A 72,089-nucleotide genomic window follows, 5' to 3' on the forward strand; every position below is an offset into this window, starting at 1 on the left:
AAAGGAGCAACGTGAAAGAGCATAAGCGCATGTATTAAGATATACCAGGGTGATTTGCATGGATTTCCTTGTCAGCCTCAATGTTGTTAAGAGACTGATTGCCACTGTATATACCACCGAACCCTTCTTCATCGGCCCTCGTGGAGTACCCATCTCCAAACGACTGAGACATGACGTTCCTCCTTCATGTAGAAAGGGCCCAAGTGACCCATCAGTTTGATTTTCATATGCATTTGTTAGATCGATAAAGCTAGACTAATTAATCAGGACAATACGGAGACAAATAAGAAAGAATAACATTGATTTTGCTACCATAGTCAAGTTTTTGTCTACAAGACCTTCGACAGACCCGAAAGTGGGATGGTCCCCAAGGACCATAGAATTTCCCGGTTGTCTATACGTTTGATCATATTTTTCTGATTGATGTGAATGTACATGTACGGTCTCGTTGTGATCCGTTATATATAGACAATTCATAAATGCAAATGGTAAAAGTCTATGGACCTCAAGAAGCCCAACTACAAAAAGCCTCTCTCTATTTGGATCCAATTAGTTCAAGAATGGATTTGTTGATCAACTTGAAACGAATAATGTGCAGAATCTCAAGAAATTTTTATATGGAGAATCACACGTATTTCCCGTCGAAGAAGTACAGTATAATTGTAACTACTGAAGAAATTAAGGGGAATGGGATGCGTATGGTGTCAACTAATGATCTTTGGAAAATAAGATGATGATGGCACCACTACTTACATGGGCTTTTCATTGGCTGGATTCGGTTCCTTGAGCTTGTCCATGTTACTCTCGGGAGCACCGGCCACAGTAGTGGCTTGCCTGGATATGCCACTGGAGATTGTCTGGGCAACAGAGGATGACGAGAACAGCTGGGCGGTTGTCGGGTATTTTTTCGCAGATTTGGCCAGAGCAAGGTTCAAATTCATTGTGTTAGAAATGTTAATTTGCTTTGTAATCGAACTAGTGATGATGGCAAAAATGGGTGAGGAAGGGTGGGCTTATATGAAGCCTAGTGGGACTATATTGGCTTCTTCAAATTGGTCTTCTGATCCGAGTCTCCCTCCGGGTTGCATGTTTCTTTGTCTGTTTCCCGAGCAATAAGAGAGTGTTTGAAGAAGGAATAAAACTCTGGCCAGGAAAAAAGAAACATAATAATTAAAAAAAATAGAACTTGGGTAAATATTATTGGCAGTTCCCAAACTTCGGGTTCATGTAAAATTTTACTCCCCAGACTTTGTGAATTATTAATTGATCAAATCTGTATATATATATATATATATATATAGACTACAAGCTAACCAATGGGGATAGAATCGTAAAATAAGTAGCATGCTATGGTCAAATTATGAAATGTGTGAAATTAATGTAATGTAATTAATTATATAATTAATTCATATAAACATAATTGCATCATTTTCAATAAGTGCACAATGAATTATAAATATGTTAATTATACACAATAAATGGAATTGTAAGGATCTATTCAATTAATTAATGTAAAAATATTATTTTACATTGATAATTTCTAGTACGATAAATAAACGTAATAAAAATTATTCTTATAAAGATATGTATGTACATATATGAAGGAAGTAGTTCCTTACGTATATACTTATTTTTATAAGAATAAGTTGTGCTGCCTTTATTTATCATAATATGAAAATTAAACATTTCATACATGTATTTATATATATATATATATATATATATATATTGCATTCCTATTTCTTCCCCCTACTCTCTATACTAAGGTAGAATTGGTACATTAATTATACCCATCAAATGTATGAATAAAAATAATTAATTTTGTTTTCTATAGGAAGCTAACCAATTTTTAATTTTACCAGTGAAAAATGGTAGTTCGAAAATGCCATATGAGAAAAATGAGACAGTATGAATGATATTGTAGCAAATACGGATTCCTAATTAACTGTCCAATTAGAGATGGTTGGAACAAACAGGCCCGTCCCGATCAGATTCAAGCCCGCAGCCATGGCCCAATGGCCCAGACTTTCTCAACAATATTGGCTCCTGCGGTGATCAGCAGCTCTTCATATGATCTGGTTCTTATTCCAAATGGAGATTATTTCCAAGCCATAGGAATTGGCAGAGTTAATTTGGTGGTTAGTTTTATTCTTATAACGTGTCGATACCAGATTACCTTGCAACTTGCTCGCCATTGCAGAACTTTTCGATGTTCTGGATTATTGCGTAACTTTTTTCTCAGACTTATATCTCATTTATGGCCACACCACGATGAGGACGATTGGAGAATGGAGCTCCACGGAAGGGGTTATTATCTGCGTCGGGTGGCACCATCAATCTTCGAGTATCAAGCAGAGAAGGCAGTGGACACAATCAAGTTTGGTGCCGGAGGACTTGAGCGGAAGGCTACCCCAATTATTATATTTAGGAGGAAAGGCAACATACAAGGATTGTGATGTTTATTTTCGTACAAAGAGAAAAAAAAATCCCAATTAGTGCAGATAAAGTGAAAGATATATTTGGTTTGAATAACTGTGACTAATGGGGACCATTAAAAACGACGTCAATTTCAAGTGCGCATTATTTTCTCATCATCGTCGATGACTGTAGTAAGGGGAATTCGGCTATACGGCCACATAAAAAGTCTCACGTACCTTATGAGTTTCTGAAATTTAATCAAAATTCAGTTTAATAGCTTTATTAAGATTGTGTGCAGCAAAAATGGGTTAGAATTCACGTCACAGGAGCTGCAGGAATTGTTTATGCTCCAAGGAATTGTTATCAGACGACATGCATCAACACACTCCAACAAAATGGCCAAGTAGATAGAGAAAGCATAGGCACATTCTAAATGTCACACGAGCCTTACTCTGACAAGCGTCAATATTGATTAAATATCGGAGTGGATATGTTACTGCTGCAGCTTATATATCTTATTAATCATTCACACCGTACATTGAGGGAGAAGGGAAACTGTGTTTGATGCTGAGGGCAGTTGAAAAGAAGACCATCGTGTTAAAGGCCTTCAAGGGGATTCAGCTGAAGCCCGAAGTTGTCGAATAAGGTTCTTTGAGAGGTGCAATCAAGATTTTCCCAGCATAGTATGGTAGAAACTCGAACTGCTGTATATGAAAAAACCGTTGAAGAATACAACCCCGTTTTAGTTTCCAATGAGTTCTTGACACCTCAATTGTCGACCGTGTGGATCTATTCAATCATACCATCATAGACCTCCTTGACGTTGATGTCGAGATCCATAACGTGGATGTGGAGCTCTTACTACCGGACTCATATGAGAACTTTGTGAATAGAATGTTGCGCAATTGAACAAGTATCATTCTTAATGATTTGACGTCGTCATTTTTTTTTTTTTGGCTTTTAAAGTAATTAACTCATTTAGTGAAGAAACTAGATCGTACGGCCACCGGAGATTTTAGAACTCAACTTCCTTGACAAAGTTTGGTATCTTCAATTGTGAGTCAACATGACCTTTCGAAAGCCCAAATTTGAAAGTAGGGATCAAAGAATTTCTATTTCTGTTATAATAGATCCATGAATCTCTCTTATAACCGAAGAAAGTAGGGATTAAAAAAAAAAGATAGGTAGAGAAAAATGATCGCTAATAGTCTTATATTCGCAAATGTTGTGGACCTATTCAATCATGTCACCGTAGACCTCCACCACGATGATGTGAAGGTCCATAACATTGATGGAACTCTTCTTTATTGTCTTCCCTACCAGAGTCGAATGAAAACATTGTGAATAGAATGTTGCATGATCGAACAAGTATCACTTAAAGATGTAAAGTAGTCATTTTTTAAAATTGATTTACTCATCTAGTAAAGAAATTAAGTTGTCCCTGAGCTTACCACACTTCATCTATATGGTAAGGCCGCCGGAGGTTTTAGACTTCAACTTCCTTGGCAGGGATGGAATTGTCAATTGTCAGACAATGTGACCCTTCGAAAGTCCAAATTTGAAATTAGGGGTCGGAAAAGGCAGATAGAGAAAAATGACCGCTAATAGTCTTATATGTTAGCAAAAGTTGACCGCAAGTAGTCTTATATTTGCCCCGGATTAGAAACTACGTCTTCTTGTACAACAATTCAAACGTTTGATTACACGTAAAACTGATGGCAAAAGTTCTATTTTCTTACGCAATTATCCATTAAACAGACGGGTGGATGTCATTTAAATAAAGTTTATTTCTGAAAATGGCAAACATTTGCTTTCATAAACATGAAGGGATCAGTGCTGGATGCTTCAATGGGGACTGAGGATACGTGAGCCTTCGTGGAAAAGGACGAATGGGAACAAATTTTTTCCAAAGAAATGAAACAAATGATAAGATAAGATTGGAGGGTCCCCTTGGAATAAAAAAGAAGAGACAGAAGTTGAACCATTTTGTAAATTTTAGCATCACACTTAAGACTCGATTTGACTGATTAGATTAATTAGTAATGTCAATAAATTAACCTTAAAAAAGGAAACCTATTTCACCCATCGATCCTTTATGACATGAATTAAAGTTATACAAGGGGAAAAAAGAGGGATTAAAGTAAATCTTATCAAATCAATATAAGTTGATTCAAGTGATTCGATATTTATTTTCCTTAAGTAAAGTTTCGAGTTCGAATTTTGTGAACAGATAAAATATATGTTGGGAGAGCTTTACCTATGTAGTGGGCTGATCCAGCTCGAATATGATAGAGGTTCGTTGGGTTTTCCGATACCAGAGTAAAAAAAAAAAAAAAAAAAGTAAATCCTGTCAAAGATAAAGTAATTTTTCTTTACTGTGTCCCTGCGCAAGCTTTATTGATTGGTTAACTCTTGACCCTCACAATTGTTATTATCATAGGTTAATTCCGCATGCACCCTGGATTTAGTATAATAACGCGTACGTTTTCTACAATTATATGATATACATCCTCTACTTTTACTGAAATGGCAGCTTATGTGGCACCATGTAAAAATGTTTGATGACGTGAAATTCAGCTAACTTTTTAATTCTGAAATACTTAAAAAATAATATTTAAAATTGAACAGAAAAACAAAAAAAAAATTTAAACACTGAAAGGGAGGGGCATCTAAGAGTGATTCTTATAGTTTCTGGAAAGTAAAATAATAAACCGTACATTATGTTTCGGTCTTTCTATGCGTTAATATAGGTTAAAAACATCAATTCAGTCTGAAGCTTATCGAGTTGGTGCAAATTTTACGTGGCAGATTTTCCTCAAACGAATAGAGGCCTTTTATTGCAAGAATCCACCAAAAAGTTATCTCACTGCAGGGGAGCTTGATTTTGCTCGAATTTTCAACGACGCACTGGAGCACAATTCTGATAAAGTATGCTAACAAATTTCATATATTAATTAAGAAATATCGAAAAATTAGATTTTTCTGATAAATATTTTATAGAAATTATTGTTAATATCCCAAAGATCTTAAACAACATAGAAAGGGGGAGAAATAATGTTTGATAGAATAGGGAAAGTAATTATTGTTCGAATTTTCAACAACTGATTGGAACATAGTCATCTAAAAGCATGTTAATAGATTTCGTATTGTTTTATTTGAGAATAATCATAAAATTAGTTTTTTCTGATAAATATATATTGAAATTATTGTCAATAACCCAAAGATCTTAAAAAAAATAGGATAGGTAAGAGAATCTATATATTATGTAATTCAAAATATTTTCACGGAAGCACCCGTTGGATCGATAAGGACGAGTCACATCATCGTTTTAAAACACCCTCAGCTCCTCGTAACATTTCGAGAGACCCTCAGTTTTTAGTGAAAAGTCTCTTCACATTCTTTGCATTAAAATATATACATAAATGTATTTACTATTATAATTTTTACTCAAATCTCTTCCTTTCTCTAAAAACACTCTTTAGTAATATCGTCACTGAATTTTAAATTTTCCAAAAATTTTATCCAATAAATGTATAACTTGCTTAGGCGTCTCCCAAAAATGCAAGCACTTACACAAGGTGCGGATTGAAGGATTAGTTAGTGTTAAAAGAATAGGGAAAATTAATTATTGCTAATAGCCCAAAATCGTACTATTAGATTTTTCCGGTTTTTGAGTCTATTCATTAATTCATTTTCTCTCATTAAAATTAGATGCATTGAAATTTGGAGAACTAAAAGTGTAGATGGATCTGGAGTTTTGGAGCATGTGATGACCTTCCACGGCGGGTTGTTTCTTTCCTTTCTTTGTTTTTTTTTTTTAAAGACCATCATGCTGGTTTGTATTTCAAAGAAGTTTATGCATGCATTAATCAGGAGCCGAATGGAGGTTCAATCATGAGCTAAAGAATTGGTTAGAAAGTTTATGTAGAAGGCTCGTTGAACAAATTGAGAGTTTTTGTTGTGTTGTGTGAATTCGAATTAGTATATACTAGATAAAATCACCCGCGCTATGCATGGGTAAAAAAAAACAGAGAGAGAAATTTCTAAAAAAAGGAAAATAAGACCAGTGACGGTTGAGAAAAATAGCAAGAGAGAGATAGAGAGGAAAGTAAGTGAGTGAATTTGAAAGTTACTTGATGAAATTACTCAATTGTCTAAAATATAATGATTGTAATTAATTGAGAGAACTGTAACAGAAGTCTTATAAGTTCGAAATTTTTGGTACTTCAGTAATATAAGTTTTAATTTGAATTTTCCAATCTTATATGTTTGTTCCGTAGCATACTTTTGGTCATATCCGTTAACAAACATTAGGGATCTACGGACGTGATCTTCACAACATCAAATCTGTCATAAGTGGTCATTAATTGTCTACGTGGCAATTTTCTATTGGCTGACCAGAATCGAGGCCCCCATCGCCGGCCTTTGTCCCCACTTTCGATTTTCTTTTTTTTAATTATTTTCTAAAATATTTTTATTATTAAAAAATAATAATTAATTAAATTTTAATTTTTAAAATGTTTTTAACAAATAAAAATTACCACGTGGACTTCTTATGTTGATTACTAAAATTTCTTTTTTAAATTTTCATCCAATAGAAAATTATCACATGAACAACCACCTTGGACAGATTTGATGATATCGTATCAGCAGATCCCTAATGGTTATTAACAGATATTATTAAAAGCACACTACTGAAAAAACATATAGGACTAAAAAATTCAAATTGAAACTTATATAGGACTGAACTCTAAAAAAATCCAAATTTATAAGACTTTTGTTGCACTTCTCTCCATAATTAATTAGAGAGAATGTATCATTAGTATTTTGGAACATACAAAGCCAGACCACATGAGAAGATTTTGGTTTTATCTCTTAGCTCAGATAATAAGCCTTTTAAATTTAACTTTCATTAACTTTAATAATTAATCAAAATTTCTAAAACATATAAAATTTTACTAGCCTCTAAAATATTTATGCAAAGTAAATATTTGTTTCATATTACAAGTATATCCTAGGGTCTAAGTGTGCAAGAAAAGGTTTGTGATTTTTGGATACGAATTAGCCTCCATTATTCTCCTTCAACTTTTAATATTTCTGATGATGTTCATAAAAAGAAGAAAAAGGTCTACATGAGTTTTTTGAAATTTCTAAAAGCTACTTCATACAGTTTGTCGGTCGTGGTCGATATTTTTGCAGAAAAGACCGCATTGAGGTGTTAGACTTTAAATGTTGGCGCCAAACCATCTCGACCATTAGAGAAATAAATCAAATGTTGCGTTCGAGGATCGGAATGACTCGCCACCAGTGACCCTAACCCATGGCTAACTCACTAGAGGAGATAGACCTCAACATGCATTGGGGCGGTCTACTAGTTGTCAGTCGATCCCCCATCGAAAATAAACTTCTCTCAACATTTGAATTAAAAGGGCCAATTTTACAATTTTAAAGAGCCAAATGTCACTTGGCACATAGAGATAATAGTGGAATTTGACATAGAAATTATGGAGTCCGAATTGGCAAGAGATTCAGAAACCACATACTTTTGTCTTGTAAACAGTTGTTAAATCATCAGATGCATTAATCTCATAGTTAAGATCAAATTTCGATACTCAAATAAGAATTAATTTTAGCCAAATAGACTGATAATAATAAAGCCTTTCAAGTCATTAATCCTACGCATCTAAGTGTATGATCAGTTCAAATATTCTGCAGAGCATAAAATAATTCGTTTTGTAAATTAGATAAAAGTTGCTAAGACTTAATAAAATATTCATATCTTGTAACACTTTCCTTATAATAAACTAATTCTTTTGTAACTAGAAGATTGTTTGTCCGTCATAAATTAAAAAAAAAATCATGGACAAGTCTGAACTGATTACTTCAATCACGATCGTCATAGATCATCATAATAAGACAATTAGGAGTACAGTTGACCAGAGGGTCAAAAGGTGGCTCAATTGCGGCCACTATTAGTCATGCCAACGTGTATGGTTGCTTTCCACACTAATGCCAATATCATATGTCAATCTCATCCTTATCATGACGAGGGGAGTTAATGGCAAATTATATTTTCAATGCATGGATTACGATACCCATATATTCGAAATTCACTGTAAATAATTCATAATTACAACCGAGTCAATAGCTCTACTAAAGCGTCTCAATTAATAGGTGGCGAAGATCTCATTTATAAAAAAGTTTAAAAAGTGCCGATTTTTCTCCTTTCCCCACGTTAAAATATCCTGGACCGTTGCTTTTACTTTGTTTGGGCTATTGTCGCACTTTGGTTGGTCCACGTTTGCTCACACGTGGACCCCACACTTGCGTCTTGTGCTCCTTTCCTCGTTAGCCCCAGGCAAAGGGGGGACCTCTTGGGTGCCTACGACCGACCAAAAATAAAGACAGGACAATGGTTGGCTGTTCTAATTTCCCTGCCATCTCAAATACAATAGTTTAACGAGATTTAAGATTGCAAGTGGTGTAACACTACTATAATTATGATCAATTAGAAATCCATATAGAATCATCACTTTAATGACTATATTTATATCTGTATATATCTATATATAATATTAAAAGTCAGATCCAATATGTAAAAGGTTGCCACGTGGGATGAATCGAAGTTATGGTTGAGTGACTTTTTAAATTACTGTCAATGAAGACCCGACAGATATAAATAATATTGTACTGTCACCTCAGTCATGGTAATACAAAAATCCCTATTCGTTTGGTTTTTGAGTAATATATTTTATCAACTCAACTAAATTTTATTCTTCATAAATTTAGTCACAAATTTAACAATACAATCGTTACTTTTTTACTTTTTTTTTTCTCTAATATAATAATAACTTTTCTTATATAATTTTTTAATCATTTTTATAATTAATGCTTAATGAGAAATTATTCATATACTTTTACATTTAAATATACATAATAATTTTTTAATAATAAAATTTCAATTTACTTTCATATCTATATATATATATATATTCTTACACATTAATATATTTGTTAACACTTGTAATCATTATACAAAATCAAGTTGAGTTTGATTATTATCTAACTCCAAACCAAATCGCCATCAACTTTCCTCCAGAACGCGTGCTGCACCACCCACAACCGCTGCTCTGGCCACCCTTCCCTATTGTCGCCAACATTCAATATATTACTTGTTTGTTACATCTCTTCCTCATTCGCATGACTGCCCTCGTACATGAAGTAAAAAAAGCAGCCCCTCTTCTCTACCACCATTTTTGTCTCCTTAATTTAAACTTTCCCCTCCTAAAGAGGGAGCTCCATCGCACGCCTTTCTCCACCGGTTAGGCTTTGCTATTTGTTTTATATCTAACAGCAATCAATATTTCCTTCTTAGACATGGATTTTGCGGCCCGTCAATCAGTATGCAGTTAACAATTTTATCTCTTCAATTTTCTATTTGAATTGCAAATTAGTTGACTCTTTGGTCTCTCAAGAGATGGATATCATCGTATACAGAGAATATGAGCATAAAGTAAGAAAATCTGCCTATGAGGGGAAAATCAATCATAAATTTCAATAAACATAAAAGCATGGGTACCAATCTAATGATGAAAATTAGGTTAATAGCGTGAAGGGACCATGCGCCGTTTCTAAGGCCCGGGCTCACCGCGGGAATGTTCTATAAATTGATTTAACGGTCAATGGAGGGAATAGTGGGCCGCGGCAACAACAGACATTGGTTCCTTCGAGCAGGATGGGGAATGACTGAGCGGAGCAATCAGGCCCGTGACTGTGCCAAGTCTCAAGCATGCTTCCGCAAACCAACCGGAGGAGCGAGCATATGGATTTGGTGGATTTGGTGGCTTTGGTGGGGGAGGTGAGGGGTGACAATTTGTGTCGTGTCGTGTTTATATGTGTCGTGTCTAAACGGATTCGTGTCATTGAAGTCATAACCCGTACACGATACGATTATTAAACGGGTCAGGTTTTGGAAATCCATACACGACACATTTATATCTGTGTCAATCCGTTTAGACACGTTTAAATCCGTTTATCGAAACGTGTCATAATAGGTGCACGTATGCACGACACGATTATAAACGTTATCCGGACACAATAACACAACTTGTTTATCCGATCAACTCAGTTACCCGGACACATTAACACGACATGTTTATCCGATTAACTCGTTTACTCAAACACGTTAACACGACATGTGTTGGATTGGGTGAAAGAAAGGAAAGTAAATTAGGTTAGGTACTTAGGAAGTTAGAATTATATAAGGATATTTTTATAAATCCAAATACATAAACGAATTAACGGGTTACATGATTATAGTAACACGATTAAACATGTCTAAATAAACAGGTTTAATTATGTATAATCGAGTTACACAGGTTCAACCCGATAAGACACGCTTATTAACCGTGTTTAAACGGGTTGGATCCGTTTAGACAGATTATCAAAAATGTCCAACCCAAACCCGTTTAACTTCGTGTTGGATCCGTGTCGTGTGAAATATTGTGAGCTCTAGGAGATGTGTCTATTCAATTGGTGGGAAAGGCGCCCATTGAGTGGAAGGTTTAGGCTCGTGAAACGGGAGGGGTGATGATCAACATTTCTTTGTTAGAAAGAATTTTCCGGCTCATAAATCTACACGCTATGATAAATACTCTTACTTGTTCATTTTCCTATTTGAATTTACCCATAAAAATGTGAAATTGGTTAATTTATAGAATTGTTTGAATTTTTTTTTCCAGTGAAATCATGGATATTTTAATTTATTGGCTGAAATTAATCTCGTTCAGACGTGAGTGTAATATTTTGGTCAAGATGTGCTTTTAGTGAGTTTTAAACTCTTACGTTGGGAGTAAAATTCCCACTTTATTCCCATAGAAGGGGAGTGTCCTTGATAGTTAGACCAAATCCAAAATAAAAAATAAGAGTTTCATGCTTTGTGGAGCCTGAAGCGAGAAGTCATTTTTGCAGGCCCTAAATGTTGACCATCAACATTTGTTGATGATAGACTTCCTGGGAGCCTAATATAAAGGGTTATCTTTATTCCTATTATAAAAAATAAAAAATAAACTCCTTAATATTCTTAATTTTACAAATTTATCCCAACTATCTCCCTCTCTAGAACTTTTTTATTTTTTAAAGATAATATTACATGTGTCACTTTTCCGTTGGTCAACCGGGATCCAATTGACGGTGTTATCACTTTTCAATTTTTGGGTTGCTCCCTCTGACTCCAGCCATCGCCTCATACCTGCAAGAAGGCCTTTAGGCCATCACCACGACCTAATCTTATTCCATACACGATGCTTCATCTCTCCATTTTCTAGGGCATAAAATGCATTTCTAAGACAACTGTATACTTTTACACACCTTTCTACCACTCTTCTAAATTGAGCATTGGAGAGCTCTCGGGTATCAACCTGAGAGTCTTTCTTATGGGTATGGACGTTGGTCGGAGCCAAAGAGAGTAACCCGTTGATTTTTTTTTCCACATCAAATCCTATTATTTAAGTTTCATTTATCTTATGCATTTCGTGATATTACTTTTTATAAATGAAGAATTAATTTCCTAAATTTGGGGTCAAAAGTCAAACTCAGAACCATTTGTAGTTGCCACAAAGTAGGAACCTAAAACTTTTAAAATATGACCTATATGTCTGTTAATTAGGGAAAGTCTTATATGTAATGAGTATATCACGTAATAATGTCACAAGCCAATAGAATTTTCGAATTCCTATTGATTTTTAGTAATATCATGACAAAAATAGATTTATTTATGTGTTTAGTGACATAATATTAAGTGATATACCCTGTTATACACAATACTTTCTTGATCAATTGAGCTTCTGTCCTATATAGATTTATTTTTGAAATTAATTTTCGCAAATTGGACTCCTCCATAAAATAATTTTCAATCCAAATTTTTGTGTAATTTTTTATTTCTTATTAGTTTGCAAGTTTAGCAACTTTTGGAGATTAGAAAGAAAAAAGAAAAGAGAGAGAGAGAGAGAGAGAGAGAGAGAGAGAGTAAGAGCATGGAAAATGAAGGATAATAAGTAGGGATGCTCAGTTTAGGTTTGATGCAGTTTTTTATTTAAATCGTAACCAGATCATAATTTCAGTTTTTTTTAAATTCAAAACCGTATTCATATCCAAACCACAATTTTAAAATAAAATCAAATCATAAAATTCGATTTTTTCAGTTTGGCTAACCGATGAACTAATCACTCTTTTGGGTCGTACTAATCCTAATAAATCAGTAGCAATTTAATTCTCATATTGGGCCATATCTAGACTCACTTATTTACCAAAAAAGTCAAAAAACAGCATACATGATGCATCCAAACAACAAAAAAGAAAACAAACGGCAATATGATGTCAAATTTAACCTTCATTTGCCTAGAAAGTTCATAATTAAGAAAAGTAGCAAAATAAATCAAGTTCATAATGCAGGATGTAGCAAAAATAAATCACCCCATAACTCAGTGCACAATAAAAAAGTTGTTTTAAGATAGAGGTTGTAAGGCCCATGGGAAGAAAAATATAATTTATACTCATATACAGTTGGGTTTGGTTTTTTTTCCTTCTGTTTATAATTTTAAAAAACAAAAACCAAACCGTATCCTCAAAACTTCAAGAAAAACTGCCCGTAACCAAACCATTGGCCTTTTCCGGATATTTGATTTTTAGGATTGGTTTCGGTTTGGTTTTTTGGTCTTCCGGATGTTTTTGAGCAGCCCTTATAATAAGGCCTAATATATAAGACCACCCTCGCTTCAATTGATATTATGGCTAAGACACATCTAAGAACTCAACTGGAGAGGTGGCGGTTGGCTTTCGACCTCCGAAACTTTGGGTCTTCCCTAACGTTAAGGAACTTTCAGAAGTACCTTTATAAAGAGGGATTGGAATACGTAGAGAAAAGTGTTGTGGGATCAATGCTGACCACCTATGCCTTGGTCGAGTTTGTTAGAACCATGTTTGAGGCCGCTGGCAACCTCGACTATGGTGAAGGTGGCGGATCTTGAGTCACACAGGTCTTCCTCATCTCCATGAGGGGGAAAACCGGTGAAGTGAAGGCCCAACACTGGTCACCACTATTGCAGTCGTGGTCGCCGATAATCTCAATGGCGTCACCGGCTTCAACTGAAGCAATAGTCAGCCGACGTTGAACCCCACCCCACTTCTAATTTCTCCGCTATCTGTCTTTCTATGTTTTTCTTTCAAAAGTTAATCTAAACGTTATGAACTAAATTGAAAACAAAATTAAACTCACAAATTTAGATTAACAAATATCTTCGGGAGGAGTCTATTTTGTGAAACGGTTTTAAAAAATGAAACAAAGATGGGCAAGAGCTCCTTACACCACATTTATTTTTGACCTTTCTTTCTTTCTTTATTTCTTTCTTTCTTAACTAGAGTATGATCCGCAGTATATGCTGAATAAAAAATATTTTCATATTGAGAATCTCTAGCAACCTAGGTGAGATGTTACATAAATTATTTTTCGTTTTATGGATTACTTATATACAAATGTGCTACACGCAAATTTTTGTATACCAATTTCATTGTAAATAATACACAAAATTAGGAAAGATAAAGATAAGTGATTTTACGATTATGTTTAAGTTATGCTAGAGATGAGAGAAAACAAACGTGAGACAGATATGAAAGAGATATGAAAATGAGATAAAATTGTGGAAAGAAAATGAGAAAGAATATTTTATACAATGATTAATGTGTTTCTTTTTAATTGGATGATTTTTTTTAGATGAATAATTAAATAATTTCATAATATTTATTTTTTATATTCTCATAAATGACGATTACAAAATACAACTCTCACTTAAATAAATAACAACTCTCACTTAAATAAATAATATATATACAAGTCTCCCTTAAATAATTCGTTAAAAAAAAAAGGTCTTTCTTAAATATAAGCAGTATAGATTTGACTTTTATGTTTGTTTGTAGGTTTGGCTGGTGATGGAGGCCTAAAATATTTTGAGTAAACTAACAATTTGGTCCATGAGTTATCGAGTTTATATCACTTGGCTCCTCGAGTTATTTTCTTCAACACTTAGATCTCTAAGAGATAGATTTTACATCAAGTAGGTCTTTGATCACATGAGATAAGTCCATGTGCAATCAGATAGGTCCCTGTGTTTATTAGTTAGGTCCCTAACTTAGCGAATTACATCAATATAGTATTTTGTTATATCATTTGAGTCCCTAATAACATGAGTTAGGCTCTTGCGATTCTCTATCTTAATGCCATTAAGTAGGATTAGGGACTTAAGTGATGTAACAAACCTAAATGACAGTTTCTTTTTGAATTTATGGGCTATTTATTTTCTTTTCTCTCTCTCTCTCTCTAACTTTTGCACTATATATTCTCATCCTTTCCCTCCCATTTCAACTTTTCCCTCTAAACTCTCCATTTTCTCTCCTCTGCTCAACCCCTGTGTGAAGCTATCGCTCTTGTTAGAATTGATCATGGTGAAAATCCTTCATTCCCATGAAAAGCAATGCGATTGAGGTCGATCATGGAGGACGACTATCTGGATAGCAAGTTCGTCTGCATTCCAAGGTATGTCAACCTCTCTCCGTGCGATTATCGAGTTGATAAAATTTAGATTTTTGGGGTACAGTTGTGATGATGCGTCTTCCCTGTTGGTGATGAGAATGCATGATCTATGACTTGGGTCGAGATGATGTTTTCTTGAGAAAGATGGCTTCTTTAGTATATAGATGACATCTTTTTGGTCTCGTTCATGAAAAGAAGTTCCCTCTTCCAGTTTTCTTAGCCATTGTTTGTATGGTCGAGATCTAGGTATGTTTATTCATTTTCTGCGAAATGGAACAGGTTAGAGTTTCCCCTTAAATTTTGTGGTTGTTTGATTTCCAATAATGCAATACTCATTTGTGAAAGGCAATGGATGTGCACGTTCATCATATGGGAAGCTTTGTGGGGAGCCCCAAGAAAGGTTATGCAAGTGGAGAGGTTTTTACTATTAAGAATGTAGATGTTAATACCATCACAACAATTGGCATATGTGATTTTCTCACCCTGAATCAACTGATAAACTCATAGCTTGCTACTATAGGGACCCCACATTTAGAACATTTGACTTGGCCATAAACTTGTTCGAAAGTGATCATGATGCAAGACACTTGAATAATGCACTTCAAGATCAGTCTGAGTTGCATTTGTACTATGAACATGATATTATTGATGCTCCTCTTGAACTCACTGAAGAGGAGATTAAGGAGCTTGAGAGTACTGAGACTCAAAAGAGGGAACAAGAAGAGAAGTTGAGAAGGGAATAGGAAGAAGTTGTGAGAAGGGAACACAATGAAGTTGCGAGAAGGTTACTTTGGCTTAATAATCTGTAAACTCTTATATAAATTCTGGTGAAATTGCTAGTGCTTCTCCATTCTTTTTTGTCATTTATTTGACTTGTTCTGTTAAAAGGACCTAAGTGATGTACAATTAGCAAGTACCTCAAAAGCAAAATAATTACAATAAAAAAATATGGCAAAAGGATCTAAGTGATGTACAAATGATTCAACTAATAAAGAGAAAAAAAAGCGGGAAAATAACGAAAGAAAAAGGAAAAAAATTACAAAAAATCTAGTAAAAAACACAAAAAATAGACGCAAGCACCTAGTTGATGTATCATTCTCTACTTAATGATGGGACATACATAATGTAACATAAGGACTTAACTGATATAGTAAAATCATCAATTTGATATGTCATGAACTTCAGGGTCTTTACTAATGTACTAAAGAACTTATTTGATATAGCAAATGACTTAATTGATGTAGAAAATGAATGATTTGATGCAGCAAAATATTAATTTGATATAGCAAAATGACCTAACTGATGTAAAAATGGTCAAATTGATACAAGTATCATAACTCTGGAATCTAAGTGATGAAAAAATTAATTCAAGAACCTAAATGACGTAAACCTGATAATTCAGGAATCAAATTGTCAGTTTATTCAAAAACAAAATTTAACAAAAAATGGGGGGAGAAATAAAAGATAAATAAGAAAAACAAAAAGCCACAACGGGACTAGCGCGGCAGGGAGATTGAGATTAGACTTGAAGTGGGAGAAGCGGCGCAGTCTCCATCCATCTCGAGGGAATGGACGATCCTGATTTCGTCCCTGTTCCCGAGAAAATCAGAAGGGACGACTGAAGGTGGGGGGAGGGGAGAGGAGAGGAGAGAGAGGAGGGGGGGTGGGGCAGGGATGACGTCAGATGGAAGGCGACTCCGACGCGCCCCTTAAACAGAGACGTGTCAAAGAAAGCGTGCCAGTAGGGCCCACCCATGACCGTCTGAGGTCCCCTCACAGTGCGGGAGGTAAAAATTGGAAGAACGGAAAGTCTGATGTGGACTTCGGTGGTGGGCCCATGCTCCCCTAATAACTTTCTGGGCCCACCAGTTCACTAGGATCCACGTCATGATGAGGAACATTGTACAATGATGCTTCGAGAAGAATTATTTTGAGGTTGTACATGTACTATTCTTTCCTTTCGTCAAATGCATCTCATATCATCACTTCAAAAATGGGATCGTCCTGATCTTACATGTTCAGTATAAGACCTTTATTTCAGTGGGTCTTGATTCGACTCTTATTTTTAATTCGCGATTTTTGCTCAGGGTGACCCGAGCTCAATGGCTTCTTCCCTTGGTACCGACGCTCTGCTAACCACAAATCTCACTCGAATATCCAAGTTAGGTTTCATTGGTCAGGGAGCTAGGCACTCCCATGATGATCCGTGTAAGTCATTTGGGATATCCGGTAAAACAATTTCCTTTGATAAGTAATATTTGGTATAACTAGATATTGATTATATTATTCTTTATTTAGATTAAATCCTAATGAGGTCTTAACTCTTGCGTTACTCGAGAATTTTCGAGTGATTATGAGCTCGACTTTAGATTCTAAAAATCATAAGAATATTAATAAGAATAAAAATTACAATAATAATATAATGTCTTACTTATAATCAGAAAATGTATGGGATAGTTTAATTTTGTAAAAAAATATATATATTTCTAAACAGACTATACTTAAATTAATGAGTAAACTAATAATTTGGTCATTAACATTTGAGCCAGCCATCAATTTCATCATCCACGTTTCATAACCATCAAAGATGCCCCAGATGTTATATTTCGAAGAACCCAATATATTTTTTGAAATTAAGATTAATTGTTATAAAAATGATATATAAATATTTTAAGCTTATAAATAAAATATAATTTTCAAAAAAGTTATGGTCTTCTAAATAAAAAAAATATTACAATAAAGAGCTACGAGCTTAAACTCGTAAATACAATTAAAAAATTTAAAAATAAGAATCTCATAAATATTGTTCAAAAAATACGAGTGAATGAAATTTTGTTTGAATTACTAAAGTTAATATATGTCAATTTATATTGATAATTAGCAAAAATATGACAATGCATTTCAATTGAAATAAATAGTTTCAAAATACCATTATAATAATTAACTCGCTATGTGGCAAAAAATAATTATTTATTCCAGTTTTTACCTAAAAATGTAAAGATAAATATTTGAAATTATAATTAATAATTAAATTTTTTATTTATTTTTAATTAGAAAATGTGTTTCAATGTAAATAATTACAATAAGAAATGGTATAAGAATATATGAAAACGAACTTGTGCAACGCACATGATAGAAACCAAGTCTCATTAAAAGTGAGTTAATTATTAATTATCATCGACATATTCTAATTCTTAATCAATCTATATAATATATAAACTTGACTACATCATATTAAATGGGGGTAGAATAGTGATTAGCTAACTAATTCATGAGTTTATTGTTATATAGAAATCAAAGTACAATAATTATTATTGTAATTAATAATGCTACACGAAATACAAAAAGAATTCAAAGAAGTATTGAAAAGAGATTCAAAAATACTACACAAATGCAAAAGAAATTAAGAGAAGTATTAAAAGGGGATTCATAAATTTTTAGAAGTGTTGTGCAACTAACTTATTTTAGAAGTGTTGTGCAACTAACTTTATTCAAATTAATGAAAAAATAATTTATGTAAGGTGATAAGAATAAAGAACAAGGAGTACAAAAATTATAAAATTTTAAAGATTTTATAATTATTATTCTTTCATTAAATGAAATTGAAGATTCTAAATTTATAGGGTTTTAAACTTATTTTTTCATAGAAAATAGATTGAGAAATGAAATGGTATTATGAATTTATTGCAGAAATTCTTTTCTTATGAATTGAATATATATTCAAAATCGTAAACATAAAATTTATCACAACTGAAGTTTATGGTATTAAAAATAATTTTTTGCATATTAATAAAAACTAAAGTTCATATAGTTATTATTTCATATCAATTTTTTATTATAAATTTCTTTCACAAAATCCGTGCGACGCACGGATTGAATAACCTAGTTATAATAATAGGACGTGGAACATCATTGCACCACGTAAGCTAAATGGTGAAACCCCTAACTCCACGTTAATTGTCCTTTTAAATATTGATAAACAAATATTTACTAACATTTTATTTGTGTCATAATCAATGAATCTTTTTATGTATATCCATGTTATTCATATGAATTTACATATAATTATGTGCATTTTTGTAAAACTAAAAGTTCTCCCGATGATTTACAAGAATTTCTCGAGAAACGAGATATCATTTTAAATTTATTGCACTAAATATCTTATGAATAGATGACATGAAAATTCATTCTATAAACATCTTCTATGTGATTTTCTTACACCTTTACTTCAACACAATATCTCTCTATACATATTACAGGTTGACTTAATATATATATATATATATATATATATATATATTACTCACGTTTTTCATAAAATTAGAGTAAGTATTTATTTGCCAACATAATTTTCGCTTCTTTCATCTTTCACTCAGAATTTATAGTGATATATCTATTCAATACATACCTTTTTTATTTATACTTATTCACGTAATATGTGATGATCAACTACGTTGAGTTATTAAAAGAAAATATTACAGTTCAATTGGCAAAGGTGCATTTCTTTTCTTGTATGATTCACTAGTAGGCATGTTGGGATAATAATAGTCAAATCTCCTAAAGAAAGTACTTATAGCACGGTTGTTAAAATCTAAGTTTTTACGTGGAAATGATAGAAGATCCACAATATCAATTCACAAAATGGGATCGTATAATTCTAAGTTTCTATGAATAATAAATATAGCAATTAAAAAAATATTTTTATGCCAATATATATAAATAATAACTTTTTTATGAATATATATGAACAATAAACATAGCTAAAATTAAGAGTTGTATATAGTATATATATTAACGTCTTGAAAAGCAAAAAAAGAAATGATATTTCTTTTTTATTTGGTTACAAGGAGGTCCGCGGGTTTATCAAATCTAGAATCTCTTAATTACTACGCTAAAGTGTGCGTTACTGCATTACACCTTTTTTGATATTTCTATTTTGTAGAGGGAACAAAACATGGTTAGATAAAACTATAAATTAACTTCCAAAATATTTTTAAGTTGGGCCCTTGCAGTTTCGAGTCCACTGCAATATTTAGTTATTTTTTTTCGGTAGTTATATTTAGTTAATTATTTTATATTGGATTAGAAAATTGCAACAGATTGTTTCCATTTATTAAGCAGCGGCTTTCTTCATCTGTTTTTGGTGAAAATTATAACAGCAGCAAATGCATTTTTCCTTCACTATAAGCTTAAGGGTACATGTGCATATAAATAGTTAGATAACATACACTCCTGACTTTTGAGCGAGCTTATACTAAATAGCACTCTACGCACCAATAAGAGTTGGTTCAGGTAGTTCGGTACTTATTCACATTTTAATAAGGTCTCGGGTTCGAGTCTTGTGGACGGAGCAAATCCTTCACTAGAAAAGTTTAGTGGGTTGACTCAACTCGAACTAGATTAATCGGGACTTATTGAGCTTCCTTTTAACTCGACTCGACTTGTTAGATTATCCTATCCTTAATAAAAATAACATTATATTATGTTGATTTTATTGATTTGATGAGATATAAATTAGGAGCGGGTCACTACAACAAAAGTGACTTAGCGACCAATTTTTGCAAACCATCAAAATGGGTTGCCAAAAGCCCCATGGAATGGGTTTGGGGTGACTCAAAAAATTGGGTCGCCCAATAGAGGGCTTGATCAACTGTTTCTGATGGGTTGGCAAAAAATGATCATCGTAGGGCAACCTATGCTAACCCACAAAAAGGGTCGACATAGGTATGATTTTTTGCCAATCAATAGTTAAGGTCAGCACAAGTTAGTCGTCCTAAGTGCGGTCTATTCGGATAAAAAAAAAATGCTTGCCTCAAGTAAAGCTTTACCCGACTCTTACAAATGGATCGCCCTAGGTAAGGTTTTTCGCGACCCAAATTTTTTGGATCACCCTAGCAAGGTCTATGAAGATCCATAATGGGTCGGCCTAGACATCTCAAAGTCGACCCATCTTTTGGGTAAGCCATAAGAGACCTTTGCCGACCCTTACATATGGGTCACCCTAGGTCTCTTTTTTTGGGACCCAAAAGAAAAGGTTCGCCCCAAATGAAAGGGCGCCAAATTGAAAATTATGAAATTTCAACTACTTAGATGTCATTCTCTTAAATTTCAAATCCACTTTAATAAATCTATCCCCTTTCTCGTCTGTCTTGCATTGGCAGAAAGTCCATCGATTTATGCTACCCTAGATCCGCTCCGACGGAGACCCCGTTACGTCGGCCACAGCTACGGCTCTGCTCACCTGCAAGAAACGGAGCATGAGAACGGTCAGGAGATGCCCATGTCCTTCCACTTCGCTAGATCTCCATTCAATGGTCTGCGGCGGATCAAGTCTTTCACCCTTTACTTCGGCAACTCTTCCGTAGAGCCAGTCGCAACTTCCCCTCTGACCACTGATAGCAACCACCACCTTGAAAAGCCCATCGATGTTATCTTTCTCCGGGTAAGTAAACCCTCTTTGTAAATTTATCCAAGGCTGTTATCTTTCTATGATTTCTTGATGGTTCATCGGTTAAATGTGATTGCTCTATGCTTGGATTGAAAGGATAGTCCTCGCTGGAACCCTAGAAGCGTCAATTGATTGATCTTTGTCCCCGTTTATGATTTCCCACTGATTATCGGTTAAATGGGCTTGTCACCTTCAAGCTGTTTGATGAAATGCTTAAGTAATTTGTTTTGACATGTATATGATCTATGGGTTTTACTTTTAGCTTTTGAGTGGTTATAAAACCATTCTTTGCTGAATGTATACATTTTGGCATGTAATTTTGTTAAGTAGAAGGTTACTGTCCTCTTACGTTGTTTTGCTACAGAGATTATTCTCATATTTGCAGCAAACATTCATTTGTGTAAAAGGTTATTCTCATTTCGAAGGAATTGTTCTCATCTCCCATAAAAGGCACTCATCTCAATTCTGAAAAGGGTAAAAGAAATTGTCGAGCAAGGACTGTAAGATGGATACCAGTATATCTAGTCAAATGGGGGAACCATTGATTTTTGATAGGATGATGAGTCATCTCCAAGGAATTAGCAAGTATGACCGCTTTCTCTTCAGTTAAGCCATGTTTATGATGTCTACTTCTTCCTACTTGTTTGAGTATATTGTTAATTCTCGATTTTCATTTTCATTTTAACCTTGATTTAAAGAGAAGGATGAGGAGGAGATTAGGTGAGGATTCAGAAGGATAGCGAAGTAAGATTGAAGATCATCGGGACTCGTGTTGATGCCACATAAATCGTATGCACCTTTTATCTAATCTTGAGAATTTATCTACGTAGAAGGGTAGAGGAGGAACAGAGGGAGAACTTGAAGAATAAAATTCGAGTGTAAAAAGAGAGATGAAGCTTCAGGGACAAAGGACAAGAATGACGTGAAGCATAAAATTCAAAAAGAACTAGAGACACGGAGAACCAATTCAAGATGAAGTTGTTGCAGAACAAGTATAAATTTGTTTCATAAGTATTTGTCTTTGTCGAGTCTTGGAACCGTGTAATTCTTAAATTATTATGTGATGACTTTGAGCATAATTATTTGGGTTGTCAATTTGATTCATGTATAATTTATATTTGTCCATATTGCTACTGGCCGACGGCTTGTTGATAGATTCTAAAAGCTAATTCGCATTATCATACCCTAATAACAAGCTAGTAAGCTGCTAACAGTAGCACCCGTTATTCGTCATTGTGGACTGACAGCAAGCTAATAACCTGTTGTCAGTGGACGAGATATTTATGTATGTATTATGCATGTCGCGACCCCTCGGAAGATCAACCAACTCTAGGCTCTCATGACCCAAATTGGGTCGGTCCAGGTTTGCTTTGGGTGAACCAAAATTTTAGGTCGTCCCTAATTATAGTTTTGCCGACTCAAATTGAGTTGGCCCAAGTTCGGCTTAGGGGACCCAAAATTATGGGTCGAGCCTAACTATGCCTTTGCCGATTAGCTCTTTAGTCGACCCATCATTTTAGGTTGCCTTTGGTTAGGTCTATGGCGACCATTTTCTATTGTAGTGAGTTGTTTAGGATTAGGGTTAGATTAGGATCCTCTTCCCGATTTTTATCGGGGTCCATGGTGAATTGTAATAGAAGGTAGTTAATCATAATTATTGGTTTTAGGATGACTTGCTTCTATTATAAGGTTGTTATCTGATGTAATCTTTACATGTAACTCCCTCTATAGTTACTCCTGAAGGGTCAACGAATATATCTCGCTCTTATAATTTCTGCTTAGTATTTTCCGTTACATTCACTTTTGCATGGGATGAATGAATGATCCTCGTTATATTGTTGAGCAAAAAAAAAAAATTTCTTTTTACCCCTATCTTTATATATTTTTATCTTTCATCCTAATTCTTGTTTTATGTTTATTTTACACGGTTTTTTATCTTGATCTTATCGTTTTCAGATTTCAATAAATCTTTTGATGTATAATATTTTGAAGTATAAAAAAGAATTGAAACTAAAATGAAAAGAACAACTTGTTAATAACTATGTGAGATTCCTAACGATATCCTAAACTAGTATGTCTACATCTTCATCTCGAGAGGTCTATTGTTGTGCGATACTTTTATGAACACAAAGTTTAAAAAAAAAGAAAAGAAAAAAAGAATGAAGAAGAAGAAGTAAAGACAGTTACTGGAGTCTCCTCAGTGTCAAAGTCTACAACCCTTTACTAAGGCCTTCCATGATTTTAGGGTATGGTTTGGTGACCGGCGAGTTTCCTATCTCTTCACACTCTCACCCCCCAAGAGATTACTACTAGCGTTCATTGTGACCTCGTCGGGGTTGCAATCCCACCATCCCTTTCTCTACACTCTATATATATATATATATATATATATATATATATATTATTGTATTATCTATATTAAATATAAAAGTATGGAGCTCATCTTTTATTTCTTCACATTTGCATTCCAAAACTACCTTGTGTTTTTTCTTAAATTCCAAAAAATAATCTCTTACCCCTTTTAGTTTCTAACATAGCATGAAAAGACTTTCTCATGGCTTCTTCTCCATTCCAAACGGGACACAAAAGGCTTGCTTATTGACAGAAATCTATTGAAAAGACTAATTACAAATTTAAATATCTAAATATCAGTATAAAAATAACCGACTTTTGGATGTATCAATTTGGTGCGGAAAATATACAGAAGAAGCGTGCAAGATGCCAAAGAACAATTGAGTTGATTGCTTTATTTAATAAATTTTCCACGGAAACTAAGCAGAAAGAAAAAAAAAGGAATAATTAATTTGCTTCCTTCTTTTTTTCAAGAATTATAATACTATTAATCTATATAAAGAAACGCAACTTATTAAAAGATGGTGTAGTATAGTAGCGCACGCTCTCGTGTGTTAACCTGGAGGTCGCATGTTCGATATCTAGTGAGATTATCCGTACTCCTTTATTAATTATTTAGGATTCTACTTTCATTGTACTAGATATTGAACTTCCTTTATAACATAAAAAAGGGGAAAAAGACTTTTTTGGTTCTATATGTTTAACCTTCGGTCAATTTTGATCATCTAAGTTTTAATAGTGCCAAATTAGTCATGTACGTTTGCTTCATAAGTCAATGTTGGTCCATTTCGTGATTTATAAGACCAAAAACATTTTTCTTTTCCAAAACTTATAGAACCACATTTTAATTAAAAGTCAACTTATAGGACCAAAATGTCATTTTCAAAACTTATAGGACCGAAATTGTCTTATAAAACAAACGTATATGACTGATTCGATAATTTTAAATCTTACAGGATCAAAATTGACTGATTACTAAACTTATATGACCAAAACTATATCTTTCCCAAAAAAATGCAAGCTATTTTTTGAGATAGTCATGCAAACTCATCTACAATTTAGGCTAACTGAACTCCAACAACAGGGCAATAAGATTATATCTAATGCTAGTTTCTCTTTTAAGTCTTTAAAACTGCGCCTTATCACTGCCACATAACCATCACGTCAAATAGAGGCACATTTAACAAAAAGAAACTCATTGTCCCAACCATCATCTCTATTTTTAAATCTCTTCGTTGGATCCCACATACATATTTAAATTAAAAAAATCAATCGACTATGAGACCCACAGCTTTTGGTTGCATGTCCCACCAAAAAAATAAAATAAAAAATAAGTTGAAAAAGGTTAAAGCTGCTACAGTAACTCGCTGGATCTCTCATTTGAGAGACGTCTCTCAAATGATAGACGCACCAGTCGGGGTCGAGGGGAAGGGCAATGCCACGTGGCGTCTCTGCCTTGGGAGAGACCCCGCTAGACTTAGTCTAATAGCACGTTTTATAATAGATTTATCATATATTTTCGAACAAGCTTGCTTATTAACAGAAATCTATTGTAAAGACTAATAACAAATCTAAATATCAGTATGAATAAACCGACTTCTGTATTTATCAATTTGGTCTGGAAAATATACAGAAGAAACGAGCAAGATGCCAAAGAACAATTGAGTTATTGCTTTATTTTATTAATTTCCAGTGGAAACTAAGCAGCAGGAAAAAGGAAAAAAAAATAATTCATTTGCTTCCTTCTTTCGTACAGAATTATAATATTATTTCTCTATATAAAAAAATGCAACCAATTTTTTTGCTAAAAGAACGTTGCAAGGTGTTTCCAATATTTTGTTTTCTTTTTCCCTAAGCAAACCTTTAGTGTACGGTTTGGAATGGTAAACTCTAGGTTCCTATTCCTTCATGAAATAAAACTATCAATTTTATCTAAGAGTAATCAAATTTTAGATTAATTTTTTTAAAAAAATAATTTAATAATTGCAATGATGTATACATTACATGAATTCCTTACTCAAGAACTTTTAAAATACATTTAATATATATTATTCAATTACAAGTTTGAATTCATTGCAAACCTTTTATATGCTACTATAAATTATAAATCTGAATCAATTATTGCTTTTATATTTAAACTTTTATAATAAAAATTTATTTATAAAATCCGTGCAACGCATGAATCCAATATACTAGTTCAAAAAAAATTCCATGTCAGCAAATTTAGGGTTAATTACCTATAAAATATTAACTTTTTATATTTTATCAATTCTAGCATGGGTGTTATTCCTAACCTAAAAATTTATAGACTATCAATTTGATATTAATATTACTATAGCGTCAACATTTTCTATTAGTGAGGGCTCAATGGCGGTTATGACCCCCAAAATCGGGATCGCCTTTTACGGTAGAGGTCTCCGGCGACCCCATTGGGGGTGGTGGTCACCAATGATGCTCCCACCACCGACCTCCTTCTTTATTTCTTTCTCAAAATTACTGCTTTTTTTTTAAAAAAAATTTCGGGCGGTGAGGACCTTAAGGAGGCCACCACAGTCCTTGTAGGGTCATTGGTTCGACCATTGAGGTTGCCGATTACCCCGATCGGGTGGTGGTGGCCAAAAAGTTCTGTTTAAATTAATGAAAAAGTTAATGCATGCTAACATTGATATCAAATGGATAGTTTATGTATTTTTAGGCCAAGAAAAAAAGTTCACGCGAGAATTGATAAAATAAGAAAATTTTGGGTTATTTTAGGCAATTAACTTGCAAGTTTATATATATAGAAAACTTGTCATTCCACACAAAATGTCGCCATCACCCGAATGAAGTTATGTGCGACCATTTTGGCACCAAATATCCTCGAGGAATGGTGTGTCTACCACGAGGCTCATTCTCAAGACAAATTTTAACGTCTTAATTTGGGATATCGATGTCAAGCGTAGGGGCTAGTATGACAACTATGTTAAGGATGACCATGGGACATGTATGGAACTGGGTGGATCCTTTCCATATCCAAACCCGTTGGAAAGTGTCAATCTCCAAAGTTTTCCCAAGCTTGTTAAGCAATTGAAGACAAATTCCCAAATCCTTTCAATTAAATTAATAGGTTTCACTAGGAATCTGCTTTTTATACTTGCTAATGGACTTAACATTAAAAAAGAACTCGATTAAACAATCACAACAATATGGTATTTCATCACACAAGTTTCAAGTATAACAACACCAACCTAAATTAACATAAAACCCCAAGAAAGATTATTAGCATTGAATTTAACTTGATACATAACTCAAAAAACGAATAAGGGCTTGGGGTATTTTAATATATCTAATAAATGAAAAGGATACTCTATAAATCTAATAAATAAATATGGATATTAGTAATTTCATACTTTAACAAGTTTGGGATGGGTTCAATTTAAAATGTCATATCCTTCCCAACTCCTAGAAGGCATTGGCCTAAACACTGAAACCCTTTCCATGAAACGAGCAGAATTTTTTAATGCTCCACTTGGGCTTGGAACATGTAAAAACTCATTCACAGAAACCCATGATCATCCCGAAGCTATGTCGCCCTCTAGATATATAAAGCCTTACCAGCATTTGCCGAATGGGATACTAGTCGTTCTTTCATTTTAAATTTCCTTAATTTTTAAAAATCATTTTACATTTACAAATCATTTAACGTCAATACACTTTCTGAAAATTCAAATGGTAAGACCAAAATAAACTAATCGTGGCAAGCAGAGAACAATATTAAAATAAAAAATCACGACGAAATTGAAAAACAATTAGGCCTTATTTGGCAAATGATTTTTTTTAACTATACTCTACTTCATTCTATTCCAACTATAAATAATTATTTGTAATGATTGTGTTGTTGAACTATAGGAAAAAGTAATGAATAGTTGAGAGAATTTAGTATTAAAATTGAATTGAATGATAGTTAAGATAAAAAAAATTGAAGAAAAAGGAAAAAAGTAATAATTGTGTTGTTGAATTGAAGATAAGTGAAGTTGAAGTGGAGTAGAGTTAAAAAAAATTCCATTTGCCAAACAAGGCTTTAAACATTTAGGAACAAAAAAACTTTAATCTATTATGTCAATATGGTCAATGGGATGGACTATCAGTATTTTGTAAAGTATTAAGTGAACTGCCCAGTTTTTAAAGAGCAGGGTGGGGTGTTATTTACAAATTTAGCCAACTACGGCGCCTCAACACTGGAATTTCCGGGAGGAGGGCTCTTGCCTTTTATTTATTTTTTTATGATTAATGTTTATTGGGCCCATCATTTGGATAACGCTTGCATCCTGTATATTCCACATTAAGTACTTTAAGGGCATGTTTGGTTCGCATGAACTGGTATTCCATTCCCTACGTATTCCGTATGGAATACTCATTCCGACATTTGGGAACCTGAAGATGCAGAATAGCTATTCCGGGTCGGAATAAGAATCCGGCTTTCATAAGGAATATGAAAGTTTCCCTTGAATGTCCACAATAGGTATTGTCCATTCGGAAAGCCGTGAAAACTCGAAAGTGCCCTCAAGTTTCTTCACTTATTACAATCTCATGCCATCCACATATCTCCTGCTTCCCCCGACTCTATTGCAGAGCAAACCCGAAGTTGAAGTGCTTGAACCCTTTTCCGGTTTCGATTCCTCCCTTGACATAGCGGAAATGGGTTAAGGTGTGGATCGAAAAATCTCCGCGACTTGAAGCTCGCTCTTCACCCCGATTCCCCGCTTGAAGCTCGTTCCCCTCACTCTGCTGAAGTTCGAAGCTCACTCTCTACCCTATTCTTCGTTCTAATTAGGTTTGTCTCGTTGCTTATCAAGTCCGAGCTTTCAATTTCAAGTTAAGGGTAGTCGATTATCAAGTTAGGGCTTTCGAATTTCAGGTCGGGTTTTCCGTTTTGGGATAGGGTTTTCGATTTTTAGGTTTCTCTTTACTGGACTCTCCTCTGCGTGAAATGTGGTCGTCGCAGCTTCCACCTCCAAAAGAGTCGTTGCGTCACCTGTGGCTTCCCTTCCGCCCGCAAGACGATGAATAATGCGTCTTTCCCTCTTCGTCATATTTCGTTTTAGCTGAATCCGAGGATTTAAAATTAATATGGCTAAAATCGAGGATGAAAATGCTGTATTTGTTTGGTCTACTTGTTTGAGATGTTTTGTTCTTGAGGAAATTGTGGGGTTGCTGATTCATAGAAATGAGATGTTTTGTTCTTGAGGGTTCAGGTCGAATTCTCTGCTTATGTAAAGATTTTAGGCCTGTCATCGGGATAGTTTTTTCGGGTTTATTACGCGGTTATGCTGCGATCTATGTTCGGGGTTCAAGGGTTAATTTGATTTTGTTGCTATGTAGACAATTGGAGTGTGAAGGCAATAATGAGAAAGACCACGTACACGAACCTATCTTTTCCCTCTTTGATTTCCATAAACGGAATTCCCCTAAAGAATCCCCCAAATCGGTGAGTAATTCCTTCTAATTACATGCTCTAGAGATTTAATTATCCATTTCTGTTGTTGGGCTAAAGTTTGTTCCTCTTGAAATGGTTGGCTTCTAGGTAAAATTTGACTTTTTTTTTTTTATGATTGGTGGCATGATAAGCTGATGGTGATGATTTCTTTGTTAATAGCTGGTGTTCTGATCGAATCCTGGAATTTGTTTTCACCAGTTAAGTGATTGGTGTGGATTGGCGATCAATTTTCTATTTGTTTGTTGTTAGAAAATGTCGAAATGGAAGGATTCTGTGATGGGTTTCAGTTGGCTAACCCATATTAACCTCTTGCATATTCATTTAGAAGTTCCAAATCTTTTGTTGTTAACTGAAATTGTTTGTAACTGGTTTGTTTAACGTAAATATGATATTATGTTAAACTTTTATCTCAACACGTTGATTTGAAAATATATGGGTTGTGATTGAGTACTTCTTATATAGGGTTAACGGTTTTTGTTAACATTTGGCCTACGGTAGTTTTTGCTCGATGATGCAAAGAAAATCGGCTACTTCACTAGTTGAAATGACTCCATACCTCTCTCTCATTCACTAGTTCCTTGCATTGATTACAAGACTACTATAATATAGTTTGAATCCATTTTGCAGTTATGATCACTTGAGTTCACAGAGTAAGAGCAAGAAGAGGAAAGTTGTTGCCCTCATCGTGTGCATTCAAATTTGTACTATATTAAGGAGTTTGATGGAGATATTATTAGAATTAACTGCTCTATATGGCCCTAAGCCAAGCATTAGGTCGTACGAGCTAAGCTATTATGGTAGGAGGGTTCATATTAGGAGGTTGTGTATGCAGGTGACGTGACTTGCACTAAACAACTTATGATGGATAGAAATGCATTTTTCAAATTGTGTCATACGCTTCAAGATATTGGGGGTTTAAAAAGTATAAGAAATATGCATGTTGATGAGCAAGTGGCAATGTTCTTGTATGTTTTGGCTCATCATTTCAAGAGTTGAGTCATTAAACACTAGCTTGGTAGATCTGGTGAAACTGTAAGTCGATATTTCTACAATGTGTTTCAAAGCAACGTGACATCTACAAGCTCATTTGTATAAGAAGTTCCAACCAATAGCTGTTACCTCCCTAGACTGACGTTGGAAGTGGCTTAAGGTACCCAAACGAATGACAAATTTTGTCAAATTAGGGAGCTAATATGGTGCTAACATTATATTTTGGTTCTTTTAGAATTGTTTAGGTGCTCTAGACGGGACTTATATCAAAATCAGAGTGTCTAGGGTTGATAGACCTAGATACAAAACTCGTAAAGGTAACATAGCAATCAATGTATTAGGAGTTTGTACTCTAGATATGCAATTCACATATGTTCTTCTTGGATGGGAGGGCTTTACAGTTGATGGAGAGTATTATGAGATGCTCTTTTTAGGGAACATTGACTTAAGGTGTCAATTGGTGAGTATAATAATTTTTTGACATTGATAATATTAAAAAGCAAGCTTAATAACATACAAAGTAATATAGGTTTTTTTGCCCCTCTTTCTTAATATAGATTGTTATTATCTCGTTGATGCTGGTTATAAAAATTGTGAGAGATTTTTGGCACCCTTTAGAGGTCAAAGGTATCACATCAATGAGTGGCGTCAAGGACATCGACCGAGAAATGATGAGAAACTTTTCAATTTGAGACATGCATCTGCTCGTAATATTATTGAGAGGTGTTTCGGCTTGCTTAAGATTCGATGGGCTATTCTTAGGATTCTGTCATTTTATCCTGTTAGGGTGCACAATAGAATTATAATTGCTTACTGTCTACTGCATAATTTTATTAGGAGATAAATGACTTTTGATCTTATGGAAGACCAACTTAATGAAACAGTTGATGACAACCCTAATGAGAATGCTAATCATATTTCTGAGATTCAAACATCTAATGTTTGGAGTAATTGGAGGAAACAGTTGGCAATTGAGATGTTTAATGAATGGAACTCATCCACTACGTAGTTATATGTTCTGATTGAGAGTTGTAATATAAACTTTGAGGAGTTATTTTTTCATTTGTTTTGGGATTGTATGTTGTAATTTGATTGCTCTCTGAAGATAATGTCATGAATCTATTTCAATGCGCATGCGTATGAATTTATGAAGTTCCTATTTCCCCTTTCATATGTACATATATATCTTCTTCTTTTTTTGCATATATTCACTTAATACAACTCCTTATTACTATTTCATAATTGTATAACAATTTATATCATGTATGTGCTCTTGGTGTAGAAAATGGAAGGGAGTTCTGTTTCTATTAATTCCTAGGTGACCAAGACTGGCAAAAGAAAATGGACTCTAGCTGAAGATGCAGTCCTTATATCTTGCATGATTGATCTAAGGAATATGGGCACCTATAATGCCAACACATTGTTTAAGTCTAGCTACTTGCCAGAACTTGAGAAAATGCTTTTGGAAAAGCTCCCAAATTGCGGTATGAAGGCGAGACCTCACATTGAATCTTGACTGAAAACACTGAAAATGGAATGGGCTATTGTGTATGATATGAAGTTAAATACATCAGGCTTTGGATGGGATTCAACACGGAAGATGATAACAACGAAAGACGATGTTTGTGAGGCTTATGTTGCAGTAATAAATACTTTATCTATTTATTGTTGTATTTATCATCATGTAGATTTAAAATGTTACTAACACTCTATTGTTTTTGTTTTTAGACTCATAAAGAAACCGCTCCATTTAGATTGAAAAGTTTTTCCCATTTTGAAGGATTATCTTTGATATATGCGAAGGATCGAGCTATTCCAAACGATGCTCAAGCTGTTGAAGACATTCTAAAAGAGTTGGAGATTGAAGATCTGACTGAAGCAGCTGAAGAAGCTGATGTGAATCCTTCGAATCAAAATGAATTTGCCAATGTGAATACCCCTACATTAGGAGATGTTTCTCGTGCTCATCTGCCACCTACAGAGGACCTGGGAAGTGCTTCTTTGGGAAGAAAGAGGAAAAAGAATGAAGTTGACTTCTCAACAATTTCTCGGGCCATAAATACTAGGGCACCCGACATGAAAGAGGCTTGCCTGATGCTTTCAAAGAGTGTTCACTCTGATATTGTTTAAGAGAAGTTCCTTGAACTTATGGGAGCTCTTTGTAGTATTGATGACCTTACTTTAGCAGAAGTGCGCATGGCTATTCGAAAGTTTGGAAACCATCCGAATGAAGTCCTACTATTTTTTGGTACCGATCTTGAAGACTGCTTGGAAATGGTTCATGATTTCCTTGCAAATCAGTAAAAGAGGACTACAAGTTAGACTTTTTTATGGAGTTTTTTGGGCATTGTTGTTAAGGTAAAAATGAAATTGTGCTAATGCTGAAATAGTAGTTTGGTTCTTTTGTGCAATAATAATAGCTATGAATGTGATTTGGTATTTATATTTTGCAAGCTACCTGTTGAGTGTTGTTTTGGTATATGTATTTTCGCAACTATCTTTTCAATGGTGTTATAATGGTGCAATGGAAGAAGCCATGAAGTTTGTTTGGTGTCACTACTCCTTTTTGTTGGTGGAAGAATGAAGTACAATTTGCAGGGGACATTTTGTTCAAAGTATGGAGCATAGCAATGTACCGGGATGGTGGTGTTGCCGGAAGTATGATTAGTATAGCTATTATACATTTTAAAATGTATACAAATATGCAAAAATGACTAAATTGTTCTGTACACTTATAGCCCATGACCATTAATTGTTATTATTATGTAGAAAATTAGTTACGGTGTAAACATGGTGACAAGTTTGTATATAAGAATCTATGGTTAATTTTAGTGTCGTTGTGTTATTGAAAATATGTTTTAAGCATGGTATTGATCATTTTGGTGTAACGTATGTTTTTATGGAGGTTGTTCTAAGCATGGTTCATTTTTATTTTGGTGTAACATATGTTTTTTTGTGGATGTTGTGGATAAAATGGCTATTTTTCATCATGGTGTAAAGTATGTTTTATGTAGAGGTTTTTTAAGCAGGGTTATTTATCATTATGGCATAAAATATGTTTTATGTAAAGTTATTTTAAGCATGATTAATTTTAGTTTCGTTACAGGATTTTTTCATAATATTTAAAATAATATTTTTCATAATTTTATTTAATAATTGAAATATTTTTATTAAATTTTTTATCGTAATAGTAGTTTATATTGCAAAGTAAAATAAATATTTTAAGTAAAAATGGCTATTTTTTGTTAATTATTTAATTAATAATTAAATTATAATGTACGGTAATTTTTTATTATAAGAGAATATGCTTTTATTAAGAAAAAATCTTTATTAATTATTTAGATAATTATGCTTATTAATTTATTAAAATAGTAATTTTTAATAATTACAATTAATAAAAATATATTTTTAATTCATTATTAATAAAAACTTAAATATTAATAATTTTACTTTTTTTAAATTAAAATAATTACTTTTATTAATAATCAAAATTTTCATTAACTTTAAATAAAATAATTATTTTTTAAAAATATTTACTTTTTAAAAATATTTAAATGTTTATTTTTTATTAATTATAAAAATTGTCATTAAAGTTATCTATTTATCCTATTAAACCCTATTAGATTTGGCATGAAGGGTATTTTTGTCTTTTCGCCCAATTTCTATTCTTTCAATTCCTTATTCAAGCCAACTAAATTTCATAATTATAATTCTCAATTTTTTTATTCCCTCCAACGAAATAAATAAAAGTTCATTAGAATTTATATTATATTCACTATTTATTCTAATTATTATCTATTTTATTTAATATCAATTATATTCTAGCGAATCAAATGTTGCTCAAGGGAGGGCAGTGCAATTTACTCAAATAGTTTGAAGGCAATAATGTCCCAAACCCTATAATTTATGGGTGGAAAGGTAAATTTGTCCGATAAGACTATGATTCCTGTATTTTACTCGATTAATTAACCGTTAACAAAAAGTGGGGTAAAGCAAAAAACAGTCCCTCCTTTCCAGTCTTCAAATAAAAAAAATTAATGAATAATAATATTTCGCCATTCTCATGTGTCAAAGAGGCGCAGCAAAGTGGGGCCCACTATCCGTTTGGATGGATTTCATTTCTTCAATCAGCCCCCCTCCCCTCCCCCCGGCTCTCTCTCTCCCTCTCTCTCTCTCCCCCTTCTCGACCAGCGAAAGCGCTCCCTCTCTCTCTCAGTCACTCATTCAGTCATCGCTCATCACTCATCAGAAGCTATTCTCTCTCTCTCTCCCTCTCGCCACGGCGGCTCCTCCGTAAACAGTCCGGAGATCCCGTTGCTTCTGCCCTTCCCTCTCCTGTATGTCCTCTCACTCTCTTCCCCACCTTCCCCAGAAATCTGTGTCTGCTATCCCGAACTCTGATTGACTAAGCGGGTGTGTCTGTTTTCTAATTTCCGGTGATGTGAGAGCAGTTTCCCGGCGACATCCGGCCGACAGCGGATGGCGTACATGTGCGCCGACAGCGGTAACCTCATGGCCATCGCCCAGCAAGTCATCAACCAGAAGCAGCAGCAGGAGCAGCAGCAGCAGCAGCAGCAGCAACAGCACCACCACCACTTTAATCTCCAACACACACATCACCATCACCATCATCCCCACCACCCCCAACAGCTCCCTTTCAATGTCAGCCCCTTCTCTCTCAGCCCCTGGTCTGCTCCTGCTTCTTCCCCGGGCTTCGTCTCCGGGTTAACAGGTTCTTCCCCCTTCCCCGACCCTTTCTCGGCGGCGCCCGACTCCGGGGACCCCGGGTTCCAGTTTCCCCACCATCACCAGCACCACAGCCCCCTTGAGCAGCCCTCCCAGTCGCTGGGGTTCCGGTTCGGGGACTTCATGGGCGGGCCTGGCGGCGAGTTCGACTCCGACGAGTGGATGGAGAGCCTGATGGGCAGCGGGGACTCCACGGACAGCTCGAATCTGCCGCCCGAGTTCGATTTCGGTCTCTACGGGGCGGCTGACCCCTTTGTGCCCGGTCCCAGCCGACTCGGTAACTCCGATCTCGCCCGGGTCGTCCTCAGCCCCACCGCCGCCCTGCCCTCCTGGGCTCCACCGCAATCGCAGTCCCCACCTCCTCCTGCGCCAGAGCAGGCGGTACCGAAACCCGCCGTCCCCACCTCGCCTCCGCGCAACCGCAAGAGCGATGCAGCAGCCATCTCCTCGACCTCCCCTGAACCAGAACCCTCAGCTCCGATACTGAAAGCCTTACTGGACTGTGCCCGGCTCGGCGAGTCAGACCCTGACCGAGCTGCGGAATCGTTGGTCCGGCTGAAGGAGTCGGTCTCCGACCACGGCAACCCAGTTGAGAGGGTCGCCTACTACTTCGCCGAGGGCCTGTGTGGCAGATTCGCTCTGGGTACTGACCAGACCCAAGACCCCACCCGCACTTCGCCAGAAGAGTTCACTCTCTGCTACAAGGCCCTGAACGACGCTTGCCCCTACTCGAAATTCGCCCATCTTACGGCGAACCAGGCCATCCTCGAAGCCACCGAGCGGTCCAAGAAGATCCACATCGTCGATTTCGGGATCGTTCAGGGTGTCCAGTGGGCTGCTCTATTGCAAGCCCTAGCCACGCGCTCCTCTGGAAAACCCGACAAGATACGGATCTCCGGCATCCCCGCCCCGGCTCTCGGGGACTCCCCTTCAGCCTCCCTCTTGGCCACGGGGAACCGCCTGAGGGAGTTTGCCAGGCTTCTGGAGCTCAACTTCGAGTTTGATCCCATCCTCACCCCAATCCACGACCTGACCCGATCGAGCTTCAGGATCGAGGAGGGTGAGGACCTGGCTGTCAACTTCATGCTCCAGCTATACAACCTCCTCGATGAGAGCTCTGGGCCGGTCATGGCTGCACTTGGCCTCGCAAAATCCCTCGGCCCGAAGATCGTCACGATGGGAGAGTACGAGGTCAGTCTCAACAAAGCCGGGTTCGTCAGCAGAGTCGGGAATGCAATGAGATACTACTCGGCAGTGTTTGAGTCACTGGACCCAAACATGCTCCAGGAGTCCCCGGAGAGGGCCCGGGTGGAGCGGCTCCTCTTTGGGCGCAGGATTGTGGGTTCGGTCGGGCCCGAGGAGCACACAGGAGTAGCCCGGAGAGAGCGGATGGAGGATAAGGACCAGTGGAGGTCTCTCATGGAGGAAGCAGGCTTCGAGTCGGTGCCCTTAAGCCAATACGCCATCAGTCAAGCCGATATACTCCTATGGAACTACAACTACAGCTCCCTGTACTCTCTAATACAATCGACGTCGCCCGGGTTCCTCTCGCTAGCATGGAACAAGGTCCCTCTGCTCACCGTCTCTTCTTGGCACTGATGGGTCGTCCGAAAGTTTCAAAATTTTTGCTGCTTAAATTGAATTGGATACATATACAGTCCTGCTGGGTCTCTGCCTCATTAGGAGGACTAATTCTGGTGATTGAATGATAACTAATGGTGTCGTGTGAATTACAAAGAACTCGAAGCCTTCTGGGATTGGAAAATCTACATAGGCAGTTGGTTTCTTTAGCAGTATGATCCCTTTCGTCTGTTAGAAGATCTTTCCTTTTGAGCTCTGTTTTTGGTTGGGGGATTTGATTTTTGTTAACTTAGGTGAAGATTTGTAAAGGTTTGGGTGGGCTTAAGTGAAAGTCAATCATCAATCAAGAAAAGAATGGTTCGTGTCTGTACATCCGCTGCTTATTCCTTAGATGTTCAATCTAATTTCTGATTGTTCAAAGAACAGTTCTTTTTTTTTTTTTTTGCCCTTTCTTTTGGTGGAGGGTTTCGAAGGACATATATTGGTTTGTGTTTGAAGCAGGGTCGCATGTGAAATCATATGCTAATGGGGATTTTGATTTTGGGACTTGAAATGGTGTCATTATCTCTCAGGTTCTGAAATTGGTGATCTGATGATGACATTTAATTTTCTCCATTTCCAGTCCAGAGGGGGATAGGACATGTCTAATTTGGGTCTGCTGATTAAGACGTCTACCGAGGCTCTCTGATTTAAACATTTATGTGTTTCCATTGTTATGTCGATGAAAGCGAGAGACTCCATTCAGACACACACACCTCGTAGCCATTAATCTCTCTCTCTCTCTCTCTCTCTCTCTGAGACTGATGATCTGATCTTTTACTTTGGATGAATGAATTGATCTGTAGCACAAAATCTTCTCTCTTTGTCCTAGTCCCTCCCTTCCTCGGCCTAAGCATAGCATGGCATTTCCCACTTTCAGTCTGTTTTCTTTCTTGACTTATTAAAACTTTCTTTGAGATTGTATTAAGTGTCTTTTCTGCTGATTTTTAGACAGTGTTTAGTAAATAATGTTAAAATCAAAGTTTTGTTGATTTTGGCAATTAAAATTGTGATTTTTTCTGGCAGGTTACTAGGTGTTTATCAAAATTGATTCTGCTTATTCTCAATTTTAAGTATTAATTGTAACCTCAATAGTTTCAATTTATTACATTTCATATATTTTTGCTTAGTTTGAAATCATCACTTACTTTTTAACAGTTATATTTCAATATTTTTGTATCAATAATAGCCCTCCCAAGCCAAGCCTAAGGTGAGTGTACAATCAATTGAAGTGTATACTCACTAGATACTGTGAGGGAAGAATCATCGGATTCTTTTGCATTAGACTACAATATGTGCTTTGATGTTGAAAGAGATTCTCGTTCAAGCGTTGATTTTGACCTAATCGCTGGCAGCTTTTGTTAGATCTTTCACTCCTGAATTGCTAGTAAAATCTTTCAGATAAAGCGTTCTTCGTTGAATGCGTCACTCATAGTTAATCAGGGGTGGCAAACGATCCGTGTGAATAATTCTTATTTGCCATATAACTTGAATTTTGGGACTCTTGAAACATCATGTTTCGAACTATCTGCTGCCTTGTATACAAAGAAATTGTTAAATGATCTTTCCGCATAATGAAATTATGAAAAAGAAATCGCAAATGCTTGGAGAAATTCTTAAATAATAATTTCTCACAATAAAATTATGAGAAAGGATTAAACATACTTAAAGAAATTTTTAAATCAACAAAGCGGTTGGGCGTTTTTTTTTATTTAAGTAATGTTTTGGGTTCGAGCCCTGTGAATGGAGAGAATTTTTGATTGTGAAAGTCTTACCTCTTAATGAGTTAATCAGACTCGAACTAGGTTGGTCGAAGCCCATTAAATTTTCGAATATCAAGGCATATACAAAAAAAGAAAAAAGCAAATCTTAATCATTTGTTATAATAAAATATGAATGCAAAAAATCATTAAATAACTGGAAAAACCCTTGAATAATCCTTTCTTATAATAATAAAATTTTAGCGTGGAATGGTGTTACTGTGACACCACATGTCCCATTGTCGGTTACCACAGTGCTCTACAAGCCCCACAAGGGGAACTACGTGTCACAGTGATCCAGTGTCACTATAGTAGCTCTGAATAATGTTACAGAATTAATTTTTTTCTGTAATATTATTCAAAGCTGCTATATTGACGCTGAGTCACTGTAACTTTTATAATTCATTATGTAAACTTTGTACTTTTTACCATCTCCTTATTTTATTTTCCTTGTTCACATGGATGGGTTAGCTTCATAGTATTAATTCCTTGTGTCAATGAGAATCTTTAAGAAGCAGTATTTTTCTTAGATAAGGGATAAGAATGGGGATGGGATTATGTAAAATTTTAAATCCTTTGAATTTATAATGTCCTAATCAAGTATTTGGAGTATATCTACAAAAATAAAAACTCTATATTGTCTCCTCGGACCATCCTACTGCCGAGTTTAACCTTTGCATCGTTCATCAAAATAGGGATGAATTCAAACGATTTTCCAGAACGATCTCAGGAGGAAGGTAGCAAATCCTTAAAACCTAATGAGAGAAAAGTGAGGACACAAAGAAAAAAGGATCGATCGCTTAGCTAATTAAGTAGCAATTGGGACCAGACAAGACAGAGACAGTGGGGGACTGAACTGTGTAGGGAGGGGCGTAGCGGCCGTCACACTGATGGCGACCTTTTAGGATCAAAGGTCGTCGCAGCATTCAACTTTGCTGCATAATTTGGATTTTGCTATTCGAGAAATATAATAAAGGAATACTTTGAATGCGACTTGAATAGATCATTCCCCTCAACAAACAACTACTGATCACTAGAAATAAAAAAGACAAAATTCATGTTTGTGTGGACATTGCAAAAACACACTGGATTTTAAAAAGTTCACTTCCTTAGAAATCTAATCTGTAATTGCAGTTCACGATCGGTCGTGTCAAATTTGTGCCGGACCACATCTCCTAGCGTAGACATAACCATAGTAAGAATAAGATACATCAATGATCCCCCATGTTGATTGTTCTTCCTCAAATATTTTGTGTGGGGCAGGTCTGAGCAAAGCTCAATTGGACTTGGAAGATGATTAACTAAATACAGGTCGTGAGCACTTCATCTATTCTAGTCAGTAAAAGAGAAATCTTGAAGTCGGATTTGATTAGCAAAACTTGTCACACATTTTTTTGAAATATACTAGGTAACTTCAGTTAAGATTAATTCTCAATCGAACATCGACTTGGCTCTAATCATATCTATTGCATTTAACTTTGCTTTCCTATGATCTGACCATATAACTCTGGAACTTTTTGCATAATTAGAACTTCCTATAAATTATAAAAGGAAAACTAAATAGACCGCTTCATCTATATCCTTCTAAGAAAAATATGAACTAAGATTTAAGTTAGTACTAATTGTTACACATAATATCAAATCTCGCATTAGTTAACCGTTTCCCCAAATTTACCGTGAAAACACGTGGTCTCATGATTTTCTTAGATTTATCACGGTCTCTTAAAATTTTCTATAGAGTAAATAGGCAAATTAGGTCCCTAAGTTTGGCACGTTGCATCAATCGGGTCTTTGACTCTCTTTTTTTACATCAATTTGGTCCCCAAGATTTTTTCTTTTTCTTCACTGAAGAAAAAGAAAAATAAAAAAATAAAGAAAGGTTCTAAACGATGTAATATTCTTCTGAGTTAATATTGTCAGATTAATTTTGACGGAATAACTTAAATGATGTACCAAAGAACCTACTTGATGTATTCTGCATCAACTGATGTAATAATAACCTAATTGATGTAATTTCCTTCAATAGAAGATGTAATTGAAATAATTTCCTCCTATGGAGGATGTAATTTATATAATAAGAGCCTGTTTGATGTAACTTAAAAAATTTGAGGACTTAATTGATGTAAAGGACTCAGTTGATGCAACTTTGCAAAGTCAAGGACCAAACTACCTATGTAATCTTTTCTAAAAATTCACCAACTCACTGCAGAAGCACGTGGTCTCACAACACACATATACACACATATATATATATATATATATATATATATAAACAAAGTTTTGTCTCGAGCCGAAGTCTCCCACCACTACATCATCAAAAATAAAAAATAGAGTTATCTCACGATGCCATATCATCATTTATATAGTAAAGGAAATTTTAATATTTTTTATCAAGAAATATTTATCTACCCAAAAATATATATTCATAATATTCTCTTATTTAATATATATATATATCACAATTAGGGAAAGTGGATTATACAGCCGAATATATTTTCTATAAGGGCATATGAGTGGAATATATAGTCCATCGATTAGATATATCGTAATATTGTCTAACTATAATTATAGCCTAGTATTTTAATAAATGGAAATTTTTTTAAATAATGATTAAGGAAATAATTAAGTATATATTCAGCCATCTAGCACTAAGAATCAGTCTTGAAGGGTAGATTTTTCTACTCATGCAGACCTGAAAATAGGTTTTCTTTTTTTTCATTTTCAACGAGATTCATAACATAGAATACTATTTCATGGATAATTTCATTGATTGGAGCTAGAATACTATTTCTTTCATTGGTTGTTATTTTTTTCACATTCATAAGGTTTTTCTTTATTTTTATTAAATTTATTTATAGAGTCATTCCATCGCATTAAGATTTAGTTATTATTCTATGCTATTGCAATCTCTTTAATTATCTATTGAGCATTTAGATCGTTGTCTTACACCTATTGTATTATCTGTTTGAAGGATTTTTTTTATTCTATCGATGAGTTATGATTGTCATGCGAGATGTAGATTTGGTTGAGATGGCAATTGCGATTGTGTGCGATGCGAAAAATTGAGCTGAATAGAATATTAACAGTGAAAAAATAAGTATATTATAATTTATAATTATGGTCATTGTCGTAGATAAATTTTTTTTTAATAAGTATCTTTTCCAGTTATTTGCTTTCCTAAAATAATTTTTTAAAATTTTGCGTTTTTTATACTTGAAAAACCGACGGATTACTTCCATTTTTTCCACAATATATTTAGGATATTCAAATTTTGTTCTTGATGAAATATAGTTTTCTAGTTTACTTATTCAATTTTTAAGTGAAACAATTTTAATTCACGGTATATTATTCTTGAATAAAAATTCATGACGCACTTAATTTTAATATTACTTATTGTTAAATATTAAAAATCTTTCTCGTACAATGCGCGGTTATCATCCAGTTCGGCTTGTTTGGTTTTACAAATCAATTTTAATTATACTCCACTTATCTTCAATTCAACAATACAATTATTACGTTTCCCTTTTTTAACTATTCAATTCAATTTTTAATATTAAATTCTCTCCACTATTAATTACTTTTTTCACAATTCCATAATACAATCATTACTTTCTCTCAACTATTCATTACTTTTTCATATTTTTTTCCTCATAATTCAACAACATAATCATTAACCCCGTTTGGTTTTGTAATCGAGTTTTTAAAATTTTAACTCTAACTTTAACTCTACTTACTACACAATAGTGAGTTGGGGGCGCTCCTACCGGGTGGCCGGCAAGGGCCCCCGATCAGCCCCTTCGTTTTCCCTTTTTTTATACATTTTTCATTTTATTTCGTTTAAATTCCTCAAGTTTTATTTTGTGTAATAATGTCCCTGAAAATGTTATAACGTCACCATTCAATCCCATTTTGGACGGAAGAGTAACAATATGATGCACGGTGAAAAATTTTAAAATTTTCTTGATGCACCATGTTAATTTTTCGAAATATGATGCATCGTGATTTTTGTCTTCAAACTGTGATGCACGGTGTCATTTTTCCTATTAATTATTCTTGTCAAGAAACCCGAACTAAAGAGTTACTCTAAAAATATGGACAATTGGGAAGTCTGGCTAAAGAATTGATTCATTTGTATATGAGCATTGAAAGGCTCCAGTTTAGGCAACTAGAAAATGCTGTCCTAATTCATTGTGCCTACATTTAGAAACCACCACCACCACACCACCTCTCCCCCCCCCCCCCCCCCCCCCCCCCCCCCCCCCCCCCCCCCCCCCCCCCCCCCCCCCCCCCCCCCCCCCCGGCCGCCGCAAAACCCGCCACGGTCTCTCCCTGTCTAATTTCATTTATTTATCTTTATTTAATTTATATAATTTTATTTGTTTTGTTTTTAATTTCATTATTTTTTTACTTATTTATTTTTATTTTATTTTAATCTTGATATTTATTTTTGCTTTTATTCTATTTTAATTTTAAAATATGACATCAAATGCCACGAAATAGCTATGTCAACAAAGCTTGATAGGTAAGCACCACATCAACAATTATTGACCCCATTAGCCTAAAATTGACAATTTATATTACGTTGTTACAACTTCAAAAAAATTTGTACTGGATTATTATAATTTCCAGTTTCTGTACCAAAGTGTAACAAAGGTAAAATATTTTATACCAATTGTGCAGTTTATCGGAAGAAGTATGTGGGTAGCTAACGGCTGTTTGAACCGCCAGGCCAAGATGCACATACAGGGGATATTGGTGTTCCAAACCAAGGACCAAGATGCCTCTCAATTTTCACAAACTATATCTTTGTAGTACACTGTTTACTTATTTATTTATTTTTTTGCTGGATAACTTTATTTATCACTTACCAAAATGTAATTTGCATACATTTGAGCACTGTTGAATGAAGAGAATGAGCTGATGATCGATTGCAGTCCAATGAAGCAAATCATTGGACGAATTATTCACCTATGCTTTCGAGAACATAACAAGTCATAGAATCAAAGAACGTTGAGGGGCATGGTGCAGATCATGAAATATCTTACAAACGAATTATTATTTTTATTTCGACTCCTTAAATCATACCGAGTCTTTAGGTTTTTCTTTCTTCCTTTTATGCATAAAAACATGGGAAAAGTACAAAAAACCCCTTATAGTTTTGGGTCGGGACAAATTGCACAATGTGCTTTTGTTAGAGACAATTAGCCCTCATGTGATGTACTCCGTTAGTTATAGGAGATTACGAAGTTAGTTTTTTTTTCCATTTTTAGTCCTCAGTCTTTAGCCTTTTAATCATTTTGGTTCTAAATCTCTTTCTTTCATCATTTCTATTCACAACTTTCTATTTTTTTTTTCATTTTAGTCCTAGAAAAAAAATCGAAAGGGAATGAGGAGTCAGGACTGCCAATAGGCGACCTTGACTTCTCCACCAAAGTGGCCGACATCCTCCGTGGATATCAGCGACCTCGATGGAGGGGTCGAGGTCGCCGATTGGCGGCCCCAACCCTCGAATCTATCAAGGACTCCGAGTCGGAGTTCCCGATCGATTCGTGGGTTGGGCTGCCAATCGACGATCCAAACCCCTCCACTGAGGTCACCGGCGTCCTCTGTGAGTACCAGGGACCTCGGTGGAGGGGTCGGGGTCGCTGATTAGTTGCCCCAACCCCCGAATCGACCGGGGACTCTGAGTCAGAGTTCCCAATCGATTCGCGGGATGGAGTCACCAATCGGCGACTTTGACCCCTCCACCAAGGTCATCAACGTCCTCCCTGGGTATCGGTGACCTCAATGGAGGGGTTCATGGTCGTCGATTGGCGGCCCCAACCCCTTAATCAACCAGGGACTCCTAGTTGGAATTCCTGATCGATTCGCAGCTGGAGCCGCCAATTAGCGACCCCGACCCCTCTATCCAGGTCGCCAGCAACCTCCGTGGGTATCAGCAGCCTATGTGGAGGGGCTGGAGGCATCGATTAGCGGCCTCAACTTGCGAATCAATCAAGAACTCTGACTCGGAGTCCCCGGTTGATTCGAGGGTGGGGGTCGCCAATCAGCAACCTTGACCCTTCTACCGAGGTCACCGACGTTCTCTATGGAAGCAGGCGACCTCACTAGAGGGGTCGGGGTCGCCGATTGGCGTCCTCAATCCCCGAATTGACCCGGGACTTCGAGTTGGAGTTCCTAATAGATTGGCGGCCCCAACCCCTGAATCGATTGACGACTCCGAGTCAGAGTTCCCGATCGATTCGCGGGTTGGGGCTGCCAATCGACGACCTCTGTGGAGGGTGTAGGGTCGTCGATTGGCAGCCCCAACTCGAGAATCGATTGGGAACTCCGACTCGGATTCCCGGTCGATTCGGGGGTTAAGGCTGCCAATCAGCGACCTCGACCCTTCCACTGAGGTCGTCGATATCCACAGAGGACGCCGGCGACCTCGTTAGAGGGGTCAGAGTCGTTGATTGACGGCCCCTACCCCCAATTCCTTTCGATTTTCTTTTTAGGACTAAAATGAAAAAAATAAAAAGTCGAGGATAGAAATGATAAAAGAAAAAATATTTAGAACCAAAATGATTAAAAAGCTAAAGATTGTGGACTAAAAATGGAAAAAGAAAACTAATGTCATAATCTATTATGTCTAACAGAGTACACCATAAGGGGGCTAATGATTCCTCACAAAAGCATAATGTGCAATTTGTTCCAATTCCAAATCACAATGGGGTTTTTATATTATTTCCTAAAGACATTGCAGGCGAGCATAAGATATGAGAGTGGAAACTTTGCCATTTTGTCATGACAAAAATGGAGAGATAATTAACATACTTGAATTTCTTCAAACTAGTATTGATTGAGACTCAGGATTTAAGCAGATTTCACTTATTGAAATGTACAACCAATTTAAGAAAGGGGTCTTAGTGCAATGGCTAGGACGCCGACTCGAGACCAAGAGGTCTTGGGTTCAATCATCACTAGTAGGATGTATGTGCTCCTTTATTTTATTTAATTTTCTATCTTAGTACTAGGCCCTTGGATCTCTCTTATAATTGAAAAAAAATGTACATCCAATTTTTTTAATTAATTAATTAATTCCATGCTAATATTTTTTTTTTTGGATAATTGCTACACTTTATTTGCTTAATCAAATATGCACATATGAGTTCCAATCAAATAAAACACCAGCAACCCAAGATTAAGCAATTCAATAAAACTCAAAGAAACAGATAAAGGACATTGCAATTTTATATGCGGGAGCCCGGCGTTATTCAACCGAGCCAATTCTATCACATACTTAATCAAGCCTTCTGCTTCCACCTTCTTGCCTTTGAAGATCCTCATGTTTCTCTCTTTCAAGATTACATATACGTAACAAGTCCAGGCCAACTTACTCATCGCGACATCCGGCTTCTTACCTTTCCACAGCATTGCATATTGTAGTTCAGCAGTCCAATCACCAATAGGATTTACAATCTGCAGCAGTTGCTAGACATTTGCCCAGATATCCTTCCTACTTTGACATGAAAAGAAAATATGGTCCCGAGAGTCTAATCCCAAGCTGCAAAACTCAAAAGCGGTACCAACAACTACAGAGCCCTACTATTACATTCTTCCGTTAGTTGGAAGTCTATAGTTAGTATGGCTAACCTTCTTGTAAACATACAGCTTGGGGAACGACCTGAAAAGCACACTAGTTTGTGCCTCTCCACACACTGCGCGCTTACAGGCCTAAACTCCTTCCACACCGCTGATATAAAAAAAATTCTGCTGTGAGTACACAAAAACCTCATCTTGCTAATATGAGCTTTTTTTCTTTCCTTTTTTTTTGTACACGTCATTTATGAGGAAATTTTAGAGGTTAAGTGTGTTATAAATGTTCACTTCCTATTTGGTCAACTCGCGTATATAGGACTTATATTTGCCACATTGTTGAAAAATGGTTCAAGGAATGGAGTCTCAAAATTGGGTGCAGTACATATATTTCTCATTTCAATAAGTCAATTTTCCTTTGCTATTTCTCTCTTTCAGACTGAGTTAACGGTGATCATATCTCATTATGTGACTTAAAGAATTAAATACCAATTAAATTGTCAAAAGGGAAAATGTTGATTACGAGGATAATTTACTTACTTGTGTCACTTATAACAATTTTATTGTTTTTTTTTCGGTTACAAGGGAGATCCATGGATCTAATACAATAAAATAGATTTTATTGATTTTTTGCACACCTAATTGTCGAAGATTCAAGATTTACTTCTCTTTATCAATTTGGAAACTAATAAATATTCATCACTACTTTCAAATTTAGCTGGTGGTTTTAGTTTCTCCTAATTTTAATTTGTCCATTCTTTCAAGGTAGCCTTATCATTTTTGGCTTGCAAAACGGATGCTTTTTGGGTCAAACCAGGGATAGAATGTCAATCTCGATGCAAATGAATAATGAGAAAACGAGAAAAAAAAATATTAATGCTCTTTTCTTAGAAAACATATGTAGGGGTCAAAGTTTTGGATCAGCAGTCATATTCGTTATAAAAGGAAAATAATTTCTTTAGGCATTGTATAATTTAGAACACCCCGTCTTACAAGTGAGTTGAATTTTTTTTTGATAATTTGTGTGTTGTGTTCAAATAGTTTTGTGACATCATATGAAAGTCTTAAGGAACTATAACATGTTGTTCTAAAAGTTTAACCATGCACTACAAGAAAAATAACTTTTAGCAACACTTTCTTGGCAATTCAAAGAAAGCATCGATAAAAATACGCAGCAAGTTGCCAGGTTTTTTGTAGATCGGTTTTTTCTTGCCGATTTGATAAACATCCTCACATAATTGCTAAAAGCACTACAAAGGCAACACTTTGGCGAAACATTAGCATAGAAATTATTCCTCGACATTTTTTCCTAGAGAGTGCTCGAGACGCCGCTCTTTTGAAACCATAAAGCTCATGGTTAGTTGCCTTTTCAACTGCTCAAAGCATCTAATCCCCAGTGCGGATATTCGTGTATTTTATCCACTTCTTTATTTGATACTTCGTAAATATATTGTATTTGTCTTTTCCCGCTACTTATTTGCCATTTTTGTTTTTCTTATCCGGCCTTCTTCACTATTAATTTGGAGCTCTCCAAATCGTACTTCAGATTTAAGTGGCACAAAATCCGATCTACTCATAGATGCTACTGCAACATGAGATAACTTCTTATACAAGAGAGGATCCAATTTTTTTTTTTATTTCACTAGAAATTTTGACAATTTAAATTTTCATTAGGGGTTTTGTTGGGATATCGATAACAATATTTTTTTCGGTGAATAATATCAATAACTATATTAAAATGAGAAAATATAGTAAGAAATATTAGATGTTGATTATTCTTTTTTGTACAAAATAATTACTTTTTTGTATAACTGGGGCATTATTATTTATAAAAAAAAATTTGTACAACCCTTGGGTTTTTATGTAATATATATATAGTAAGGTCTATAAAAAATTGAATCACATAAAAGATATATGCATACATAAGAATTTTCAAGTCCACCGTTTATAGGTTCTGTGCATTGAATTTGAGAAAGTATCTCGTATTTTGACGAGTTTTTAAATATTTTAGAAGGCTTTTAATTCTTCAAAAAGTTCATAATTAATATCAGCACATACAAATAATATGGTCATATATATGAAATTCATTGAATATGAATATCAAATAAAATATGGCAAAAATTCATTTAGCTAGAATTTGAAAAAAAATAAATACACGAATCTCCCCATTTGGAATTAAATTCTCTAAATTATCGAAAATACGATTAACCATGAGCTAGGAATTTCAAATAGCGGCCTCTCGTAAGTGCTCCCGGTTTTATAATATGATCTATAAAAATAAATGAATACACAAATCTTTTCATTAGAAATTTAATTTTTCAAGCAGGCCAACATGCAATTAATCACTAGTTGAAGGTTGTAAAAGACAACATCTCATAAGTGCTGCTGACTTTTATGTATTATGGTATATTGCAATGTATAAAACAAGCATGAAATAATAGCGCTCCAGTTTGATAATCCTCGATTTCTTAAATTCTCACTTTTTTTTTCAATATTTTTATTTAACAAAATTGTGACTAAGAATTATCATATTAAAAATCTCCAAGGACATTAAATTTTTTAGAAAAGTAATTTTTTTTTCAATTCTCGACAAGAAATTAAAATGTTTTCCCAAAAGAATTCTTGATAAATCAAGCAATTTCACCAAAAAATTATATTTTACTAAGTTCCAAGTAAAATATAAAAGAGACTGATTCAAACGGTTAAAGCAACCAAATCGTTATAATTGGCTAATTAGTCTCCACAGCATCACTACAAGTTGTAACAAAACAACTTCCTTGCCTTGCTATTTTCAGCATCGAAGGATTCAGCCTCTACAAATGGATTTATAAGTAAGAGAGGATTGAAAGTGCTCAGTACAACATGATTTGGTTCTACAAGCAGTTTGATGAAATACGGTAAACGAGTGCCATCGTAATGGAGATTCCAAGGCTCAATATCAAAGCTCCAGTCGTATATTTGTTGAAGGTACGGGTTTCTTTGCTTCTTCATATGACACCGTAAAAGAAAGGCACCGACCCCCATCCCCACTGGTATTTTACTTTCCTTATCTACGTGTGCACTGCATCAGCACAGCACTGGTGAAAAAAAGGTCGGCTTTACTGAAGAAGAAGGGCAGGGATCTGGAGCAACGTTGTCCGGAGTAAGATGCTTTATTTACGAGCTGAAGACAACGAGCGGTTAGCCACTTGGAAGGAGATAGAAACTCCTGTAATTTCAGATCATATGACAGTAAGAGATAATGATGCGAGTGTTTTTGTGAAGGGGAAAGTGCATTTCCTAATGAGGGAAAAAAACCACCGATGAGAGTGTTGGGAATCAAGCATGTGATCTATCAATATCTCAACTAGAGAGTCATGGACCATACCTTGTTTTGAAACCCTCCACCCAGCTGGTCCGGTACATACTCAAGCTTGCTTCTGGGGGAATGCTCTATGCATTTCACGATGTGCCAGGCCTGGACAAGAAGTTCAAAATGTGGGCTCTAAGAGACTTTGATGACCTTGTCTAGTCTAGGCTTCAACTTGAAATTGATATTGCTTCTACCTTAAATCTCTGGCTTGATGAAGTCAAGCCTTCACGGATTCGAGTGGAGTTCTTGGCAGTGCCGGATGAGGACAGAAGGCTGATCGTGAGCATTCATGGAGAGCTATTTGTGTATCATATTGGTCTTAACCAATGGGACAGAGTAATGTCGGATGTAGAACACATCGAAGCCGTCAATGGTCGATATTATCCTCTTCATGTAAACAGTTTAATTAGCAGGAATTCTTATTACTAACCGCCGTATCATTCACCCCGCGAGTATGTCGCTTTGTAGATCATCTAGCATTCCCTTTTATCGTCAAGTATTTCCTACAATTTTAATAAATCGATTAATTTGGTATAAAATGAACTGCTGCAAGAAGCTCTACATATATGATCAGCTTTAATTGAACCAGAAGGGAGAGTATCTTCACTTTGATTAGGCAATTCTATAAATGAATCTTGCTCTTATTAGTCTAATAACTTCATTAATTGTCAACTTACGATATACGAAGTAGCATACGGTAAGCACGATGCCTAAGGCTACATGTGGTCACTCGTATGTCGGTGTGTGTATAGGCAGTACTCACGTGATGGATCGAGGGGTGCAGTCGGCCCTCTTAAAATTTTGACGTTCAAAAAAAAAATTATTTATTGTTTTTGAACTTTTAATAAAATTCTTTATATTAATCCCTCAAATTATGTATTATTTTTCAACTTTTAATAAAGTTCCTTATTTCAACAACGAAAGGGGCTATGGTTGCCCGACGCCAATGACGAACACCCCATAGCAAGATTATTAAATTCGAGAATTCATATAGATTTGGTGGACCTCCCATAAATTTGATTCTTTTATTTGATTCATAAATTTGTGAATTTATAAACAATTTTGACTTTATGTATAAAAATTGCATATACCATAACAACTATTTATTCACGAAATAAATAAAACTTGAATACTTAAACATGTAATAAATTAAACTTAAGACCATTTAAATTCACAAATCAGAATACTCCAAAAAGTCTTTGGTAACCACTGAACACGAATAAAACTTTACAATATTTAATTTTGATAATTTTCTAGGGTTTTTTACCAAAAAGAAAAAAAATTATGATGTTTATCATTGGACTTTATCGGGCCAAACTTTTTTTTTCCCCTTTAATCAAGCTTTTAAATGGATCGTTTGACTCGCGAATCTACCAAATGTAACGAATTAATTTGAGATCTTATCGAATTTACTTCCAATTCCAAATTTACTATGAATCTATTTGTTTCCCTCTCCCATATATATTCGTAAATTCGTATGGATCTATGAATCAATTCACGAATTTAATTACCCTACAAACCTAGATTGGGTGGGTGTGAAATCGTATCCCCCCTCCTAAGGGCAATAGGCATGATGTGTGGCCCGATATTAGCCATCACTGCGCAAATCAAGTTCGCGGGTGACCATTAAGGCCACCGGCGACTGTATCTAAATGCGATTTAAACCCACTTCTTGACTAGAATTAGTACTTCCTTAATAATTATATTACGGGCTTAACCCATATCCTAATGCGATTTCCAAATCCTTATTCCAATCACCCGCATCACCAAATGCAGCATCATTGTTTTTGGTAATTTTACACTTTCAGTAATACCAATGAGGTTTATAATAATTAAGGTAGCATTTGGTAACGGAGTAGAGTATTATTATGCTTAACTTAATGTGATGAAAACAAAAGTAGTTAGGAAAATTTATTATTAAAAAGTTAATTGTAATAATGATTAAGAAAAAGTATGTGAGAGAATTTACTATTAAATTGAAGAAGATAAAAACGTGATGATTGTATTATTGAATTGATAGAAAATTAATAAATAGTTAGAAGAATTTAATATTAAAAAATTAATTGTAACAATGATTAAGAAAAAGTATGTGAGAGAATTTATTATTAAATTGAAGAAAAAGATTAAAAAAAGTAACGATTGTGTTGTTGAATTGAGCAAAAAGTAAAGCGAAGTTAAATTGAGTAGAGTATGATTTAATAAACAAACAAATCAAGTTTTCTTTTCAGTCTCTACCTAAATATCCAGAAGTATAATAGAGTTTCGACTAATCCAGTTCGAGTAATGTCGGCCCACCAAGGGGATAAAATTCTCCCAATAAGGATTTTCTCCATTCACAATACTAGAACCTGAAACTTTATTTAAGGAAAATTAGCGTCGAAACGCTTGAACTAATTAATGTTGATTATCTATATATAAAAGTATGACGTGTTTCTCCAATTTCATTAATCCAAAAATACATTTGTACTCTCGTCACTTTTCGTTGCACCCTTTCAAGTTCGTTACTTTTGGTCACATGAATTCATAATGCTTATATTTATTATTCCAAAAACACCCTTGTGAATGATATTTTACATTTTTTCATTCACATCCATCTCAACCTAGTTAGCCCTTATCACATGTATGTTTGTCCTATTTTTTCATATCGATATATAATTTCAAATTTTTGATGTATCATATGTTCGTGGTCTAACAATTTCACACAGTGTTGGTCTCCTGCAGCTTTTCGTGCTTTCAATAGCAAAAATAAAATGAGATGTTTCTCCAATTTTGTTTCCATTTTGCCCATACTTAAATAATAATAATATTACAAATTTGCCCCTTTACATAATTAACAAAATCAAATTAATTCTTGAAATCATTGTATCTTTTGGTAAATGTCCTTCATTCAAATAATACAAGCGAAACAAGTTTTTGAACAACAGTTCAAGATGCCCTTGCATCCGCTAGGGCTAAACGAAATTCATACATCACGTAAGTTTTTATTTTTATTATAAAATTAATCTTCTTTAGTATAAAAAAAAAGTTATAAAAATTCAATAGAAAAACTAAAGAGAAATCTATAATTTAATAAGAAAATAAATTTAATAGTTAAATTAGTATAGATAAATTAAATCATCAAATAATATTTCATGTTTGATTAAATTTGATTTTCTAGTAAAAGGATATGATTACTAAAGGGATGTGGCTGTTTATATAGCAGTATTTCTTTCTACTATATATACCTTACAGTTTTCAAATAGACATAAAAAGTCATTTGAACTCCTTTCTCCCTCTAAATTTTTTCTCTTAGATTAGTTCATTATGAAATCTCGAAAGAGTCTCGACGTTTTTATTCGAAAATCTCAATAGCCATGTTCGTATACTTCAAAAGGTATCTCATCACTCATAAGATATCAATGCCCCTCTAATTTGTAGATACTTTATAGCTTTTTAATAGAAAATATTTATATATGACTCTCAAGTAACCCTTTAAATCTTGTTATTAATAGATTTTACTCTATTTTTAAGGATATCATAAATTTCCCTATAATTTCGAGATATTATTTGATTGTCTCTTGTCATTTTTTTTTCTGATTTTTTCTCCGTACACTTGGTCATATTTTCACAAGAAATAGGAAATTGAGCGATGGAAGCCTTTGGCCGACAGCCACTGCCCACAAACTCGTCAGGAGTGGTGGTTACCTCTGACGAACCACCACCGATCGATCTGCCTTTCTCTTTCGTTCTTCAATCCTGTAAGTTTGCTCTTTACGTGTATAAATGTAATTGCTCTAATTTTTTTTAGAATTTACAGATTTTAGGTTTAACTTTTGAAACATAAAAATATTCAAATTATTGGAAAGGCCTTATTTAAATATTAACAAATATTATGTCCCTTTTATACAAAAATAAATGTTTTGGCCTGAGAGAGAAAATGTTTCAATTTTTTTTTATTTCTTTGGTACTTATTCCAAGTGAAAATTGAGAATAAATTGAAATTATATGTGATTTACACACAAAAGAAGATTAGCAATAATTATTCATTATTTCAAGGGTAAATTACAAAAAAAAACCCAAATTTTATAAAATGTCTCAGTTTTGTCCTAAATTTTGTTTTGTAAAAAAAAAACCATAAGTTTTCTAAAATGTCTCAAAAATGACATCCGTTATAACTTCCGTCAATTTTTGCCTACGTGTGACCTACGTGGACTGTTAAAGGGACCCACCATCAGCAGCAAAAATTGACGGAAGTTATAACGAAGGTCATTATTGAGACATTTTAGAAAATTTATGGTTTTTTTTTGTTACAAAACAAAATTTAAGACAAAACTGAGACTTTTTACAAAATTTGGATTTTTTTTTGTAATTTGCCCTTATTTCAAGGTTTTTTTTTTTACAATAATTATGAGCAATAAGATTTGTGCTCGCACTACAGGCGGCTTAGTTATCAAGAGTCGCACTTGCGTGAACTAACGTAATTTTTTTCATTGCTATTTTAAACTTTTTTTTCAAAAATATAATTACATTCAATACCTTTATAACATATTTTAAATAATATAGATTATCAAATGTTTTTATGATTTTAATATTAAATCATAAAATTAATTAAAGAAAGGACACGTTGAAGGAAACAGGAGAGATGGGAGAGCAAGGAAATAGAAAGAGAGAGGGAGAGAGAAAAAAGGGAAGGTGGAATAGTTGTTAGTTAATGAATATATGGAAGGACTAAATTGCCCTTTAATTAACTTCTAATAATTTAGGGCTTTTATTTAATTATACTATCTAACTAAGGGTCTTTTTAGAAGATAGAAAGTCACACCAACTACTTTCGTTCCCCCATTATAATAGTATAGATTAGATTATCTTTTTTTGTTATTTTGCTTTTATCTCATTTTCCTTTAACAGTATTCACTTATTTTGCTCTTTATTATCATGATTTTAATCATAATTTCTGCTAAGGCTTTTTTTTTATATTATTTTAACATTTATAATTTGTGCAATACAACAAGAATATTAAATTATTAATATACTTAAAATGAATGCTTATTACAATATCTTTTTGGTTAAACATTAAAATTGAAAAATATTTCCTTCTTTTGTTTCGATTTACTTCAAAAGTCTAACAAATGTATAATAGTCTGGTAATGTGCAATATTAAAATATTACACCTTCACTTCTTATATTAACTGTAACTTTATAAAGTAAATCGACTTAATTTTGGCAAAAAAATTGAATTAATTACTTATAATTTTAGATATTATCAATTATGTTTTATTAAAATAAAAAATTATAAATATATAGTAATGATATTAGGTCATTCATATTTGATTTGATATCTTTAAACCAATCAATAATATTATTAATGAGATGTTATATAATTAAGTATATATTATTCAAATGAAATTTATTTTTTTATTTCTTTTAGCATTTTATAAGTATTTTATCTTACTACTTAATTGAAAAACCTTTTACATGCAATACATGTATAGATTCACTGGTAACAACTAAGTTTTTCTCTATTGACAACGTCTCTAATGCTTTTCACTTCACGATGCCCCATCCATCATACACATTTATCTCTCTTCTGTGAATGTTAGAACAACTTGGTTCTATTTCAATGAGATGCAATCATATAAATAAGGTCATATCAAAGGTCAAAACCCTCACAAGCTAGTTTGTGTGCGTACGCATATAGAGGCAACTGCACGGATGGATGGAGGGAGATTGAAGGCGACGACTGCCCCTTTAAAATTGTGAAGCCCTAACAAAATTTACATATTATTGTCCAAATATTTTATAAAATTTCTTATATTCTCCTCCCTAATTCAAAAAAGTCACCACCCTATTTGCCTTCTCAAAAAGCTTGTCCCCTCGGTTCAAATCCTTGACACATTGCAAGGAAAGGGACGGAATATATAGACATATGTATGTTGGATTCAATAGGGGAAGGAGATAGACGTTACAGAGTGGATAGTGGAAGACACTGTGCAAAGGTTTCGATGAAAGGCAAGAAATCTACTCGATTGACTTTGGTGTCGCCATGGTCTCTCCCCCCCCCCCCCCCCCAAAAAAAAAATTTCCCCTTCTTTGCATGCAATTATGGTACAGGAAGAAATACGTTGGTCGTCAAGGCAATGATAGGCAAGTTTGATTATGAAAAATCTTCCATGGACGCTTTTTTATCATTATTCAAATCACTTATCTTTTGGTTGTCCCCCTTGATAGTGACAGTTTTACGCATATCAAGTCAGCAGTATGTACAGTCCTAGGAGATCAGTTTCAGTAGCTCACAATGTTTGTAAAACGGCAGCACGTCTTGGAATGGTTGGAATGTGGCACACTCCATCAATACCGTCTGTTCTATCAGACGTACTAATGTAAATTATCAGTGTGATTAATAAAATGTGTTTGTTCACAAAAAAAAAAAGTCAGCACTCAGCATAGTCTAGTTGCAAAGTGCATCGTGAAATTTAAAAGATTGTGTCATGCCACCCGACTTATTAAAAACGAGGCAAAGTACCACCTTGATTACTTTTCCAGCCACTTTTCCATGTCAAAATATAATTTAATAATTTGAAATTTTAGGAATTAAGAAAAAGAAAAAGAAACATAAAACCAGAACAAAGTCTTGAGAGAGAGGGAGGTGGTGGTTGGCAGTATTTAACCAATGGTGTTTGAATTATTACCCAGTGTTGGGATCATGTCCAGTGTACAAAGTGTGTTGCGGCGGGCGGCTCTAGAGATTGTTCGAGGAGGTCAAAGAGCTTCTGAGAATCGAAGGGGTGCAGATGGAAATAGCTCGGGAAGACTGGTTAAGGTAATGGAAGCCGTAGCTTCCTTTGTTGATTATCTCCCTCCCCCTCTCTATCTCTCATACTCTGTTATGGGTTTCTCTGAATTTTCAATTTTTTGGGATTATTTTCGAAAATCTTGAAATTATTAAAATTATATTTTGACCAGAAAACTACTCAAGGTGGTACTTTGCTTTGTTTTTAATAAGTAAGGTGATATAGTGTAATTTTTTATTTTAAAGGTCATGGGGTACTTTGCTATTAGATCGAAAGGTTTGGCGGCAAGCTGCATTTTACTCTCTATTAAATATACATAATTTTAAAGATATTAAAAATTATTAAACATTTCTTAATTAATTTTAATAATCATTATTAGCCTCATAAAAGTTAAGTAATTTTATTTCAAATTATTCAAATTTACAAAACTTAATAATACGAAATATGAGTGAAAAAAGCCAATTGTGAATACTTAATGTTAAAATTTTATAGACTCTATGATTATTAATCTTTCATTAATAATAAAACTAGCTATGAGTTTTTTTTCATTTTATAATTATCTTCTTATAAATTGGATTGATATTTGTGATCATTTCTTTGAAATATTTTACATGAATTATTTGCTTATGACATCTTTAATTAATATTATTTAGTTTGTGTATGAAATTTTTCGTATTAAAGTAAATATAGTATGAACAATTTTTCTATTTTGTTTGTATTAATGTAAAATAAAAATTAATTTAATAATTATCTTAATATCTAAGATAACATAATAAATTTTCTTTATAAAATCCGTGCAGATCAATACCCTGGTACATATATAAGAATGAACATTTAGTGTACAACATCACCTTTGCCTGTTGGAGTCGAACTCTAGAAGCGACCTTTTCTCATCGACTCCAAATTTATTACGGTTCAATTTTGAGAAAGAAGGTACATTGTAGAGAATTGGAGCCAAAAAGCTCTGATTATTCTTATTGGTGAAAATTTCCCAACCCCTTTTATTTTTTATTTTTTTTAGTAGATTCATAAACGACCCGCCCCTCCCTAGAGGCCCGCCCCGCCCCGCCCCCAAACTCTCAGGGAGCAGGTGTGACGCGTCCTAGCTTCGGCCCCAGACATTTGGCCCGCTAGGTTCGGGCCTGTCTTCTCGAGACGGTGAGACGACAGGCCTAGAGAAGGGAGGTATCACATTGCTCCTTCCTCGGTTCAACAAGGACAGTTTTTTCTCTCCTCCTCTCTCGTCTCATAACCTTACTATACATTCTCACTTGGCAATCCTAAGTTGATTTAAACATCATGCGGGTATTCCTGAGACACATGGTGGGCGGGACCCCATTGATCTTGCGGAACCTCCATCAAGAACATGACGGAGATTCTACGAGAGGGACACTGGAAACCCCACAGGCTATCAGAACATTTGAGTTGTAATCGAGTTAAGCTTCCATCACAGCGAACTTTATAAATGTGCCTGAGCGGAAAACTATCCTAACCAAACCGAGTGTTATTAAGAATAATAAAAGAGGCCAGGTCCAGGGGAAGAAACCAAACCAGCACTCAAAAATCAAAACATCGCAGAATAAGCAATCACCGAGAAACTATCTACCATAAGAATGTTTCCAGCCCTCAGATTCTGATTATTCTCATAAATCATCAGTTTTGAAACACGTATGGATGCGGCAATTATTTCCGGAAAAACGCTCACCCCGTAACTGTTTATTTCAGTCCGATCATTTTTACGCTTGTAGGACTGAGTTATTGCATCCATGTGAACAAAAATCAACCATCCTCCCATCTGCTGAATGAGCATATATCTAGTACACACGAGCTTTCGGAGGGAATGATTCGACTTCATCGTCCAATGTGTTCATGTGGACAGGCCTGTAGTCTAGCCGGACCTTCTCGTTCTCCCAGTATCTGCAAAAATAGGAGTATATCATCAGTAGTCAATGCAAAACGAATCAAGCATCATGGCAGCATCGACAACTGGAGAAGATTCAGCAACAAATTAATTTTAATATTTGAACACTCATGGGCTTCGTGGTACAGCTAATATCAATTTGATGGGCTTCGTGGTAAGGCTAATATCAATTTGATTCCATGGCACTTCATATCTTATTCCCATATGTACTTCATTTGCATCAAAACTTAATTCAGAGAAAACACAAAAGAATTTCCTAAGGTCTTATCAATAATATAATGCTAATCTAATAAAGGGGTTCCGTAGTTAAAAGTAAGGAGATATGAGATGACCAATCATGCCAGTCCCCCACTAACCGAAGCTAAGTAGTGATTAGTTAAGTGTCCTAAATTCTATCAACAAAAGAATAAAAGCAAATCGCTAGCTCTTTATGCAAACATTTAAGCCATATGAACAGATCTAAGCCACTAGCACGAGCAAATGAACACGCAACAAACTTAGCTTACAAGAAGAAAAGGTGCTTACCCTAATGTGTGCTTCATCCAGTTAGCGTCATCCCTTGTCTGCAAATATAAGACAATATTGTTCCATCACTTACAAATTGAATCACCCCAAGGAAAGGTGGCAAACACAAGAGATCGACATATTATATTTTAAGAAGTTAAACCCACCGTAAAATCTTCACGGGCATGTGCTCCTCTACTCTCTTTCCTTGCTTCAGCAGAGTGCATTGTGATGCAGGCATTAATCAAAAGGTTTTCCAGCTCCAAGGTTTCAATCAAGTCAGAGTTCCTGCAGGTAAATTCACAGTAATCTCTATCATTATACCCAAAAAAAAAAAAGAGGATCAACAAATCCTCCAGCACAATATTTACCATATCAAAGTCCTGTCTTTCAATTTAACATCATGGAAACTCTCCCATGCCTTGTCAATCAACTGACAACCTGAAAAGAGAAAAACAAAGCCCAGCTACTTAAGTGCTTTCATTGAGAGGGGGATTTAGAAGCTGGAGGGGCATTGGATAGTTTGAAAGGTAAATTTACCTTCCTCTAACGTCTCTTGTGTACGAAAGACTGCAGCATTGTTTTGCATCACTCGTTGCATATTTAGCCGGATCTTTGAAGTTGGAAGTGAGCCATTGGAATTCCTAAGCTTGTCCAGCCAAGCGATGGTTTTCTCGCCGGCATCTTTCTCCAGTGGTTTTTGTTTCTCACCTGCAAATCAGAATGTAAATTAAATCTCTGACCAATTGTACTAATAACTTATTAGAAGAATCAGGAGATTGAAGCTTGCCTGGCCTCTGAATCTCTGCAACCCTATTAGCACAAGCTCGTCCGAAAACAACAATGTCCAGGAGAGAATTTGCACCGAGACGGTTAGCACCATGAACGGATGCACATGCTGCCTCTCCAGCAGCCATCAGTCCAGGAACTACTGCATCTGGATCATTACCTTTGATGGTAACAACCTGGAAAATGAGTACTCTCAATTAGGAGATTGATACTAAAATAATTTCTTCAACAATATAACCACCTTTTTTTTTCCCTCAATGGTCATCAGCAGTAGAATTATTGAGGATAATTGTAGGTAAGGTCCCCCAATTTAGAGTAAGGGGAGAGAGAAAATAGCACCAAAACCATCAATAATCACTCGCAAATAGAATTTGTACTATTTAGCTCGTTTTGTTATATTAACAACAAAATGAATCAAGATTTACGCGCTAAATATAGAGAGAGCATTCAAATCATCCCGCAAAAGATAAAATAGAAAACCATATGCGGAACAAGATTTGACTCACCTCGCCATGGTAATTCGTTGGAATTCCACCCATATTATAATGCACAGTTGGTAAGACAGGGATAGGCTCTTTTGTCACATCCACACCGGCAAAAATAGCAGCAGTTTCTGAGATACCAGGAAGCCGCTCCTTAAGTACATCAGGAGGCAAGTGATTCAAATGAAGATATATGTGGTCCTTCAGAGGTCCTGCAAAATCAACAGCGATATAAAATGAGCGACTTTTGATTTGAAAACATATAATCACAAAGATGTAGTCTTAACCTTCTAGGGGCAGCTTAACGGCTGGCATATTATAAAAGGAAAAATAGAAATTAAACAGGATTGCATGGGCGAAAATGGGGAAATAAGCTCCTTCAAATAAGCCTCTTAGCAAAGGCCCACCATCAGCAAGAGCATAAAATAAATATGCAACCATTTCCAGAGTCATTGTTCTTACATATTACATCCTTGAAAATCTTACCTACACCACGACCTTCCCGTATCTCCATTGTCATGGACCTTGAGACAACATCTCTTGAGGCAAGATCCTTGGCTGTAGGGGCATAACGTTCCATGAACCTCTCACCCTCACTGTTCCTGAGAATACCACCTTCACCCCTAGAACCTGTATATAACAATAAGATAAACAACACACCAAATGATTAATGACTTTGCAATGAGAAATATATATATATATATATATATATATTTTTAGAAAAAGGAAGCCTGTAATGTTTCACTTATCAATCTAGTTCAGAATACCCACCTTCAGTAATGAGGCACCCAGCACCATATATTCCTGTTGGATGAAACTGGACAAACTCCAGATCCTGAAAAAAGATTGCCAGTAAGAACAAACAACACACATACATATCCATAATAAACAACAATGAACAGAAGCAAGAAAACAGACCTGAAGAGGCAGGCCAGCACGTGCAACCATTGCATTGCCATCCCCGGTGCATGTATGAGCTGAGGTTGCAGAAAAGTATGTTCTACCGTAACCCTACAGGACAAGAGGAGAAAATTCTAAAAATGCCAAAAGCTTTTTGCACTACATGGAACCAAAAGACTAACGAAAAGCAGTGGGGTGGGGCGGAGGAAATGAAAGAAAGCAAAAAAGACAATCTCAGAAAGGAAATTTCTTTCCCCATATAATTAGAAAAAAGAAATACTTCTTACTAAGAATCCAGAAAGTGGGCAGTAAAAACAAATCCCTTGGGGTGGCACACGGACACCCCTAAGGATGGTTTGTTTCATCAAAAGAACAATTCATCACCTAAGGATCATATTTATGATAAGTTTGAACACCAGAAGAAGGACGTGAAAAACTGGATTACCCCGGTAGCAAGAATTGTTGACGAGGCATGGAATCGATGTAGTGTGCCATCCTCCATATTTAGTGCAATTACTCCTTGACAGCTACCTAGATAACATAACAAAACAATTCATTCGCTAATTTTACTTTTGGTTGCTCAATTTACATTATACCAAACTTCCTTTTTCATGAGATAAACATGCAAAAGTTAATAACATATACAAAAGAACAATCAATGGGATATGAATAAGCACAAGATAGACACACAGAAATTCAGGTTAATAGTTAATTGGTCTAGTAAAATGGTCGAACAATTCAAAAACTTAGTATGAGAGAGACAGCAACATGCCTCATGAAATTATTTTTTAGCTTATATATAGGAGAAGCATACATACATATATATATATATATAGATAGATAGATAGATATATGATCACACACTATTCATCCACTTCTGCAACGAGTGCTCAAGCACTCTCTTCCTCTGGATCTTGAGCACATGGTATACTACCCAATAGAGTGGAAATCAATGCTTTCAGGCATAATATTCAGTGGATCATTGATAATGACATGAAAGTAATTGACAGTGGACATCCTCTCAAAAAAGTCAGGAATATTCTGGCATGAACATACCATCACTATTCAGCAATAGATCCAGCGCAAAGTACTCCACAAAGAATTGTGTATTGTGCTTCATAGCCTGACCATAAAGAGTATGCAGCAATGCATGCCCCGTTCTGTCAGCTGCACACGCGCAACGATATGCTTGTCCACCTACGGCAGTAACAACATACATGAACCTAAGTAAGTGGAACTCTAGTTCAATCTTTGTCACCTGATTGAGATTAAATTCTTAACATCTCTCTTACCTTTTCCAAAGTTAAGGCTCTGACCACCAAATGCACGCTGATATATCTTTCCATCTTCAGTTCGAGAAAATGGTAAACCATAATTCTCAAGCTCAATCACTGCTTCCGGTGCCTCCCTACACATGTATTGAATCGCGTCTTGATCACCTGTAGAGGAAAAACTTATTGCCATAAAGAAGAAGAAAGATGCGGAAATTTTATTCTAAAGAGATGTCAAAAGGAGCACTATGTCCTGTGCTTTGAAATAGATCATGTGTGTTTGCAAACACACATTTAAATTGAACTAACATTTTAAGGGAGGCTAAATGATTATTGAACATAAGACCACCAACATTAAACCCCTCAGCAATTAAAGCCCCATTACCAAACAAAGATACAGTTGATAGATGAAAGGAGAGATGTCCAAATGAACCATCTCTGGTGCTTACAACTGCTTGAGTAGACGGCTGTTACATTCCATTTCTCCATCAACTCAGCTCTAGGCAATATTATCAAAAAAGGGTCTAGTTAGAAAATGATACCTAGCCAGTCACTCCCCTTCACAGTATCATACATGTGCCACCTCCAATCATCTTCGGTCATATTCCCAAGCGCAGCATTTATACCACCCTACACAGAGCTTTATGTTCAGAGCAGTACTACATAGATAGTAAATTGTAACCAATGCTTACAAGGCAAATAATTCGACAGATAATGTACAAAAACTGACAAGGAACATTGACAGCATCGAACAATGTCAAGCCTAGTTAATAAAACGAACTGACCACACAAATGAATGTGGTATGCTGGATAGACTTCATACTATCATACAAGGTGATCCAATAATCGCAGTACTACCAATATACTTTAGCCAATGATTTAAACTTATGATAAAAAAATGCAAATATCGCCAGCCATAGGTTGAGAAACACTTGCTATATTACGCATGCTTCTTCGATGAACAGTAATGAAAACACCGTAACCAGAGCTTTTTCCTGATACCTGGGCAGCCACTGTATGTGAGCGAGTAGGGAAGAGCTTGGTGATGCAGGCTGTGTTAAAACCATGTTCAGAGAGTCCGATCGCTGCTCTCAGGCCAGCACCTCCTGCTCCCACAACAACTGCATCATATGTATGATCTACTATGGTGTATGGGGAGCTTCCTGAAGTCTGCGAAGACCGGCAAGCACATTTTTGAGAAACTTTGATCAATGAAACGTTAAAAGCAGAATACTTCACCTCCCCCCCCCCCCCCCCCCCCCCCCCCCCCCCCCCCCCCCCCCCCCCCACCCCCCCAAAAAAAAAAAAAGAGCCAAATACTTCACATGAAAAAAGCAATTCGGATATAACAAACATCAACATGTATTATAGTCCAAAAACTAAACAGAGAGATGTTTTTTAAGCTCCAACAATAAAAGAAAAAAAAAACTCATTTCAAAGCATTCAAGCGTAACAAACACAGAAGCTCTCAGAGCCATCAAAATGATTCCTTCACCTTAATTCCTAACTTTCTTCATCATTCAATCGGACGAAGAAACAAAAATTAAAAGTTATAGGGAGAAAGGTGCAGCTCAAACGTAGACATTATCTAAGCCCTAACAAATCCACCACCACCTTCCTTCCAGCTCCGACAAATTGTCTCAGCTTCAGGAGAGCTAAGAGCAACAGATCCTTTCTCTCCATCCCGGGGAATTCATCAAGGAGAACACATGTTCCCCTATGTCTTTCTCCTGTATATGGAGTATCTCGCCAATCTAATAGAGACAGCTAATTCTCTTAGATGGCGCGCTGTCACACTAATCTGCCGGAGCCTCTCCTTCTCCTATCTCTTCTTTGCAGATGACATCATCCTTCTCGGCTATACCAGCCAGGCAACTCTAAACGCAGTCCATCATGTTCTGCATTCTTTTTGCCCTGAGTTCGGAATGAAGATAAATGCCCATAAGCCTAAGATCCTATTCTCGAAGAACACGTCTTCCTTTGACCAAGCACAATTCACATCCTCTCTTGGATGGCCACCGAAGATCAGGGGAGCTACCTGGGCTTTCCTATAAGCATTTCTACGCGAAAATAGAAGGATTACTCCTTTATTATCGACAAAGTCCGCAACAAGCTAACCGGATGCAAATCACATCTCCTTTCTATGGCTGGGCGGACCAAATTGATCAACTCAGCTGCTGCCTCAATTCCATCATATGTACCTCCCAAAATCCATTATCTCTTCCCTCAACAAACTTCATCGGGACTCTCTATGGGGTTCTCTAGGGGAAAAGAGGAAAATTCATCTGGTAAATTGGGGTGAGATCACTCAACCGAAAGATCAAGGAGGTTTGGGCATTACTCGCATGGGACCCCGTAACTAAGCCTTGCTTGGCAGCTTTGCCTATCGTGCCACCTCCTCCAATCTGCCTTGGCACAACTCCTCTGACATAAATTCCTTTCCCAACGCTCTCCTGTGAACTGGTCAAGTTCTACCAACTGGAGGGCTCTCAAAGCAGGATTAGAAGTCTGGGAAAAAGGTGCTAAGTGGGCTGTTGGCAACGGCAGCTCCATCGGTTTCTGGAATGATGTTTGGCTGGGAACCTCAACTCTCCATAGTCGTATACAGGGACCTCTCCCTATGGCTGAGGAAAACCGCCTGGTCAACACGGTACTTACAACCACAAGGACCTGGAGCCTCGATCACCTACCTTTTGTCACCCCTCAAGACATCCTTGATTCCATCAGAGGGCTCCCTCCAGGCCTCAGCTCTGAATCTCAAGATCTTATTCTATGTGGACTCACCTCTAATGGAACCTACAGTACTAAATCTGCCTAGCTCTCCCTTATTCAGCAAGATCCACCCTTACAAAAGAAGTGGAATTGGATTTGGGAAACACCAACTCTTCCACGAATCCAGTACTTTATCTGGCTCTGCAAAAAAAAACAGATTAGCCATTTCTGCTCATTTGGTGCATCGAGGGCTCTCTATCAGCCCTTCCTGCTATCTCTGCCCCTTGTGGAGCACATCCTAAGAGACTGCTCTGTAGCTAGATCCCTTTGCCATTACCTTCGTGTTCCACAAGACCTGATCCATTCCTTTTCCACTCCAACTATTGATTGGTTGAATGCCAATCTCACCTCCGGAAAGTTATCTTCTCCTTTGTCATATGGAGCCTATGGAAGAATATGAACTCTATGTTATTCACACACAAACCACTTCATGGGAACCTGATCAATCACAGCCTTCACCAGGCTGCTGAATTCTCAGCATCATGCAAACCATCCCCTCAGCCCCACAGCACGGAGCTGCTCATCCGACGGCACCCCCCACCGGATAGCTTCTTTAAACTGAATACTGATGGATCTTCGAAGGGAAACTCAGGGGTCCCAGGTGCTGGGGGACTGATCCATGATCACCTCGGTAGATGGATCACAGGCTTCCATATGTTCCTTAGGAAAACATCTAGTGTTGTAGCAGAGCTTCAAGCCCTGCAACAGGGCCTCCTTCCAGCCGCAGATCATAACATCAGGAAACTCCTTATTGAAATGGATGCTAAATTACTCTTGGAATGGATATAGGGAACTGAAGCTTGCCCCAGCATGGCACTTAGACATATTGTCGACGATTGCAGGACTCTGCAGCAGAGGTTTGAAGCTATCCCGAAGCATACCTACCTAGAGGCCAATCAATGTGGCGACCACCTGGCAAATCTTGGGACTGAACAACGAGACTCTCTAGTTATTTTATCTTCTGCTCCTTCTGGTTTTAGACCCTTTATTTCACATGATGTAATGAGAATTTCCTTCCCTCCACTGTTTACTGATGTTCCTTAACTAATTAATGATATGGTCAATTTCTATCCAAAAAAAAGAGCGACAGTTCCTTGACAAATTAGCAATCGGGAGAATACCGTTTCCAGCTAACGAGTGATCAAACCACTCAGATATTAAGCATTGAGCTATTAAGAGCGCTCCGCGGCACCTACAGCATCACCCAGAGATCTGCAAATCTCTCGAAAACGGAATGAGGTAAGGAAGGAGGATGAGTACCGAGGTGGAGGAGAAGAGCCTGGAGGCGCCGGATCGCAGGTTCCTTGATGCTCGCAGGCCACGAACGCACCGCCACATCTCGGAGGGTGTGCTGCTGCAGACCAGAGAGTGGGAGATGGTTTTTGATCTTCTGCGTGTGAGAGAGGGAGAGAGGGGGCGTGGATAGTTTTGCAGGGGACTGGATTGAGGGGAAAGAGAGAAATGGGAGAGGAAATAGGCAAAAAGTGCAGAGGGGGGTTGAATGGGGAAGACGGACAGGCCAGGGCTTTAGACCGAACCGACCCGAACGACAACCCGAATTTCCTACGGTTAGTTTCGGATCCCTTTTTCCGAACACGAACCGACACCCAATTATTTACCGGTTTCTCTGATTAGATCATGCTTGCTCCCTGCAATAGAGTTGGTGAACATGGAGCTCGCATACTCGAAAGTGGTAGAGGAGACGACAGGACACCTAAGTAGAGACGGCGAAGCCTTCGCAGCCAGTCAGCGATCGCTCGCTTGGTCGGGATACCACCGGTCCACCACTTAGTTTGCTTTTCTCCCGGCCCCTCACCTCCCCTGTCATAGCTCTCGCCGGTCCCTCCATGCCTTTCAATCAAGTGACTAATTGAGAGCTAGCAGACTCAGTAGGGCGTGGGCGAGCCACCATTGCTTAGTGCTTGAGCGTCGCATGTCATGTGTCTCCACCTCCGCTGGACCACAGATCTATCTCGCATGAATTGATTGTGCCCAAGTGGTCAATTTCAGCCAATCGATATTAGAATTATTAAGACAGCCTCAAGGTTTTGGATGTTTTTAATCGGTTTGGGTTCTTCACCCTGGAATATTTGTCCAAATGAGTCTGTCCGTGCGGGTCGGGTCGGGGTTTGCCCGGCTGGACAGCCTTACCTGGACACATCACTTGGACGAAGCTTTTTTTATTTCCCTCTAAAATTAGGGGGAATTTCTGAAGTGCCACCTGGTGAGTTGCTTTTCTGCCATTACCCCCGCCAATGACAAATATAGTTTGTCAAAAAAAATTTTGACTCTTATCTTTTAATAATGATAACTTTTTTTTATATGAACCCTATTATCTAAAAGTCTAATTGGATCCCGACTAATTCAATCGAGTCGAGTCGGTCTACAAAAGGGTAAAGCTCTTGCAGTATGAATTTTTTACATTTATAAGAACTCGAATTCGAAACTTTATTTAAACAGAATAAGTACCGAACCGTTTGAAAAAACCTATATTGGTAATAATGATACTTAATTATACGCAAGTTTTAATTATCAACCATTTTCCGTTTATTTCGTCCATCCAAACAAACCAATAAAATGTTGTTAAAATTACAAATTATATTCGTTATTTATTTCTATTCAAGGAAGACAGACATAAATGTTAATACAATCTCAACTTTATAGATATGGCTTAAAATGATCGTAGCTCGGCTGTTATGGACCCAAACCAATCATTAGAGCTGGCAACTGCCGAGCCACCACCACCCTCAGTTTGAACAGATCTTGAGCTCTAATTCTTCCAAGGAATCATGGCTATCAAAAACCCTAATCCTCAACAAGATAAATAAATATTGGGATATGAAGTTAAAATGACAAATCTAATTCTTTTTTCTTATATTTTTTATTTCTTAAAATTAAATTATTTTTGAAAATTTAAAATAAAAAAGGAAGATTGATTTAAAAAAAAGAAACATTGAAGGAAGGGCTTTTGGCACTCAACACTGGCCATAGGTCCCTCGATTAAGCTCGTCGGCAGCATCTAGTGTCATTGACAGCCTCATTCCGAAAGGTTAGTGGACGACATCGAGCCCCCACCACTCAAACATCTCCTTGCTCTCGCGAGAGAAAGATGGTCGGGACATTCCCAGGAAGCAGGGCTTCCGTGCCAACAACCAACCCCTTTGGTTGAGATCGTCGACCGAATATGGTATTGCTGACAACCTCAATAAGGAGGTTGGGGATCGACACCAAATTCCACCATCTAGGAATCTTCATGCTCCCTTTCTCGAGCTGAAAGATTCTCAGTGCGGGGGTTTTGATGCTGCCAGTGACCTCAATTGAGGGATTGGTGGCAAGTGTTGCGCCCTACCACACCTTTTTCAATATTTTCTAAGGCAATGACAAACTTGTAATTCATTTTAAGCTGGAGTATCGCTTTCTTTTTCATTTAATTAATATTCTCATCCAAATTAATATTTTAATCCCCCTATATCCTATCCTCATCATAACTAAATGCTGAATAAGAACTTCAGAAAAATCCTATTAACTCCAACCTAGAAGATCCCGGGTATTTATGCATGGCCCCCAAACTTGGACCATAGAATTTGATGCTAGAATTATTTTATAAACAGTCCAAGCACTTATTGAGAAACAGCATCCATATGTTTAAAAACTAGCACTTTGATCTATGAGCTATCAGAATTTATGGTGTAAAATTAAGGTAGCATAGACAAGAGAATCCAATCCTCAGACGTTAAAGCTCATCAAAATATAAGGAAAAAAAACTATAAATTTAAAATTCAATCAATTTTGATTCTATAAAATTTAAAACTACTGAATCAATCATATATATTTGCTCCGTAAGATAATTTCAGTCGTATAAGTTTTGCAAAGGACATTTTTGGTCATATAAGCTGACTTTTAATTAATATGTGGTTTATAATTTTTTTAAAAATATATATATATATTTGGTCCAATAAGTCACGAAATATACCAAAATTACTTTACGAATCAAACGCATATGACTAATTCGATACTTTTAAAACTTAGAGAATCAAAATTGTTCGAAGGCTAAACTTATAAAATAAAAAATGTCTTTTTCCCTAAATATAAGCATGAGGTTGATGTATCGTATAATTTCGGGATTGACTAGTTGGTCTACGCAAACATCTCAACCCCATCATCTTCGATTTGATCTTTTTAATGAAAGGGAGTTTGGCATTTAAAGATATGAGACCCATAACGAGACACGATGGATCACTAAGCGGCAAAAATAAGGAAGAGTGCAACGTCAACATATTCTTATAGCCACCCTCGCGGCCACTTTCCCAACCACTATGAAATTCCTGCTGATGAATCATTCCACGTTTGCATTTACCCTATTCTTAGCTCTTGGGAATTTCGTCTTTGCCTCTTGCATATATATGGTTATAATTAGAATTTTCTTTTTTATTAAATTTTCGGCAGCTGTATTAATAAAGGGTGACCTGATGGGACTCGTGAGTATCATCGATCAAGTTCGATAACATACATAGTTGACTTAAAATCAAGAAATTTTACGTTTACCTTAAATTAATGAAATTAGGTATAGGCGTCCAAGTATTGCGCTGATACAATAAGGAGTTGATGAATTAAAAACAACAGAAAACTTCGTTTCGATCGATCTTGTGAAACAGTCAATTTATTGACCAAATATGATCGCCTATATCCTATAATTGGAAGTACTAACATGGCCCAAACGTATGAAATACAAAATTTTCATGAAGAAATGCCACTCACAACACGTATATAAGCTCGAATGTGGCCCGGTAGTCGAATTTCACTTTGAAAAATTATCCATTTATTTTAGGTATTTAATTTCAACTCATCAATACTATGCAATATGAGGCCTCTATTCCTGTAACCAAAATATGTAACATCAGCACTTTGAGAATTTTAGGAGGATTTGAGCAATTGACCCATCGTTTATTCTGCATTTAGTTTATATGCCAAAAAACCAATAAATAAGTGACCCTTCATTTTCTTACATTTAGTTATTATGCCCAAAAACTAATTAAAAAGAATGTCATTCTCGGACAAATCTTTTGATTTTGGGTCTGTACCTAGCTTCTTGGATATATTAATCCGAACTGCACTCGTGAGGCTCTACCTCACGTGTGACGAGAATCTTTGACAAAAGCATTTTGGATAAACTCTCAGTTCGTGGTTGCAGACGGGGGAGCCCCCATCAGTTGTTCTCCACTATTCTTTTTTTTTTTTGGGTTAGGTAGAAAGAAAGAAAAAAAAGAAAAACGAAAACGAAAAGAATGAAGGACCTATTTGATGTAACATTGGACCAAATTGATGAAACATTGCCACTTCATTTAACGTCGTCAACGCCTAGAATTAATTGGAATGATTTGGAGGACCTTGCTGATATGAAGAGGGATATAACTGATGTGAGAAAGGATCAAAGTGATGTACAAAGAGGAGCTACATGATGTAATTTTTTTCCAATTGAGAGACCTAACTGATGTACTAAAGACCTAACTGATGTCCAACACATACCAAATTGATGCAATTGTTTTAGCGAAGGATCTAAGTAATGTACAAGGACATATTTAATGTAAATTGGAAAACTCCGATACTAAATTGATGTTAAAAAAAAAAGTCGGGGACCCAGTTGATGCAACAACAATAAGCAAAGGACCAAATTACGTATTTACTCTATTATATACCATAAAAAGAGAAATTGTTTATGAAATTTATAAAATTAACTAAAAATAAATAAGTTTGAATTAAATAAATACAATTATATTTGTTTTAAAAATTTCGTGAAACGTACAAGCAAAAAATGTTAAGTATAAATATAAACATAACTATAAAAGTGGTGCATTTTTTGTTTTTGAAATATTGTCAGTGATAATGGAGGCCCGTAAGCCATGTATAATGAAGTAAAAATCCTAGTAGCTAAATAAATGGGCATGATTAGTTTCACTTAGTATCGAATATGAAATCTCTTTGTTTTTCAAATTTACCTTTATATTTGTTAGAGTTATTGATATGTTTTGTGATTTGGCTTACTCTCATGAGAGTCATCCGTTCGTGCGAGAAGCTACCACGTGAGTTTTTTTTTTGAGGAGGAATTGTCACTTAAGCGGCTTATCATATTAAATTTATTATGTTTCATTAAATCATCTTTGACTTTCTTCTTCCTCGGCCTCCTCCCACACTAATTCCTTTCGATTCACAAAAGTTCTTGTTCACATTCCTCTCCCATTTCTTCTTCCGTTATTAATTTATATGATTTTTTAGATTTATTAATTATTCGAATAATTATTTTTTCAAATGTAAATATATAATTTATTTTGTATAGAATGTGAAGTTCATAAATTGATCCTTGCCAACATTATATAGCATGAGTTGATGATATTTCATGAAAACTGACGCTTGTGAAAAGCGCGGGCTACGCAACTAGTTAATATGCCATCTAATATTAGAAAACAATCATAGTTATCTTTTTTTTTATCTATTATTGTTATTATTATTATTGTTGTTGTTGTTCTTGTTGTTATTGTTATATTGATTCTAAAAAAATATTATGTTTAATCTATATATTTCTCTATATAGGGTAAATTGCACCATGGAGCATAGCAATTTTCACTCCCTAGTACACTTCTTCAATTTTAGTGCGTCGTATCACAATTGACCATTTCTATACCGAATCTAGCACGCCATTTAACACCCTTTAAAATTGGTGTCAAAAAGCTGAGTTGGGCTTTGTAGAAAGCTGCCCTTGCGCACACAAATGACACGTGGAAGATAATAATTTTTTTAAAAAAATATATATATATATTTGAAAGAGTAAGCAAAGTCACTGATCGAACTCTACCTAGACAAGGTCGCCATAGACCTTTAAGGCCTTTGACGACCTTGTCTAAGGGGGGGCGATGGTCAAAGGGGAGTCCCCCATTTGATGTCATGACGGGGATTCCCTACTCCTCTCCTCCTTTCACCTCTATGGCATTTCACCTTTTAAAATTTCTTTATAATTTTCTCGTTACAATGGAGGCTTGTATATTAATGCTAATAAAGAGGCATGGATAGTCTCACTGAGTATAGAATCTGAAATCTTTTGATTATTAGGAGAAGGCATGCGCCACTGTACTATACACTTTTTTTCTTTATTTATATATATTTTTCATTTTTATTGTCATCCATGTGTGAAGGAATGGTTTACTATGAAGACCAACTCATCTATTTGTCTTTATTTCTTAAGGGCATCTAACAGTGTACTAGATTTAATACTGAAATTTGATTTTATAATGTGATGTGCTAAGATTTAAAAGAGTGTTACATGCGAGAAGAAAGGTGAAAAATATCGGGCTATATGGTA

At 35.7% G+C, this 72,089-nt stretch overlaps 3 protein-coding genes and 1 long non-coding RNA gene across 13 annotated transcripts in view; 2 read left to right on the top strand and 2 right to left on the bottom strand.

The window, feature by feature from the left end:
* Window positions 1–997, bottom strand: part of LOC116209942 — a 1,360-nt gene extending 363 nt beyond the window's left edge. Inside the window, exons 1-2 of the mRNA XM_031543707.1 lie at window positions 754–997; window positions 46–182 (exon numbers count right to left, since the gene is read on the bottom strand). Of these exons, the coding sequence (XP_031399567.1) occupies window positions 46–182; window positions 754–941 (325 nt within the window). The 5' untranslated portion in view covers window positions 942–997. The remainder of the gene's footprint in view (window positions 1–45; window positions 183–753) is intronic.
* A 13,818-nt stretch (window positions 998–14,815) lies between these two features.
* LOC116209945 lies at window positions 14,816–22,606 on the top strand. Of its 10 annotated transcripts, none has more exons than XR_004157371.1 (5): window positions 14,816–15,007; window positions 15,677–16,939; window positions 17,092–17,212; window positions 21,166–21,446; window positions 22,151–22,606. It is a non-coding gene; the product is annotated as an uncharacterized LOC116209945 (long non-coding RNA). The 10 variants fall into 10 exon arrangements; XR_004157374.1 differs by lacking the exon at window positions 15,677–16,939 and adding an exon at window positions 21,838–22,037 and having other exon boundaries at window positions 14,823–15,007; XR_004157373.1 differs by lacking the exon at window positions 15,677–16,939 and adding an exon at window positions 21,860–22,037 and having other exon boundaries at window positions 14,824–15,007.
* Window positions 22,607–34,406: 11,800 nt separating this feature from the next.
* Window positions 34,407–37,022, top strand: LOC116209919 (SCARECROW-LIKE protein 7). The gene is made up of 2 exons (XM_031543677.1): window positions 34,407–34,607; window positions 34,722–37,022. Exon 2 carries the CDS (start codon window positions 34,750–34,752, stop codon window positions 36,613–36,615), a length of 1,866 nt encoding a protein of 621 aa, XP_031399537.1. The 5' UTR covers window positions 34,407–34,607; window positions 34,722–34,749; the 3' UTR covers window positions 36,616–37,022.
* A 20,558-nt stretch (window positions 37,023–57,580) lies between these two features.
* Window positions 57,581–66,224, bottom strand: LOC116209918 (succinate dehydrogenase [ubiquinone] flavoprotein subunit 1, mitochondrial). Its single transcript, XM_031543676.1, has 16 exons — window positions 65,996–66,224; window positions 62,966–63,133; window positions 62,506–62,593; window positions 61,985–62,131; window positions 61,749–61,889; window positions 61,138–61,223; window positions 60,711–60,803; window positions 60,564–60,627; window positions 60,279–60,422; window positions 59,817–60,004; window positions 59,312–59,486; window positions 59,062–59,232; window positions 58,893–58,962; window positions 58,689–58,809; window positions 58,543–58,580; window positions 57,581–58,013 (listed from the first exon to the last, which is right to left on the bottom strand). Exons 1-16 carry the CDS (start codon window positions 66,071–66,073, stop codon window positions 57,911–57,913), a joined length of 1,875 nt encoding a protein of 624 aa, XP_031399536.1. The 5' UTR covers window positions 66,074–66,224; the 3' UTR covers window positions 57,581–57,910.
* Window positions 66,225–72,089: the final 5,865 nt, after the last annotated feature.

Source organism: Punica granatum, chromosome 6 (genome assembly GCF_007655135.1).
Source record: "Punica granatum isolate Tunisia-2019 chromosome 6, ASM765513v2, whole genome shotgun sequence".
NCBI classification, from domain to species: Eukaryota; Viridiplantae; Streptophyta; class Magnoliopsida; order Myrtales; family Lythraceae; genus Punica; species Punica granatum.

Bases quoted from the DNA above. Each gene is read 5' to 3' on its own strand.
- LOC116209919 (XM_031543677.1), top strand. From the start codon at position 34,750: ATGGCGTACATGTGCGCCGACAGCGGTAACCTCATGGCCATCGCCCAG.
- LOC116209918 (XM_031543676.1), bottom strand. From the start codon at position 66,073: ATGTGGCGGTGCGTTCGTGGCCTGCGAGCATCAAGGAACCTGCGATCC. The intron at 62,132-62,505 runs GTATCATTTTCT...TTTCCTCTACAG, and splicing joins GAAGGGGAGTGACTGGCTAG to GTGATCAAGACGCGATTCAA. The intron at 58,581-58,688 runs GTGGGTTTAACT...TTATATTTGCAG, and splicing joins ATGCCCGTGAAGATTTTACG to ACAAGGGATGACGCTAACTG.